The sequence below is a fragment of the Sorex fumeus genome, unplaced genomic scaffold (genome assembly GCF_029834395.1).
Source record: "Sorex fumeus unplaced genomic scaffold, SorFum_2.1 ptg000141l, whole genome shotgun sequence".
In the NCBI taxonomy this organism is placed as follows: Eukaryota; Metazoa; Chordata; class Mammalia; order Eulipotyphla; family Soricidae; genus Sorex; species Sorex fumeus.
In genome coordinates, this window is record NW_026606198.1 from 1,820,782 (window position 1) to 1,892,870 (window position 72,089).

Genomic DNA, 72,089 nt, shown 5'->3' on the forward strand with positions numbered 1-72,089 from the left:
AGGGTGGCCCAAGGTAGATTGGCCCAAGGAAGATTGGCCCAATATATTGGCCCCACATTTATTGTCCCCAGCTGGATTGGCCCAATATAGATTGGTCAAGATAGAATGGCCCAAGATGAATTGGCCCCAGATATATTAGCCTAAGGTATAAGATAGATTGGCCCAGGATATATTAGCCCCATTCACGCCCTACTGAGGTCACGAGTTTCCCCCGATGAGCGGCTCTCTGGCACGGCTATGGCTCGAGAGGCACAAGGACTTAATCCAGAGCCTGGCAGCTTGCAGCGAAAAAGTGCATGGACTATGTGTTAAACTATGGGGCCATGCCTCGCCGGGAGGGAAAGGGTGTCAGTCCCTTCCACCTTTTTCCCCCCTGGCAGCAAGGTGGTTGCTGCCTCAGAGCTTATTGGAAAGCCAGGTATGAGCCGGCGGTGACGGGGCAACTGCAGCCTCATGGGATGGAGTCTGGTACCGGCTCATCCTTCACGCCCTACCAAGGTCATGAATTGCCCACCAAGAGTGGCTCTCCAGCATGGCCATAGCATCAGACACACAGAAACCAATCTTGTAATTATCTGACTCTTGGCAGAAATCCCTCCAGACTTATTTAGTAAAATATCAGAAATATCAGATATTTAGTAAAATATCATAAATCCAAAGGCAATACAAAAGCAATAGCAGCCGCGCGACATCATGTGGTTCTCATAACCAGCTATAGAAAACAAATTATTTCACAATGCCTTTTCAGCAGTTCTGATTGTTCAGGGGAAATTCTAAACAATAATGGTGCATCTTTTGTCGAAATAATGAATGTAATCAAAGTAGAGAGAGAGAGTTAAGTAGAAATCATCTGCCTCACAGGCATCAGGAGGGGTGGAAGTGGGTATATTGGGGTTCTTGGTGGTGAAAAACAAGCACTGGTGAAGGGAACGGTGTTTGATCATTGTATGACCCAGACTTAAACCTGAAAGCTTTGTAACTTTTCCCACAGTGATCCAATAAATAAATATAACAAAAAAAAGATATATTAGCCCCAGATATATTGGCCAATATAGATTAACCAAGATAGATTAGCCCAAGATATATTGGAACAAGAGAGATTGGATACTATAGATTGTTCCCAGATAGATAGGCCCGAGACGGACTGTTCCTAGATAGATTGGCCCAATATAGATTGGCCCCAGATATACTGGCTCAAGATAGTTTGTCCCAATATAGATTGGCCCCAGACAGACTAGCCACAGGTAGATTGGCCCAAGTTAGGTTGGCCCCAAATAGATTGTCCCCAGATATAATTGTCACTGTCACTGTCCTCCCGTTGTTCATCGATTTGTTCGAGCAGGCCCAGTAACGTCTCCATTGGAGACTTTGTTGTTACCGTGTTTGGCATATCGAATACATCACGGGTAGCTTGCCAGGCTCTGCTGTGTGGGCGAGATACTCTCGGTAGCTTGCCAGGCTCTCCGAGAGGGGTGGAGGAATGGAAGTCGGGTCGGCCATGCTGACTGTGTGCAAGGCAAACGCCCTACCGCTGTGCTATCGCTCTAGCCCCAGATATAATTACCCCAGAATAATTGTCCATGATTGATTGACCCAAAGTAGATTGGCCCAAGATAGATTGGCCCAAGATAGATTGGCCCATCATATATTGGCACAAGATAGATTCACCCAATATAGTTATGTCCAAGATAGTTTGACCCAAGATAGATTTTCTTGTGATAGGTAAGCCTGAGAGAGATTGGTTCAAATCGTTTGGACCAAGGTAGGTTACCCCCAGATATATTGGCCCCAGCTATATTGGTCCCTGTTAGATTGGTCCAAGATAGAATGGCCCAGTTAGATTGGCCCCAGAGAGATTGGCCCAAGATATATTGTGCAAGATAGATAGGCCCCATGGGGATTCGCTGCATATAGATTGGGGCCAGATAGTTTGGGTCCAGATACATTGGTCAATGTTATGTTGGTCCCAGATATATTAGCACAAGATAGATTGGCCCCAAATAGATTTGCTTAAGATATATCAGCCAAGGATAGATTGGACCTACATAGACTAGCCCCAGATATATTGGCTCCAGAAAGATTAGCTGACATAGATTGACCCATGGGACTGGAGTGATAGCACAGATGGTAGGGCGTTTGCCTTGCATGCAGCCAACATGGCTGACCTGAGTTTGATTCCTCCGCCCCTCTCAGAGAGCCCAGCAAGCTACCAAGAGTATCTCGCCCACACAGCAAAGCCTGGCAAGCTACCAGTGACATATTCAATATACCAAACACAGTAACAACAAAGTCTCACAATGGAGACGTTACTGGGCCTGCTCGAGAAAATCGATGAACAATGGGAGGACAGATTGAACCAAGATAGATTGGCTCGAGATAGATTGGCCCAGGATTGCTTGACCCAAGATTTATTGGCCCAAGACAGATTGGTCTAAGATAGTTTGTCACAAGAAACACTGACCCAAGAGAGATTGAACCCATGTAGCTCGAACCAAGAGAGATTGGCCAAAGATATATTGACCCCACATTGATTGTACCCAGAGAGAGTGGTCCCAGATAGTTTGGCCCCAGAGAGATTGTTCCAAGATAGATTGGTCCCAGATAGATTGACCCCAGATAGATTGGCCCAAGATGTATTGACCCAAAATAGATTGACCCCACATAAATTAGCCCCAGATATTTTGGTCCCAGTTATACTGGCCAAAGATTGATTGGCTCCTAGATAGGTTAGCACAAGATAGACTGGCCCCAAATAGTTTGGCCCTACATAGATTGACTACTGATAGATCGGGCCCAGATAGACTGGTCCAAGATAGAGTGGCCCCAGATCGACTCTAGATAGATTGGCCCATGATAGATTACCTCCAAATGATTTGGCCCCAGATAGATTTGCCACAGATTTTTGTCCTAGATAGATTGGACCAAGATTGATTTGCCCCAGATTATAACACAAGATATATTGGCCCTATATTAATTGTCCCAAGATAGTTTTGCCCCAGATAGACTGGCCCTATATTGATTATTTTGAGATAGGTTGGTCCAATACATATTAGACTAAGATAGATTGACTGCAAATAGATTTGCCCAATATAGATTGGCCCCAGATATAATGGCCCAGATAAATTGGTCTAATAGATTGGCCCAAAGAGATTAGCCCAATATAGATTCACTCAAGATAGATTGGCCAAGATAGATTGGTCCATCATATATTGACCCAAGATAAAGTCGCCCAAAATAGTTTTGCCTAAGATAGATTGGCACAAGATAGATTTGGCCGTGATAGGTTATCCTGAGAAAGATTGGCCCAAATAGTTTGAGCCAAGATAGATTGGCCCCAGCTAGACTGGCCCCAGAAAGATTGGTCCAAGATAGAATGGTCCCAGTTAGACTGGTCCCATGTGGTTGGCCCAAGATATAATGGCCTAAGATATATTGGCCCCACAGAATATTGGCCCCAAATAGATTGGAGCCCAATAATTTGGGCCCCAATTGACCAATTTTATATTGGTTCCAGATATATTAGCACAAGATAGACTGGCCACAGATAAATTTGCCCAAGATATATTGGCCAAGAGCGCAGATTGGCACTACATAGATTGGCCCCAGATTTATTGACTCCAGAGAGATTAGTCGAGATAGATTGGCCAAAGAGTAGGCACAAAATAGCCAGTAACAAGAGCAAAGCACCTATTCCCACAGATCTTCCAGCAGTCCCTTAGAATTAAAGGAATTTAAATAATCAGAAATCCCTTGCCATATTTCTGAAAACCCAATACCAGAAATATGGTCCTGAAAGGTGCCATGAACTTTATAAGTTCAGTATTCTAGCTGTTATTTTCTTACATGCTTACAGATGTTTTTTAACCTTATTCCATGAAAATTTAGTCATATTATATATACAGCACAGATGTTACACAAAGTAAAATAGTAGTACCATCACATTTCAAAGACAACTGATGGTGGAGACTAGATAACTAAGCCTCCAAACAAAGTAATAATTTAAGCAACATTAGCCAATTCAGCCTGCAGTTCAGAGCCAATTTGTCTTTGAGTAGTCCATAATTTCCCAGAGTTCTCACGCCATTTCTGGACGATTCCCACAGTCTGTGTTCCTTGCTTCAGAGCTACATCTTCCACAGCCATCGTCACTATCACTGCAATGACCCCCATGATAGCAGTGATGAGCAGGTCAAGGGATCTCTTGGTCCATTGGAAGAGATGGACGATCAGTTGACAAAGTGCTCCCATCATTGGACTCAACTCGCATGGTCTATGGAAAAGTCATCAGCATTCAAACACCTACTAAGGCTCTGAAAAAAATAAAAACTTCCTCCTTCGAGGAGTCTCACAGATGGGTCAATACAAGTATACATGGAACACTGTCTACAGGAAATCATTTCTTCATGTATGTCCTAATTAATTTTTCCTTTTTCAGGGTCACATAAGGAAAAGGGACACCAGCTAAGATAGAGAGGGTTAAATTTCTGTTGAAATACATCACATCAATAGTACCATCCTTAGTTTGGCTACTCTGCCAAGAGGCAGGTTCATACAGAGCAGAGCCAATTTTCCATAAGTAAATTCACTTTGAAAATCCAGGTTGAAATGATGCAGGAAGAGGAAACCCCTCATTCTTCCAATAAGTGGAGTCAGATGACACTGCATCCATATGTTGATCATCTTTAAATTGCCATACCAGGCTTCTTTTTATTCCTTTTTTGTCCATTCGAATAACCTAAATTTAGGGCTCCAACCTATAATTTTAACAGAATCATCAATGTAAATGTTTGCAAGCAATCCTCTACAATTTTCCCAAGAAATCCAATAATATAAATTTTTCATACTCTCCAGCTTACATGGAGGTATAGCTGGGATAGATAGATATATTTGCAGCCAAAAGGTTTCATTATTACAATAAGTATCACTTCGTCCTACTGGACACATCACTTGGTAAAGGTGGATTAAGAATGTAAGCCCAATAGGTTAGATTTTTGAGTAGAGGGATTTACTTATTATGACAGAAGAGATATGATAGCTAAAAAGAGAGCTTCAATCTTACCCAGGTACCCGCCCAGTGGCAGGGCTCCTTCTCAGAGCTGTGCATCTAGCAAGTCCCCAGGGCTGCCGGTTTTCATCCTTGATCTGCGGGGGATGGGAATTGAGGCACACCGCACACAACCAAAGCTGAACCATTCCGGGCACCCTCTGCTCATCTCACCCAGGTACCCGCCTGGTGCCAGGACTCCTTCCCGGAGCCAAGCGTCTAGCTAGTCCCCAGAACTGCCGGTTTTCATCATTGATCTGTGGGGGGGACGGGAATTGAGGCACACTGTGCGTATACAAAGCTTAACCATTCCGGCCACTCTCTGCTCATCTCACCAGGTACCTGCCCGGTGGCAGGGCTCCTACCTGGAGCCACGGCTGTGTTAGTGGCCATCAATAATCCTCCACTCCATATCTCATAAGAACTATAAGTTACCCTCTTAGTTGGAACTTTCACTAGGTTAGCTTAGAAACACATTAGTTAATAATTCATTAAGCCCACTTCAATTAATACTGCATCATAAGAAGAATAGAAACAGTGAGTGTGAAGGGCTAAACTATACTATGGTAAAAGAACGGAGAAGCCCACCAAGCTTACCTATTGAAAAGGCTAGCCTAGAAGACCCCAACAGTAATGAAGTACTAGACAACCTCTCCGACACGAAATTTAGAAAGGAGCTACTGAAGATGCTTAAAGAGCTAAAAGAAACAATGGAAAGCAATGCTAATAAAAGACAAGAGGATTTGAAAGTAGAAATGCAGAAAATGCAAACAAAATTACAAACGGAAATGTCAGGCCTGAACAACCTGGTAGGCAATTTGAAAAACTCAGTGGAAGGCCTCAGCAGCAGAGTAACAGCTGCTGAGGACAGAATCAGTGAGCTCGAAGATGAAGTCCAGAGACTCTCCAGAAAAGAGCAGAAAATGGAAAAGAGACTCAAAATCCGGGAACAGATGGCAAGAGAAGATCATGATGAAGCCAAGAGGAGTAAGATAAGAATTATTGGAGTCCCAGAGGGACAGGAAGAAAACCCTGATGTGGGAGATGCAAATAAAAACAACAATGAGATACCATCTCACACCATAGAGACTGTCACACATTCAAAAGAACAAAAGCAACCGGTGCTGGTGTGGATGTGGGGGAAAAAGGACACTCTTTCACTGTTGGTGGGAATGCCCACTAGTCCAGCCTTTCTGGAAAATAATATGGACAGTCCTTCAAAAACTAGAAATTGAGCTTCCATATGATCCCGCAATACTACTTCTGGGAATATATCCCAAGGATGCAAAAAAGCACAGTAGAAATGACATCTGTATCTATATGTTCATTGCAGCACTGTTCACAATAGCCAAAATCTGGAAACAACCCAAGTGCCCTAGAACAAATGACGGTTTAAAGAAACTTTGGTTCATCTATACAATGGAATACTATGTAGCTGTCATGAGAGATGAAGTCATGAACTTCGTTTATAATGGATAGACATGGAGAGTATCATGCTAAGTGAGATGAGTCAGAAAGAGAGGAACAGACATAGAAGGACTGAACTCATTTGTGGAGTATAAAACAACGTAACATGAGGCTGATACCTAAGGATAGTAGATACACTGGACAGGTACATTTCTCCAGAGCTGGAAGCCTGCCTCATGAGCAAAGGGGAGAAGTCAGCTGGAATAGGGAAGGGATCACTAAGAAAATGATGGCTTGAGGAACTGGTAGTGATGGGAGATGTGTGCAGAAAGTAAATAAAGGAACAAACATGATAAACTCTCAGTGTCTGTATTGCAAACCATAATTCCCAAAAGTAGAGAGAGAGTATGGGGAATATTGTCTGCCATGGAGGCAGGGGGAGGGGGATAAAGAGGGGGGTATACCGGGGATATTGGTGGTGAGGAATGTGCACTGGTGGAGGGATGGGTGTTTGATCATTGTGTGACTGTAACCCAAACATGAAAGCTTCTAACTATCTCATGGTGATTCAATCATATTAAGAGAGAGAGAGAGAGAGAGAGAGAGAGAGAGAGCACTTCAGGAGTTTTCTCTGTGTCAGTGTTGCACAATACCTCCTCAGCATGTTTAATCAGGGTTTTGAAGTTCCCCATGTTGGAGTCACTGCTGGCTGTGTTGTTGGAAGGCATCTGCGTTGAGGGAGTGCATTTTGGGCCAGACTCTGATGACTGTTTGGAATCTTTTCATCTTTTTTCATAGCTGTTTCATCTGTTTCTTTTTGATTGGATTGATGTTAAGTCTTTTTGGTGGGACACCAGAGCATTCTTTGTCAGTAGAAATAAAAGCAAAACCTTGCCCTCACCTTTCTACCTGACCTGGTATCCAATTACCAGAGACTAGGTCCCTATAAAGGACTTTTCATCTCTGAATAGTTTTATCTCAGTTATTTCTGATTGCCTTAGAACTTGTTTCTTCTGAGCTATTTTGAACTTCCCAGTGTTTTTCTGCAGGTGTTATATTATCAGAGCAGTCAAAAAATTTAAAGTAAACAGTTCTCTGAATAACTGCTGTCTGGGAGAATTCGTATATACTCCCCCTTTTTGTTTAAGTAACATTTCTTTAAGTGAGTGATTTGCTCTTTCAATAATAGCTTGTTCTGTAAGGAATTCCTGTAATATGATTAATACCATAAGCAGAGGAAAAAAAGCACACAATTTTGCTGAGGTATAGGCAAGTGAATTATCCATTTTCAGGGCCTTAGGAATGCCCATGACAACTAAAGCTTCTAACAAGTGAATAATCACAGCTCCTGCTTTTACTGAAGGTAATGCAGAAGCCCATTGGTAATGAGAATAAGTGTCAATTGATTGATGAACATATTTTTGTTTACCAAGAGTTGGGACAGAAGTTACATCCATTTGCTAAATTTCATTTGTTTTTATGCTTTGAGGGTTAGCCCCCCAAAGCATATGAGGTGTATTGATTGCCTGACAAGTAGTATATTGCCTAATAATGCCTTTAGCTTGCCTCCAAGTAAGAGCATATTTGATTTTCAAAGGATGGGCATTCTGGTGATGCAAAGCATGAGACTTCTCAGCATTCATTACCAAAGTAACCAATTTATCAGCTTATCATTGCCTTGAGCTAAGGGACCCAGAAGACCTAAGAGCTGTATATGAGTAATGTATAAAGGATGTTTATGGTCTCTCAAAACTTGCTGTAAATCTTTAAATAAAGAAATAAGTTCAGAGTCACTCAAAGGCAAAGCAACAGTAAGTATATGATTGAAAGTCCAAGCTGCGTATTGAGAATGGTTATTATATTAACGGGTTCAGAATAATCTCGTAAAAAGAGAAATAATTGCAAACAATTCATTCTTTTGAACCGAATTATATGGAGCTTGCAAAACCTTATCATTTTGCATACCAGCATAAGCAGCCTTTCCTTCTTTGCTAGCATCTGTAAAGAATGTAACTGCTGATTCAATAGGTTAAGCTTTTATGATGATAGGCCAAATCCAATCAGTAAATTTAAGAAATTGAAATATCTTTTGTTTTGGAAAGCTGTTATGGATTTTTCCCAAATAGTTTTTGCAGGCAATTTGCCAATCCTAATCAAGTTCTCATAGCGCTTGGATTTGTTCATTAGTCAATGGCACAATAATTTCAGCAGGATCACTCCCTATTGTCTAGTTCTTTTTCTTCCTTTGAGAAATATTTGAGACATTTTACACACGCAAGTGACCAATTTTTTAGTAGGCTTGTTACATAAAAAACTCCATTCCACAATATTAGTTCCTTGTACCAGAAACTCAGTGGGAGAATGTGAAGTATGCAACACTATTTAAATTTTCTAAAGAATCAATTCTATCTAGCTGATCCTTATTAACAATTTTCTCAATTAGTTCCAATTCATGCTCAGCTCCTGGGGCTGAGTTGCCTCGGACTATTAAGAGAAGAGTTACCTTCCAAAGTACAAAACAAATTTTGTAGGACATAAGTCGGAATGCCCAGGGAAGGCCATAGCCAATTTATATTTTCCAAAAGCTTTTGAAAATCATTTAAAGTTTTTCACTTATCTCTCTGAATTTAGGCCATTTGAGATGTAATCTTACTCTCCCATATTATTTGTCCCCAAAATTTCCAAGGAATCTGACATTGAATTTTATCCTGTGCAATGTTTAAACCCCATGACTCTAATTCATAAGTTACAGCTTCATACACCTTCTGCGAATTGGTCTGAGGTGCAGTAGTGATTAGAATATCATCCATCTAGTGAATAATTTTGACTTCAGGACATGTGCCTTTATGACATCCAGTGGTTGATTAACAAAATATTGGCACATCGTGGAACTGTTCATCATCCATTGGGGCAAAACAGTCCACTGATATCTTTTAGTAGGAAGTTCATTATTTAAAGAAGGCACAGTAAATGCAAATTTTTGTCTATCCTCTTCCCTTAAAGAGATAATATAGAAACAATCTTTTATGTCAATTATAATAATATCCCACTGCTTTGGGATTATGGCCAAATTAGGCACCCCCGATTGTAAAGGGCCCGTTGGTTTCATACAGTCATTAACCTTTCTTAGATCACCTAACATAATAATAAATACAGGTGAATTCCAAAGACTAGAGCTAGGAACGATATATCCCAAATCAAGCTGCTCTGTAATAAATTTATGCAAATTTATGCAAAGCCTCAAGTTTTTCTTTTGTCAGGGGCCACTGCTCAACCCAAACTGACTGAACTTGTTTCTGAACTATTGGGAGAGCTATTTTTTTTGAGCAGCAGAATTGTTTTGAAAACATGACCAATACCTATTTGCTATAGGTCCTCATCAAATTAATAAAAGCTTTAAGTTGTGTAGAGATAGAATGTAAAGTTTAACAACATCATGTATAACTCATTTAGTTCCATGTTGAAAACCATGATTTCCAATTATCTAGGAACACTGTAATAGGAGTCTGGATACTAGAACAATTCTGCAGATACAAGTTTAAAAGTTTTTATGAAGATTACTAATCATTGTCTCATTGACCATGACTAAGTTGTACTTTGTAGTACTCTTTCAAAAGCATCACATTAGCCCTGTATATTTTCAAAAGGTTTACAATGCTCATAATGAAAGACCTTATGATATAGAATTTCAAACTGCAGGAGAACATGGATAGAAGAGGGTTAAAATGCTCACAAAATTCATATATTTCATTTATCTACATATTCCTTCTATCTTTGCCCACTTCATCACTTCCAGTGGACTAACTCTTCTGCCAGAATACTTTAAACTTGAAATTCCTTTTTACCACACATACATATTTTGTTTTCTGGAGATACTCAATTCAAAAGGCATTCAAAACTTTTAACACTTTAGATATTGACTTCCTAACTTCAAAACGAAAATCAGAAGACTGAGAAAGGATGGAGGGAGAAAAAAATTCTGAAGCTGGTCTGGCATTTTAGCAGGAAAACCTGCTATCTCTTTAAACTTTTACAAAGACACCGTGTAAGCTATGACTTCAGGCTATCAGGTTAATATCTGACATTAACCCATTATAACTTGTCTAATTAGCCCTAGAAATTTTAACTACCAAAAGTCTCAGAGATTAAATAAAATACTGGTAGGATAAGTTTTGCAACCAATTTTATAACATATATATGTATATATATGAGCATAGAGAAGAGTTTGAAATTTTTTTTATGAAGCACGAGAAAAACCTCTTTTGGCTTATTTTCAATAGTTCTTACAACTTAGTTATTTCAAATCATGAGCTTTCTGCACCAGATACTTTAGCAATTTTTACTTTAGTTTCAGACTCTAATTCTGCAATTCTTCCTACACAGCAGCATATTCTGAAGTTCAAAAAAATGCAACTGTTAGTAACCATTAAAGTTTTTCCAATAAGAAATTTTAGATTGAGAATTTCAAGTTCTCTGTAGGTGCCACATACATCCCCATTCATCCGCAGGGATTGGTTTTTGTTTAAACCTTTGTCAAACAAGTTCCAAAAATGCCTAATCTTTTTAAATTGCTGGATTGCATATCACTGAACTTTTGTGATAATGCTGCTTACACAGGTTTAAGGATTTCTACTTCTGATTTTAATCTGACTCTAACATTTGAGTACTCAATACAGACAGACAGACAGAAAGACAACAAATATCACATGTACATGTGTGCACATATATACTTGATCAATTGATCTGATCCTTCAAGAATGGCAGGGAAGGGGCTGGAGTGATAGCACAGTGGGTAGGGTGTTTGCCTTGCATGCAGCTGACCCCGGTTTGATTCCCAGCATCCCATATAGTCTCCTGAGCACTGCCAGGAGTGATTCCTGAGCGCAAACCAGGAGTAACCCCTGAGCATCGCCAGGTGTCACCCAAAAAGCAAAAAAAAAAACAAAAAACAAAAAACAAAAAACAGGGGTATGATGCCACCAGCAGATCAATTTGTACCTGTGAGATGAGTGTATCAGCACCCTGATGGCACCATCAGACTTTCAGATACCCCAGAAATGCTGCTGTGCCCTTGGCCAGACCCCAAAAACTTGGGGCAAAGTTTACCAAGAAAGTAAACAGCCAAAAGTTAGGTATGTGGGAAACACACCCACAAACCACCTCCGGCTCAGCTATATCATTGGAGGCATGGCCTCTATGGTTCCTGATTGAACTGCTTGACAGCCATGATCCCAGAGACTCAGAAATGAATCTTGGAACCCAAAGGCTTTTGGCAGAAATGCATCCTGTTCCTGCAGTAGGTTACTGGCTCTGGGCCAATCCAGGTGGGAATAGGTTTTGTGCCTTGGCCTGTTCCCCTTGGCGGCCCGGAGACCACCATCCTCCAGAGGCTACTATACAGTCAGGTTTGGGTCTGCAGGGATGAGACATGTGGGGCCTCACCAGATGGGGGTGGAACCAGCCCTTTCCTCTCCATCCCAGCGACCTCTCTGGCTCCTGATCAAGCTAATTAACGGCCATGATCCCAGAGATTCAGAAACAAATCTCGAAACCTAGCGGCTTTTGGCAGAAATGCATCTGGACCACCTACAAGGTGGCCGCCGCCTCAGAGCTTCTTGGAAAGCCGGGTATGAGCTGGCGTTGACGGGGCAACTGCAGTCTCATGGGAAGGGGGGGCGGTACCAGCTCGTCCTTCTCGCCCTACCAAGGTCACTAGTTGCCCCCCACGAGCTACTCTCCGGCACGGCCATGGCTCCAGAGGCAAAAGGACTTAATCCAGAGCCCGGTAGCTTGTGGCAGAAAAGTGAATGGACCATGCATTAAACTACGGCTCCATGCCTTCCCGAGAGGGAAAAGGTGTTGCTCCCTTCTGCCTTTTTCCCGCCCAGCAGCAAGGTGGCCGCCGCTTCAGAGCTTATTGAAAAGCCAGGTATGAGCCGGCGTTGACGGGGCAACTTCAGTCTCATGGGAAAGGGGGCGGTACCGGCATGTCCTTCACGCCTTACCGAGGTCACACGTTGCCCCCCACAAGTGGCTCTCTGGCACAGCCACACCAGATGCACAGAAATCAATCTCTTAATTATCTGGCTCTTTGCAGAAATCTAAAATCAAAAGGCTGCTATTGTGGCCATGCAAGATTATATGATTCTTATAACCAGCAACAGAAAACAAAGTATTTCACAATGCCTTTTCAGCAATTCTGATTGGTTGGGGGGGATTCTAAACAATAATGGTGCATATTTTGTTAAAATAATGAATGTAATCAATGTAGAGAAGAGTTAAGTGAAAAATCATCTGCCTCACAGGCATTGGGAGGGGTGGGAGGAGGTTATATTGGGGTTCTTGGTGGTGAAAAATGAGTACTGGTGAAGGGAAAGGTGTTTGATCATTGTATGACCAAGACTTAGACCTGAAAGCTTAGTAACTTTTCCCACAGTGATTCAATAAATAAATAGAAGAAGAAGAAGAAGAAGAAGAAGAAGAAGAAGAAGAAGAAGAAGAAGAAGAAGAAGAAGAAGAAGAAGAAGAAAAGAATGACAGGGGAAAAACTGATGGACTAAGAAAGGAAGGGCAGTCCCCAAGGTAAAATTCCCCAGGATTGTTCCCCATTTCTCAGTCTAACTAGCTTGTCTCCTGCTTGTTAAAATTGGATCAATAAAGTGCCTTTCTTACTATAAAGTCGGCAAAATATATTCAAAGGGGACCCATCCTGGTGGGTTTTGGACTTCTTCTGGCACCTTTTCGCTTAATTTTAAAAGTTCTTAATTACCTTAAATCATAAAATCTTCACACCATACCCAGACACTTTAACAATTTACAACAGTTAAAGTTACAAACATGCCTTCACAGACAGACAGATAGACACACACACACACACACACACACACACACACACATCATTGGCACTCACTAAGCAACATAAGAAAACACCAAACTAATTTTATCTCTGAACTGTTTCACAAAAGCTCTTGTTTTTTAACTAGGCAGGTTAAAAACTAGGAGTTCAGTGAACTCCTGCCAGACCATGGTGTTTTACCAAACAGTGCTCCATTCCTGGGGGCAATGGGGACGTCTCCCACACTCCCCAACCAGTGACCCTCCAGTAAGCCACGCATTTTGTGGCGTCAGACTGGAAAGGAATCAGGGAGGTGGTAATTACATCGCACACGCCCCATTCATCTGCAGGGATCAAGTCCCCTTTCTGATGTGCATGACACAATTTTTTCCCTACTTTTCTCCACAGTTTCAAATCGAACTGTTCTCTCTTTGCAATACCTATGTACCCTCTCAAGGAGCAGTCGCATTATTTGTTCCTTCAAAAGCAGACCTACTGCTTTTGTCAGAGAGTTCAGGATGTCAATATAAACCTCCTGCTGCAACATTACGGAACTACCCATCACACCCTTTCCCCCGCCTCCTATCTGTCGAGAGACTATGCAAACTCGGTGCAACGTTATCCCTCTTGGTTTCTCCCGTACCCGGTCCTTACCTTCTGGCCTGTGTGTTGAGCGCCAGATGTTGCGAGTATTCGTTCAGTCAAAGGCACTGAGACAAGGAACGCAAGAGAAATTATTTTTCGTGTAGGATCACGGGAATCACTCAGATCCTGTGACAAAGGTAGAGCATCCTGAGATCTCCTTTTATTACATCATCTAAACAAAAAGTTCAGAAGTTCGCGGAGGAACATTGAGGCATTAAGACATACATTGTTTCCTTATGTCCCCAAGCCAGTTACTTTCAATCCCCTCAGAAAGAAATGCACAGACAAGAGCATTCCAGGGCCACAAGCACCTAGGGTTTGCTTATCAAAGACAAGCTGGGTCTGGGCTCTGTGAGAAGAGGAACGCTGACTCTTCTGGTATACTCAGATTTAGGTTATTTACTGAAGGAAGCCTAAAGAAAGAGATGTTCTGTCTTATCCAAACCAGTCTGGACACACGAGTCATGTCTTGCCCATTTTCATGGGTCCCTGGGTTTCTGTCCTTTTGCAGGTCAGTCTCCATGGGCTCATCCAGACGGTCTAGTCTGGCCCCAACAGATTGACCCCAGGTATTTATTGGCCCCAGAAAGATTGGCCAAAGATAGTTTGGCCAAGATAGATTGGCCTCTGAAAGACTGGTCATTGATAGACTTGCCCCTTTTTGATTGACCTGAGATAGATTGGCCCAAGATATATTAGCCAAGATAGACTGGCCCCAGATAGATTTCCCCATGATAGATTGACCCGAGATAGATTGGCCCCAGATAGATTGGCCCCAGATATATTACCCTCCTATAGATTGGCCAAATAAATTGACAACAGATGCACCCCATATATATTGGCCCCAGATATATTGGCTGAGATAGATTGGCCCAAGAGAGATTGGCCCCAGATAGATTAGGCCTAGATAGATTGGCCCAAGACAGATTGTCCCAAGATAGAATGGCCAAGAATGAATTTGCCCCACATAGATTGACCACAGATAGACAGACCCCAGATAGATTGGCCCCATATTGGCCCCAAAGAGATTAGCACAAGAAATATTGGTCCCAGTTGATTTGCCAAGATAAATCGTCCCCTGAGAGATTTGCCCCAGATATATTAGCCCCAGTTAGATTTACCCAAGATAGTTTGGCCCAAAATAGATTGGCCACAGATAGATAGCACAAGATAGATTGGCACCAGATTGGCCTGAGATGATTGGCGCCAGATAGATTGACCCCAGACAGACTGTCCCAAGAAAGATTGGCCCAAGATAGATTGAACCCACATGGATTAGCCCCAGATACATTGGCCCCATATAGTTTAGCACACAGTAGATTGCTCCCAGATAGATTGTCCCAAGATAGATTGACCCCCATATAGTTTGGCCAGAGAGAGATTGGCCACAGATTGATTGACCGAAGAGATTGGCCCAAAATATATTAGCCCAAGATATATTGGCCCTACATAGTTTTGCCCAAGATAGATTGGCCAAGGGTAGATTGATCCCACATAGATTGACCCTAGATATATAGTCTTGAGAGAGATTGACCGAAATAGATTGCTCAAGATAGATTGGCCCAAGATTGATTGGTACAGGATATATTGGGCCCAGATAGATTGGCCCCAGGTATATTACCCTCCTATAGATTGGCCAAATAAATTGACAACAGATATATTGGCCCCAGATATATTTGTCACTAATAGACTTGCCCCATATTGATTGGCCCAAGATATACTAGCCAAAGATAGATTGGTCTCACTAGATTTCACCAAGGTATATTGACCTGAGATTGCTTGCACATATAGATTGGCCCCATATATATTGGCCCTAGAAAAAGTGGCTGAGATAGATTGGCCCAAGATAGAATGGCCCATGATATACTAGCCCAAGATAGTTTCACCCAAAATAGATTGGCCCGAATAGATTGGCTTGAGATAGATTAGCCGAAGAATGATAGACCTGGGATAGATTTATCCATAACATATTGGTTCCAGATATATTGGCCCCCAAGAGATTTGAGCCAGATATATTGGCCTAAGATAGATTGGCCCAAGAGAGATTTTCCCCACATAGATGGGCCTCAGATATCTTGGCCCCAGAGTGATTGGTCTCAAATAGATTGGCCCAAGATAGATTAACTCAGTTATATTGGCTACTGATAAATTGGCCCCAGAAAGATTGGCCAAGGTAGATTGGCCCAAGATATATTGACCCCATAGTTTGGCACAAGATAGATTGGCCAAAGATAGATTGGCATAAGATAGATTGGCCCAAGAGAGAATGGCTCAAGGTAGACTGGCCCAAAGTAGATTGGCTCCAGATAGATTGACCAAATATATATTGGCCAAGATAGATTTGCCCAAGATAAATTGGCCCCAGATATATTGGTCCCAGGTATATTAGCACAGGCTACACTGGTCCCAGCTAGTTTGGCCCCACATTGACTGGCCTGAGATAGAGTGGCCCAAGAGCGAATGCCCAAGAAAGATTGGCCCCAGTTGAATTTTCCAAGATAGAATGCTCATGAGAGTTTTGCCTCAGATTGTCACCGGTTAGATTGGCTTAAGATATATTGGTGCAGGATAGACTGGCCCAAGGTAGATTGGCCCAAGATAGATTGAACCCATAGAGAATGTACCAAGATAAATAGGCCCCTGAGAGATTGTCACAGATATATTCACCCCAGTTAGTTTGGCCCAAGACACACTGGCTCAAGATAGATTGGCCCAAGATTGATTGGCCCAAGATAGATTGTCCTCAGGTAGATAGGCCCAAAATATATTGGCCCAAGATAGACTGGACAAAGAGAGATTGGCCCAGGATAGATTGGCCACATGTAGAATAGTCACAGATAGATTGGCCCAAGATAGATTATCCAAGATAGATTGACCAAGATAGATTGACCCCACAAATATTGAACCAAGAGAGTTTGGCCCCATATATATTTGTGCCATATAGATTGTCCCCAGAAAAAGTGGCCCCAGATAGTTTGGCCCAAGATAGATTTACCAGGATAAATGAGCCCAGGAAAGATTGTTTCAAGGTAGACAGGCCCAAGATAGACTGGCCCAAGATAGACTGACCCAAATAGATTGGTTCAAAATAGATTTTTCCCAAGATATAATGGCCAAAGATAGATTGACCTCAGATAGGTTGACCCCAGATAGATCTGCCCAAGATAGATTAGCCCAAGCTAGATTGGACCAAGGCAGATTGGCTCCTAACAGATTGGCCCAGGATAAATAATTCCAAGATAGATAGGATGAAGGTAGATTGGTCCAAGATAGACTTGCCCAAGATAGATTGACCCCAAAAAGATTGACCCAAGATATATTGGCCAAAGACAGATTGGCCTAACCTAGATTGGTCCCAGATAGATCGGGCCAAGACAGATTGGCCCAATAGACACTGTTCCAAGATAGATTGGCCCAATATCAATTGTGCCAAGATAGATTGTCCCCACATAGATTGGCCTCAGTAGGTTGACCCCACATAGATTATTTCAAAATAGATTGGCACAATATAAATTGGACCCACATCAACTGACCCAAGAGAGATTGGCTCAGGAATGATTGGCACCAGAAAAACTGGCCCAAGATAGAGTTCTGGAGTTCTGACCTCCAGCATCCCTTAAGGTTCCTTGAGACTTCCAGGAGTTGTTCCTGAGCCCAGAGCCAGAAGTAAGCCCTGAGTTTAGAGTTAGAAGCCCTTAGCACCACCAGCTTTGACCCCCCAAACCAAACAAAATAAAAAGCAACAGTTCTCAGAGGCTACATGGTCCAACATCAAGACACCAGCCCCATCTGCTGCAATTCTGCTTCCAGATCAGAGCTGGTGGGAATCGGGAGGAGAGGTGTCCCCTCACAGAGGGATCAGAGGGCAGTAGAGACCAGTAAGCCATCTGGAGTTAGTTTTTGTTCTTGCTATTTTGGGACCATACCCAGCACTGCTCAGGGGCAACTCTCAGCTCGGTGCTCAAGGGTTGTTCCCAGTGGTGCCCATGGGACCATACAGTGCCATAAGCCAAACCTGGGCTCCTGCATGCTAAGAGCATGCTCAGCCCATGGAGCCATATCTCCTGCCCTTGAGACATTAGTTTTAATGAGGGCATCAGTCCCATCACTCGAGTTCAACCTTCTTAACCTACTCTCCTCCAAGGGCCTAGAGTCCCTAAAAACTTCACATTTCAGCTGGGTTTCAATACATGGATTTTGGGAAGACACAGGTGTTCACTCTATAGCAAATATACCATGTATAATTTCATTCAAACACTCTTCAGAAGCAGAACAAGTCACCTAGAGTCAGATACCTGGCCTCACCCTTGGGCTGGGTCTCAGAGTACTCGGGCCCTCTCTATAGTGGGTAGGACACTTGCCCTGCACACGGATGACCCAGGTTCAATACAAAGCACCACATAAGAGACCTTAAGTGCAAAGTCAAGAGTAAGCCCTGAGTACCACTGGGTGTTGCCCCAACCCCCACCAAAATAAAAAGGGTAAAGCACAGCATGAAATAAGTAGCAAAAACAAAGGGAGGGACAGAAAAACATTACAAGGCTGACGCAGATGCTTGTAACCCACCGGCCCTCTTTGAATGCTAGCACTGAATACAGTCCCCTGAGCACCACTGAATACTGTCCCCTGAGCACCACCAGTGACCAGGGGGAGGGAGTCACTCCTGAGCACAAAGCCAGGAGTAGCACCTGCATACTGCCAGATATAGCCTGAAGACAAGAAAAGAGCAGCTACCTTTTTGTTTTCTTCTTTCCTACATGCTCCCGAGTCTAGAGTAGAGCCCATTTCAGCAGCCTTTGTAAGATGTGGTCGCCACCTACTTCATGGTGTCTCAGCCTTTGTCCAGGTGCAGTCAGTCAGAACATCACCACACCACCCTCCACCAGGAAGCAGAGTAAGAGGCCGAGGGTCTCTGCTTTCACAGCAGCCCGAATCACTCTGCACACCATTCCCACTTCCTGTCAGTGGACCGGAGAAAGACAAGGCATCACCCGGTCCCCAACAAGCACCATGGCACACAATTCCAGGTGATCCCTTACCTTCTGTGCCATGCAAATCTTGTCTGGAGGTGACAGACTAACTCAGAGCCACAGACATGTGTCTCCTCCACACAGAGTTTCTCTACAGCACAAACAGAGCCTGTGAGCACATCTCCTGCGCAGACGGCCACGGGCTCATCCATCATGAACAGCACCTGCTTCCAGTGAGTGGTGTTGTGTGACAAGGGATGTGTGTCGGGAACTGCTGCTCTGTCAGAGTCCCACCCCAACCCATGGGTAAACCCACATTGGATGTGGGGTCACAGACCAGTAGGGACTGGCTCCACCAAACCCAAGGGTCGGTGTTCATGAGGACCCTGATTACTGAGACAGTTCCTGAAATGTGCCTGTTTCCTGGTCCCCTCCCAGGAAGACCCTCTCTGCCTACACTGAAGTGTGCCCCAAAGTCACTCTACTCTCTAAGCTGTGGCTGGCATGTTTAAAGCAGTGTTCAAAGGACCGTATGGGAGGTCAGGGATCAAACATGCAAGGTCAATGCCTTACCCACTGCACTATCTCTCCATCCCCATGTTCATCTTTTTCCAATAGAATTGAAGATCTAACAAGGCACTGCATGTTGAAGTTGTAACTGTGGCATTTTCATGTGTAGATGCCAAGGTGACAAGGTTTTCATGAGCAGTGGAAGCCCCACACTCTGTGGGTTTCTGTCCCACCAGGACTGGAAAGCAGTTCCCCCTGATTGATCGCAACAGGTATGCACATATTCACACAGAAAACTTAAAAGCACCACAGACCCAATTCCAGTGTAGTGTGAAAGAAGCAAGCGACTCTCTCCCAGTCACCTGTCCCAGAGGCCCTGCACTCACCACTACACTCACTTGAGGGCACTGATGTCAAACTCACAGGCATTGTCCCAGAAGTAAACCTTGCTGCGGTAGTCCTGGTCTGCTCTGCAGTACAGCTGTAGTTGGCCAGACGATCCCGTCCTCCTTCAGCCATGCATCCCGGGCATAGAGGGTGGACTCAATCATGAACTTGAACTGCACCGACGGAAAGACAAGAGACAGACGAACAGTGACTGGGTTGTGTCTCTGCAGAAATACCACCTGCAACAGTGACCAGGCTGTGCCTGCACAGACCAGCCACCAGCAGCAAGTGTTGCTCAGTGAACTGCATTGAGTGTTTCACTCCACGCCTGTATGTCTGTGTCCCCACATTTTCATATGAAAATTGAAAACTGGGTGCAGTTTTTATGAAAGCCCTCCAGTTCATTCCACCAACCTCCCAGGAACCAACCACATGATAGAGCCCAAGTTCTGCAGGTTTCATTGTTGAAAGAAACAATTTGGCCTGGCACAAGACATCATAGCTGGGAGTCATGGACATCTGTGTGTAACCTGAGCAGGGGTGTCCACAGGAAGGGTAGAGGTGGCAGATGAAGGGTCTTGAAGAATGAGCTGAGGAAAAAAAAAGAGTGAGCTGAGGGAGGGTTTTGTGTTTATAAATGATGTAGAATATTCATTTATAAGTTTTAGGCCACACCTGGCAATGCTCAGGGCTTCCTCCTGGCTCTGTGCACAGGGATCATTGCTGGGAGACTTGGGGAACCATATGGGATTCCAGGAATCAAACCCAGGTGGGCTGCATACAAGGTAGATATACCCTATCTGCTGTATTATTGCTCTGGCCCAACACAGGCAGGCTATACTCCAGAAAAGTGTGTGTGGTGCTCGCTGGACATGCAGCTCCCCAACTGCCCGCCCATGGGGCCTGGTGGCCTTGATGCCTCAGTCACTGCACAATATCAGCAATGCACATGAACGTGTGTGTGCAAGGCTCACGCACTGTCATGAAGACCCATGACCAGAAATGTGTAGGAGGACATGTTTGCAGACATGGACTCAGGGAAAGAACGTGTGTGTAAGAATGTGTACACAGATGTAAAAGGGCCACTCAGTCAGGTCATGCATCAGCGTGACCTGACTGGCCCCTTTTTTGGGGGCGTCCAACACGCCTTTTGGTGGACATGGTGCTGCCCAGACAACCCACCCACACCCCGTCCCTGCTGCTGGGCAAGAGCGGTAAGGACGCCATCTGGGGGCCATTCAGCTAAGCTCCCTGTGTCTGACTGCCCAGAAGGGCCAGATTTGGCAAGGGGTCAGGGCAGTGCAGAAGGAGAGGGGGTCCCATTCCTCCTTCACAACTGCTTGGCAAGTTCACGAGGGCCAAAATCTTGGGTCTTCAAAATAGCCTGACCAGGGCTGGACAGGCAGAACAGGGGTCGAGGCACTTACCCACAGGGGGTCCTGGCTCCGTCCCCAGCACTGCCCAGGGTACCCTGAGTGCCCGCAGGTTGGCCTGACCTGTCATCAGGCTGCCCCAAACATGGTTAGAGAGGCTGTGGTTGAGGCTGGGGCTCGCACAGCCCAGGACGACAACACAGAGGGAAAAGTGCCGTTTTGGATGCTACACAAGGCACCAGGGCTCAGAATCCGCCTCCAAACCCCGAGTCCCCACCAGAAGTCCTGGACCCCCACACCAGGATAAAATGATTTGGGGGTTTCCACTGAGAGGACCAGAGACCTAACAAAGTGCGGTGACACAAACTTTCTCATTCAAACAGCAGTGCTGTCCACTGCTTTACACACCACACTGGTTCTGCAAGGCACCGATAGCTCCCGTGACAAGTGGCGTGGCGAAATGGAAGACACAGGCGGAGCCCTTGACTTGGCATCTGCCCTCGGTGGCCTCCATCCTGTGCCACGTGTCTCTTGACACAAACTGGCAGAGACGCGCTAGCTTCAGGCCCAGGCCAGGCCCTGCTCACGCCTTAGATCACTCTGCACGTTATCCCCTCTGGGTGTAGAATTACTTGTGAATCATTAGGAATGTGGTATTTGAATTCTGCCTTCTACTTTGATGCCCTTCCCCCCTTTTTAAAACTTCCTGCAGTGAGTATCACTGCTGATGAAATGAGCTGATGTTTCTCACCGTCGCCATGAGTCCCTCTGAGCCCTAAGTGGACACTGCTGTTACTCAGGGCTCATTTTACACAGACTCCTATGGACACGTAACGGTCTTGTCAGGGACGGTTCAGTAACGGTGTAACGGAGTGACTCCGCACTTCAGTAACGAAGCCCTGATGGACACAAACACGGGCTTGACAAGCTCCAAAATAACGCGGGACAAAACAGTAAAAGATCTTTCCTAGTAAAGTCTTTTTAATTTTTCAACTTAACACTTCTATGTTTTTCTACTCATACTCAAAATGAGCTTCAGAGGCCAGAGAGATAGCATGCTTACTATCTCTTACTAGAGTCTTACTATTTATTTATTACAAGATAGGGCGCTTCTGTTGCCACATGGCTGACCCAGATTCAATCCCTGGCACCACAGACAATCCCCCAAGCCCCATCAGGCATGGTTCCTGAGCACAGAGGTAGGAGAAAGGCTGGCACTTTGCTGGGTGTCGATTAACCCCTTTCATAAAAATGAGCTTTGAAAGGTAAAGTTACTTAAAAGATAGCAAAGGAAGGAAAAAAATGGCAATAAAAATCCTGAAGAAAAATGGCAACCAATTTCTTCCAATTTATGAATTTATTCATAAATAAATTCTCTAAGCATCAATGCACAGAACTCTGCCATCTAAGGGCACAGACAGTCATACTGCATCCAGAGATAAAGTGCAATTTCTAAATAAATTCTGTTCAAAATTTATCTTTCTGTTCAAAATTTATCTATCTTGTTTGAGGGCCAGAGCAATCAAACAGTGTGGAGGGCACTTGCCTTGCATGCAGCTAACCCGGCTTTGATCCCCAGCACCCCGCAGGGTCCCCAAGCAGCACCAGGGATGATTCCTGATTGGATAGCCAGGACTAATCCCTGGGCATCACCACGCAAGTCCCCCAAACAAAAAATAAATAAAAACTATTTGTAAAGAAAACCCAAGCTTCTGCTCCTCACAGGAGACGCACCAAAATTCTCATGATGAACAGTGGCTCCGAGGGAAATGTTGAAAAACAGGAAAAATGAAAACAAATCAGACAAACATGCTGGCTTCAGATCAATTATTGGGACCCAATTTCTGTGTCCATCAGGTCAATAAAGTAGAAATCATGACAGGAGCTTTCTCAGCCACAGTGCCATGATGGAGCCGGGGAGGAGAGAGAGAGAGAGAGAGAGAGAGAGAGAGAGAGAGAGAGAGAGAGAGAGAGAGAGAGAGAAAGCTTCCGCATTTGGGTTTTTCCACGAGGGCTTACTCCCGAATCTGCATTCAGAGATCACGCCAGGTGGGTTTGTGGTTCCCTGTGGGTTTCCCAGGATTAAACCCAGGTTGGCCCAGTGCAAGCAAACATCCTACCTGCTGTACTAGTTCAGGCCTCAATGCTCCCACATTTGAAAACGGAGCACAGTACAGTTAAACAGCTACTGAGTCACGGTGGAAGCCAGTGGAGAAGCAAGAAGATGCTTCAAAACAAATGAGCAAGAAGGCAAACCATGAGGACCAACGTGGACACCACAGAAGCAGGACTTTGGGGAGTGTGTAGCTATCCGGGCTTACACAGAACCATGAACACACTGAACTAAGTAACTAAGTTCGCACCTGGAGAACTAGAGTAGAACAGGTGAACCCCAGGGTGGTGGTGGGGGGGTGGGAATAATAAAAATTAGAACAGAAATCAATGATACAGAAATTAGAATGCAGCACAAATGATAAATGAAATCAGGAGCTGGGTGTCTCAGAGAGCACACAGGACTGAAAACACTTAGACTCGTGAAGATGAAAGAGAAAACTCCAATAAACTGGGTCGATGATGGAACGGAAAAAGCTACAAAAGACACTTCTGAAATGCAAAACTGTCTCCTAAGAGGTGTCCAGGAACGGCTTGAGGCCATTAAGCTAGTGAGCCTGGAAGAAATCGCGGAATTCTTAGAATCAGAACTGCTAACAGCTGATTGAGCAAGCAGAAAACCGAAGTGACCAAAAATGAGTGAGGAAAGGGAAACAGTCATTTAAAAATCCCAAGAACAAAAGCCCAGTCCAGACCCAGATGCTAGTGACAATAACAGCCTCTGAGACACCAGCATCACCTGATAAGCAGAGTTTGAAAAGGAAAGTTACAGGCTGACATCCCTGATGAACCTTGAGGCAAAGAGCCTCCTCCACAGAAACTCAGCAAAGCAGATCAGCCCAAGCAGGTGGGATCATCCCGGAAAGGCTCAGCATTATGCATGCAGGTTCCTGTGACCATCAACCAAAGGGAAGGGAAACAAAACACATGCTGGGCCAGGGAGCAAGGACAGAGAGGATGGTGCTGGCCTAGACTGGGCCCAGCTGGGTTCGATCCCTGGTACCACATATGGTCCCCCAGGCACCACAAGGGATGATCCCTGAGGGAGAGCCAGGAGTAAGACCCAGAACTGCCAGTATGGCCCCCCCAATAAAGTACACACACAATACACGATCAAATAAAAAGGTGCAGAGAAAAACTTCTGACAAGTTTCAACATCCATTCATGACAATTCTCAACAAAATAAGACTAATAGGCACACACCTAAGGCCAGCAATGGTCATCCGCAGCACCACAGCCAGCGCCACAATCAACAGCAGTTACTGGCTTAGACGCCCACGTTCCCCACTCCCTCCCAAGAGTTTTGGAAGTCCTTACCGTAGCAGTCAGGAAAATAATCACAGATCCAAATTAGAAAAGAAGAAGTGAAACTGTCTGTGGATGGCACAAAAATTTATGTAGAAAAACCTACAGACTCCACCAGAAAATGACTTAGAAACGAGAAGCTGGGACTAGAGCGATGGTACAGCGGGGAGGCAGCTTAAGAATCAATTTGGAAAGGATGTTGTGAGGATCCCCCCAGGACGGGAGATGCTTGCTGAAAGTAGACTATGGACCAAACATGATTGCTACTCAATGCCTCTTTTGCAAACCACAACACCCAAGAGGAGAGAGAGAACAAAAGGGAATGCCCTGAACAGAGGCAGGGTGGGATGGGGGGATGGGGGATGGGAGGGATACTGGGATCTGCGGTGGTGGGAAAAGGGCACTGGTGGAGGGATGGGTGTTTGATCATTGTATAATTGAAACCCCAGCACAAAAATTTGTAAGTCTACAACTGTACCTCATGGTGTCTCACTAATAAAAATTAACAAAAAAAAGAAAGAAAGAAAGAAAGAAAGAAAGAAAGAAAGAAAGAAAGAAAGAAAGAAAGAAAGAAGGAAAGAATCAATTTGCTTGGGGCCGGAGCCATAGTACAGCATAGGGCATTTGTCTTGCACGCGGTCAACCAGGGTTCCATCCCCTGCATCCCATATGGTCTCCCCGCATTGCCAGGAGTAATTCCTGAGTGCAGAGCCAGGAGTAACCCCTGAGCATTGCTGGGTGTAACCCAAAAAGAAAAAAAAAAGAATCAACTTGGCAAATGACCTGAAAGATGAGCAAACTGAACACAGTCAGTGCCCCCCCACCCCCAGCCCCACCAGGACTCCTAACCGACCCTCTTCACACACACACACACACACACACACACACACACACACACACACACACTCACTCTGGGCTCCTGGAACGGATTATGCCCCTTGAAGCTGCAATAGGTAGTGGAAACCACTAGGGGGCGGCACACCCTGCAGCACTGACACTGTCAGGCGCACAGGACACCTCCCACCAGAGTCAGCGAGGCCACACCCTGCTCTCCTGAGCCACCTGCCAGGCTTCCCTGTGGGGACAGTCAGTGCTGGCTCTTGAGGATTGCACTGTACATCTTCAGGTTCTGGCTGTCCTGCACATCCCACAAGGGCCATTCACCCCCACTTCCAGCTAAACCATTTAGTAGAGGGGCCAAATGACAGCATCACGTCCTCTACCCTGTCCAGGGGGCCTGGGACAGCCACCAGGACCTCCTGGGAATCTGTGCCTGGCTCCCCGGCCTGGGGCACCCCTCCCCGCCCGCACCCCAATTGTGATTCCTCTGAGGTATATGCCCTTAGCACAGCCACCTCCAAGGGCACCATACCCTCCTGAAGGGACCACGTGGGTGGGATGGACCCTATAAGTCACACTGGGTATCACTCGAGAGAAGCTAGGAGGTTGTTGGCTGACCCTGTGTCTGTACCCAGACCAGCATGCACCCCGAGTGGCCTGGTGTTCGACCCACAGTAGAGGGAGGTCGCCACTGGCTGCTGTCGACCCTCGTGTCCTTTCAAGAGGATCGAGGCCAGTCTATGTCCACTCCCTGCGACAGGGCTCCACACCCCGAGGGGGTGGAGAGGGTCAGAGGAAGCTGGCATGGACCAAATGATTTTTCTGGGTGCCCAAGCACAGGAAGGAGCTTGCCTGTCCCAGTCATGAGTGGGCTCTCCCCTCCTCCCCCCTCAGAAATGCCAACACCCCCAGATTTCCATCCCTGGAAACTTCCCAGGTCCCAGGGGGTGAACTGAGCAGAGAACAACCGGACAGTGAAGGCAGGGAGGGGCCGTGTAGGGGTCCCCTGCTTCAACAGTGTCCATCCACGAGACAGGAACCAGGGGGCACATACATACATCTGCAGGGTGTCTGGGGACACCAGTCTCACCTACAGGCTCCTCAGACCCTGTTCCCTGGCTCCAGGCCATCGGTCTTCCTGCATGCAAGGGGGCTGAGTTTTACGCCAACACTCCGCAGGACCCTGTGATTCCGAGACACTCGCTCTTCCCCTTTCTGCGCCAACAGCCTGGGCTGACAATGCCCAACCCTGTCCTCATCACTCGTCTGGGCCCTGGGAACCTGCCTGCACCCTCTGCCTGGGTTCGCCCCAGGCTGACCACGAGCACCCACCAGTTCAACTATGCACTGCTCCAGGAATGCGTCCCACAGACCCTCAGGCTCCCGCAGACCTGGGAGATGGGCTGAGCGAGAGACAAGCTGGCCACAACCCCCAGCCCCTGACTAACCCCCAACCACGCTGGCCGAACCCCCTGGGGCCCTGACTCCCACCCCCAACCCTGGGCCCCGAGTCCCACTTATGTCCCGGCCCTGCAGTGGGCCTGAGGGGAGAATGTAGGACATGCCACACCTGTCACCTAGTGCTCGGGACCCCAGAGCCTCCACTCACCTCCCCGGAGCTGGGCCATCCATACCAGGCTCCCCGGGCTCCCTCCCAGAAACCTAAGGGGCAGGCGCGCTGGGCTCCGCTGCATGGGCCGCACCTGGGCCTCCTGGCTATGTCAGCCTGACTGACCGGGGGGGAAACAGCCGTGACAGGACGGCCTTGTGCAGTGTCAGGAGTGAGTCCTGAGCACAGAGCCAAGAGTAAGCTCCAAGCACTGTCAGGAGTGAGTTCTGAGCACAGAGCCAAGAGTAAGCCCCGAGCACTGTCAGGAGTGAGTCCTGAGCACAGAGCTAAGAGTAAGTCCCACTCACTCTCAGGAATGAATCCAGAGCACAGAGCCAAGAGTAAGCCCCAAGCACTGTCAGGAGTGAGCCCTGAGCACAGAGTCATGACTAAGCTCTGAGCACTGCCAGTAGTGAGTCCTGAGCACAGAGTCAAAAGTAAGCCCTGAGCACAGTCAGGAGAAAGTCCTGAGCACAGAGCCAAGACTAAGCCCTGAGCACTGTCAGAAGTGATTTCTGAGCACAGAACCAAGAGTAATCCCTAAGCACTCTCAGGAGTGAGCCCTGAGCACAGAGCCAAGAGTAAGCCCTGAGCACTGTCAAAAGTGATCCCTGAGCACAAAGTCAAAAGTAAGCCCCATGCAGTGTCAGGAATGACTCCTGAGCACAGAGCCAAGTGTAAGCCCCAAGCACTGTCAGAACTGAGTGCTGAGCACAGAGCCAAGAGTTAGCCCAGAGAATTGTCAGGAGAGACAGTGCTCAGAGCAGAGAGCACTGTCAGACTTGGATGCCACCCTGGAAAGCCCCCAAATACTGCCAGAGTGACCCCTGGCCCACAGGGCCCCCACACCCTCGGTGCACACACTGAATCCACAGCGTACTTAGCTGATGGCTGAGAATCCCCACAAGGGTTCCCCCAGCAGCATTGATCACCAGTTGGGGGACCCCCCACCCCAGTTGAAATGTTTGGAATTAAGCTATTTTTAAATTTTTGTTTGGGCCACTCCCGGCGGTGTTCAGAGTTGAGTCCTGGCTCTGCGCTCGGAGATCACTTTCGGCCACACTCGGGGGACCCTAGGGGATGCCAGGGACGGAACCAGGCGGGCCGCATGCCAGGCAAGCACCCTCCCCACTCTACTGTGGTTCTGCGCGCCTCCTCCCGATTTTAAACAAGAAGTAACCAGAAATAAATTCAGCAGGGAGACAGAGATTTGTACGTGGAAACTGCCCTCACCGGAGGAGGAAAGTAATGAAACAGAGGGCAGGGCGCATGCCTTGAATGGAGCTGAATCGGGTTTGATCCCCGGCACCCCCAGAGTTCCCTGGCGCAGAGCCAGGAGTCAGCCCTGAGCAATACTGAGTATGACCCCAAAACCAAACCAACAAATCTCACCAAACTACAGCATTCTTTAAGGCATTAGAACTCCCACCAATAAAATCTTAAGAACACACAAAGAATGCAAACAGCTAAAACCCTAAAACTGGAGCTTGGAGTCCAGAGGGGTCCTCAGAACCACGAGTAGTGGGTGCAGGAGGAGGCCAAAAGTCAGGCAAGCCAGGGGCCGGAGCGATAGCACGGCGGGTAGGGTGTTTGCCTTGTACGTGACTGACCCGGGTTCAATCCCCGGCATCCCGTAGGGTCCCCCAAGTACCGCCAGGAGTAATTCGTGATTACAGAGCCAGGAGTAACCTCTGAGCATCGCCGGGTGTGACCCAAAAAGAAAAAAAAAAGTCCTAGTGGGAAAAAATGAAACACAATAGAATGTTACATGATGATAAAGACTGTTTATCATCGAGCACAGCGGGGAGGGCATGGGGGAGGGCGCTTGCCATGCACACGGCTGACCCAGGTTCGATTCCCAGGCACTCCCCGGGGACACCGCCAGGAACTGGAAAGCTAACACAGGAGGGGAAGTGCAGCGCCAAATTCATCGATGGCACTCGTGAGCTCAGAGCCAGGAACAGGACCAGACCCACAGCCACCAAATAAAGGGAATATAGGGCAGCGAGGGAGGGGGCGGCGGCCAGCAGGGAGGGGTGGTGGCTGGGGAAGTCGGTTCTGCAGATTCAGTGCTCAGCTGTCAATCTCAGAGTCCCTTTCGGGAAAGAAATATGGTCGGGGTGCCCAGAGCCAGGACCCTGGGTAGCAGTTCGCTCAGATGCACCACGGGGAAGCTGAGAAGCCAATTTGGCGGAAGAAGGTAGGGGAGCCCCAGGTCAGACCTGAGCACCCAAAATAAAAATAGAGTGGAAAAGTTCTGGGTGAGAAGGGGAGGAGAGCGGGGGGAGGGGGGAGTCAAGGAATTAACGTTGTTCCTGAGGTCAGAGTGTACTGGAAGGGAGAGGCAGCAGGTGCAAAGGTCCTGGGGTGGGTGTGAACTGGATGCGATGGGGATGACAGACTGGGTATGGTGTGCAGGATACGGGCGTTTGGGACCCTAAGAGAAGGCAGGGGGTGCAAGTGCCTGTGTATCCAGGCAGGAGGAGGCGAGCAGGGCAGGACTGGAAAATGACAGGGTCTTTCTGAGAGCGATAGCATAGTGGTGGGGCGTTTTGCCTTGGACGTGGCTGACCTGAATTTGATTCCTCTGCCCCTCTTGGAGAGCCCGGCAAGCTACTGAGAGTGTCTCGCCCGCACGGCAGAGCCTGACAAGCTGCCTGTGACGGATTCGATATGCCAAACACAGTAACAACAAGTCTCACAATGGAGACGTTACTGGGCCCGCTGGAGTAAATCGATGAACAACTGGAGGACAGTGCAAAGAAAGTGCTTTCTGAGAGCAGAAGGCCAGTGATGCCCCAGAGGGAAACCAGCAGGGGGCCAGAGTCAGGGCTGGCTAAAGGGAAGGTCCAGGGATGGGGGTGATAGGGTGAGTTTTCCGTGAGTGTGGAGAGGCTCTGGAAAGGCAATAATAAGGGGGTTGGTGAGGGGTGGGGGAGTGCTCCAATGTCGGGGCAGGCAGAGTCTTGGCTTCCCTGGTTCAAATCCTGCCCAAACTCACCATGGGCAAGTTCCCTTTTGTCCGTGGGGATTTCTCGGCAGAGCCATGTGCAAAGAGCTCAACCCTCCCAAACACAAGCTGCAGTGAAGTGTCCCCTGCACAGCTCTGAGGAACGGAATGTTTTCCATCCCAGCTTGGGATGAGACAAGCGCCTAATCTCCCCCGGTCCCCCGGTCTCTACACAAGTACACACACACACACACACCACCACACACACATCACACACACACCACACACACACCACATACACACACCCCACACACATACCACACACACTACACACACCCCACACCCTCCCACACACCCCACACCCCCACACACACCACACACACACCACACACACTACACACACCCACCACACCCACCACAAACCATACACACACCACACACATCATACACACAACCCCCCCCACACACCCCACACACCTCCTCCCGCACACACACCCAGACCCACACACCACACCACACACACACTATACACACACCACATACCACACACACACCACACACAGCACCATACACACACTACTGTTTTTGTTTTGGCAGGGGGAGACACACATCCCCTGCAATGCTCAGGGCTTACTCTTGGCTTGGTACTCAGGGATCACAGGGAACACTGAAGGTGCTCTGGGGGACCCTATGGGAGGCCAGGTATTGAACCTGGCTTGGCCACGTGGAAGGCCAGAGTCCTCCCGGCTATTCTGTCACTCCGGCCCTGTCCCTGAGCTCCCCATATCTCCCTCTACACGCAGCACATCAACCCCCTCCACCCACCTCCTACTTCCCACCCCAGGATCTTTGCACTGCTTCTGTCCATTGCCTGGCAGTTAGTCCCACTCTCTGGGGTACCCACTCCACTGCCATCTCCCTGCACTGTCCTGTTTTCTGACCTTGTATTTGTGTTTTGGGGGACACATCCTGTAATACTAGGGGGCCATGCGGTATCGGGATGGAACCCAGGGCTCTCCCACGCAAAGCCTGAGCTGCCCTCCTCAGCTCCCCTCCTGCCTGTCCCGCCCCCACCCCTGGTCTTGAGGGGCTGCTCAATCATCTTTCTCCTAGGCCCCCAGACAGTCCACAACCGCCCGCCCCACTTGGCAGAGGAAAAGGAGGTGGGAGAGAACAGGGCTGCGGGGCACGCGGGGGCAGGCCTGGCCGTGGGGTCCGCCGGGTCCCATATGGAACTGCCCAGTGTCTGCTCCTGAAGCCAAGCACGGGGGTCACGGCGCCAGGTACAGGCTAGCAGTGCTAGGAGAGGCGTGGCGTCAGCCGGTGGGCGTGGCCTCCATTGAGAGCAAGGTTCCTGTGATGGGTGTGGCCTCACTCAGTGGGCGTGGCCTCGCGGTTGCTAGGGTAGTACTGTGCATTATGGGTAGACTTCTCTTATTTTCCTCTAACACACGTACTTTTGTTTTTTGATTTTTTTTTATTAGTGAAACACCATGAGGTACAGTTGTAGATTTACAATTTTTTGCGCTTGGGTTTGATTATACAATGATCAGATACCCATCCCTCCACCAGTGCCCATTTCCCACCACCATGGATAATATCACCCCCACCCCCATCCCCCCATCCCCCCCGCCTCTGTGGCAGGGCAATCCCCTGTGTTCTCTCTCTCCTTTTGGGTGCTGTAGTCTGCAAAAGAGGCTTTGAGTGGCAAACATGTTCAGTCTATAGTCTACTTTTGACATGCATCTCCCCTCCTGGGAGGATCCTCCAAACACCCTTTATTTGGTGCTCCCTTCTCTGTCTGAGCTGCCCTTTCCTCTAGAATGCCCGGCTGGCCACTAAGCTATGGAGTAATCCTCCTGGTGCTTATCTCAGCTATTCTTGGGTATTAATCTCATATTTTGTTACTTTATATCCCCCAGATGAATGCAATCTTTCTATGTCTATCCCTCTCTTTCTGACTCATTTCGCTTAGCATGATACTTTCTATGTTATACCACTTGTATGTAAATTTCATGACTTCATCTTTTCTAACAGCTACATAGTACTCCATTGTGTAGATGTACCAAAGTTTCTTTAACCAGTCATCTGTTCTTGGGCATTCAGGTTTCTTCCAGTTTCTGGCTATTGTAAAGAGTGCTGCAATGAACAAACAAGTGCAGATTCACTTCGACTATACATTTTTGCCTCTCTGGGATATATTCCCAGGAGTGGTGTCGCTGGGTCAAATGGGAGCTCAATTTCTAATTTTTTGAGAATCGTCCATACTGTTTTCCAGAAGGGCTGAACTAGTGGACATTCCCACCAACAGTGAAGGAGTGGCCCTTTCTCGCCACATCCGACACACGTACTTTTATTTATGTATTTATTTGTTTTGGTTTGGAGGCCACACTGGCAAGCTACCCGTGATGTACTCAAGATGCCAAACACAGTAACAATTGACACAATGGAGACGTTATTGGGCCTGCTCAAGCAAATCGATGAACAATGGGAGGACAGTGACAGTGATAATGACCCAGGGACGCTCAGGGATTACTCCTAGCTCCTGGTACCCTATGGGATGCCCAGGATCAGACTCGGTCAGCTGCAATTCGCTGTGCCATCTCTCCACCCTCCCTTCACTTTACTTAGACACTGGGTCACACATGTCACAAACTTCCTCCCGATGCTTTGTTACAGGCACCAGTCCATTACCACTGTCTCTTTCCTTCCTCCACTGTCTCCTTTCCCCCAGCCTCCTTTCCCTCAATGAGTTATTTTCTATTGCTTGTTACCCCCTAAACAGCTAACAGAATGATAAAAAAAAAATACCGGAGAAGAAAATGTGTGAGAATGGTTGTATCTTACCATGGGGGCCTCAATAGCAGGATGACTTTGTGGGGCAGGAGAGATAGTACTGCTGGGAGGGCATCTGCCTTGCACGTGGCCTACCAGGGTTCAATCCCTGACACTCCCTGATCAACTACCTGGACAATGTCAGGAGTTGATCCCTGAGCGCAGAGCCAGGAATCGTTCCACCGGATGTGGCCACTAGACAAAAGGTGACCTAACATGAGTGGTTCCCTGAGTAAATAAATAAATAAGACACTCACTGTAGTTGATTTGTCCGATTCTCCCAACTACTACATCAGTTCTGTGACGGCAGAGATTTAAAAAGCACTGCTTGGGCACCCCATGTAATCACCTAGCACCGCCAAGGTCTGGGTCTGGGGTTCTGTGATCCCTGAGCACAGATTTAGGAGGAAGCCCTGAGCACTGTTGGGTGTACCCCCCTCCCCAACAAACAAAGCAAAAAGCATTAACTTTGGGGGTGGGAATATAGTTCAAAGGATCAGAATTTAGGATTTACATGTGGGGGTCCTGGACTCCATGCTGGCACCACACGACCCCATGAGCACTAATCCAGGAAACACCTCTTGACCCTATCAGCTGTGGCCCAAAAGCTGAAAAGGAAATAAAAACCAGAGGTAGTGCAGTTGCCTTGCATATGGAGGATGGAGGGCCTGAGGTTCTCTCTCTCTCTCTCTCTCTCTCTCTCTCTCTCTCTCTCTCTCTCTCTCTCTCTCTCTCTCCCAGAACCCCAGATTTTGCTAAATATTGAAGCTTTCCTGTCTCACACTAGGCCCTGCACACAATCGGTGCTCAATAACTACTTGTTGGATGGCTCCCTGTGTGGCTAGGGGTGGTGGTGAGCAGAGGAGGCCTGGGCCTTGCGCAGATGTCCAGTTTCCCTCTGACCCCCTTGGACCAGAAGGTTCTGGAAGGTTGTTTTGGTTACTGGGTTATGTAGGTGAGTGGGGGTGAGGGCAAGACCCAGGACGGCATGAGAAGCAGCTGTATCACGAGAGTAGCCCTGCACCCACACCTGCCCTCTCGAACCACAGCATCTCTGCTTCATTTCACACCCAGTGATGTTCAGGAGTCTCTCCTGGTGGCTTGGGGGACCCTGCGTGGTGCTAGGGGGCTGACCCCGAATCAGCCCTCACCGCTGGACTGTCACTTTTTTCTTTTTTTGCTTTTTGGGTCACACCCAGCAATGCTCAGGGGTAGATCACTCCTATCTCTATACTCAGGAATCACTCCTGGCTGTGCTAGGGGGACCCTGTGGGGGTGTGTACAAGGCCAGCGCCCTCCCTGCTATCCCTTAACCCCCTGTCAGTCTCCCCACCCATCCTCTGTGCCCCTGAGTCTGTCTGATTCCCACTCCTGGTTGTTTCTGGGGGCAGCAGACCCAGAGCCCACATGCAAACCATCTACTCTGTTCCCCCCACCCAGCCTGTGTGATTGCCTCTGGGTCTATGTCTGTCTGTCTCTTTCTGGGGGAATTAGCACCCAGCCCCTCTCATTCCCACACCCTCACAGGGGACAGGAAGGAACAAAGCAAGCCTCTTGAAGGTCCCAGAGGAGGGGGCTGCAGGCCCCTCCCCCCCCCAAAAAAAAAAAAAGAAAGAAAAAAGCCCCCTCCACCCCTAATAGTGCAGTGGGGCAGGGCGCTTGCCTGGCATGTGGCCTACCAGGGTTTCATCCCCAGCATCCCATAGGGTCCCCCAAGCCCACCAGGGGTAATTCCAGAGTGCATAGCCAAGAGTAACCCCTGAGTAAGCCGGGTGTGACCCAAAAAGAAAATAAGGGTGTGTGTGTGCAGGAGCTTGGTCCCCCCAGTTGAGCCTTTTGGGGGCGCAGGTGCCTGGAGGGCCCTTTGCCCTTCACCCTCCATCCCTGTGAGTCCCCATGTGCACATAGGGGGGTTTCCGAGGCACCCTGCAGGGCCCCGAGGGGAGCAGCTGCCTGGAGTTACAGCTACAGAGACTCACTTGGAACAAGGGACGCGATTGCAGGAGTGAGGGCAGGGAGGGGGCTGGGGCCAAAGAGGAATCAGGCTAGATCAATGGCAGCAACTGCAGGGGTGGGGGGAGCTGGGAACAGGATGCATTTCTGCCAAAAGCCTTTGGGTTCCAAGATTCGTTTCTGAGTCTCTGGAATCATAGCTGTTAAGCAGTTTGATCAGGAACCAGAGAGGCCTGCCTCCATTTATATACCTGAGCCGCAGGTGGTTTGTGGGTGTCTCCCCCACAAACCTAACTTTTGACCACTTACTTTCTTGGTAAACTTGGCCCCAAGTTGTTGGGGTCTGGCCAAAGGCACAGCAGCAATTTTGGGGTATCTGGAAGTCTGAAGGCGCCATCAGGCTGCTGATGCACTCGCCTCTGAGGTACAGATTGACCTGCTGGTGGCACCATACTCCCCACACACTTCCCTCTTATTGTGGTGGGAAGATGCTTGCTGGTTGGGTGGGTGTTTGAATATTATCTGTAAAGAACTATTGTGAACTACTTTATGAAAATAAAATATATAAAAATGGCAAATAAAAGACAATCTGAGATCAATTCCAATACTGAATATCCTACAAAATTCCTGATCAGGACATCACAAGACTAATAGCAGTGGGGGTATGGCTGAAATGGCAGTGCCCACCCGAGCCCAGCATCTGTGAGTCCCTGTTACTGATAAACTCATCTAGGGTGTGACCCTATTTTTTTTTAAAAGAAACTGTCAAGATCATCAAAAACAAGGGTAGTCTGAGAAAGCTGCCACAGTATAAGGCGACATTACCATATGTAATGTGGCATCCTAGCAAGGCTCTTGACACAAATAAGGGATATTAGGCAAGAAATAAGGAAATATAACTAATTAATGGAATTAATAATAATGCACATTACTGGAGCGATGGCACAGCGGTAGGGCGTTTGCCTTACAAGCGGCCAACATGGCCGACCCGAGTTCGATTCCTCTGCCCCTCTCGGAGAGCCCGGCAAGCTACCGAGAGTATCTCGCCCGCACGGCAGAGCCTGGCAAGCTACCCGTGATGTATTCGATATGCCAAACACAGTAACAACAAGTCTCATGATGGAGACGTTACTGGGCCCACTCGAGCAAATCAATGAACAACGGGAGGACCGACCGATCTTACTGGATGATTAACTATACCAAATGTACCGTTCTAAGATTAGACGTTAATTCAGGGATGGAGTGATAGTACATCAGGTAGGGTCCTTGTCTTACACATAGCTGACCTGGGTTTGATCCCTAATATCCCTTATGGTGTACCCCGAGCACTGTCAGAAGTAATTCCTGAGAGCAGAGCCAGGAGTAACTCCTAATTTCTGGGTGTGGCCCCAAAACCAAAAAATAAAATAAAGATTGTCAATTGTCTATTTTCAAACTTGGTGGCAGTGGGGGAGGAGGGGCGATATCCCACAGTGCTCAGGAATCAGTCCTGGGGAGGCCTGGGTGGGTATCATATGTAGTTTTTGGAATCAAACCCGGGTGCATGGCAAGCACCTTATTCACTATACGATCTCTGTGGCCCCATCATTTTTTAAAAACTAGTTTTTATTTTATTTGAGGGGTGGGGGTTTGGCACCAAAACACATTGTTGCTCGGGGGCTGTTCCTGGCTCTGCTAAGCAGTGACCCCTGGCAGTCATATTGGGGGACCATATAAGATGCTGGGCATCAAGGTGGGGTTCAGAGGCCTGGAGAAACAGTGGATGGGTAGAGCTCTTGCCTTGCACAGGGCTAACTTGGATTTGATTCGTGGCACAACCAGGAGTGATTCCTTACCACAGAGTCAGAAGTAAGCCTTGAGCACGGCCTGTTGTGGCTCCCCAAAACAACCAAATTGAAACAAAAAAACTCGAGTTGACTGTATGCAAAGCAAGTGCCCTACCTTGTGTCCTACCTCTCTGGCCCCAGCCTCTCTATTTTTAAATATATCCAAAACTAGGACCAGGAGGCAGGTCTAATAGTGGAACAGGAGCCTGTCCTATACTAGGCTCTGAATTCAAGCCCAGGGTGCCCACCCTCAACACAGCAGGCACTGTTGGTCCCTAGGAAGATTAATGCAAAGTGTTTTTTAAAAAACAATGCTAAAAATAATCTCGATTAAAAAGATCAGACAGTGCTTGAAAGATAAAGACTAGCATGAAGGTGCCTGCCTTGCACATGGCTGACCCTGGTTAGATAGCTGAGGGGAGGAAGGCAGTCACCTGGCACCTGAGCACTGAGAGGGATCCGCAGGGAGGCCCCAATCCTCAAAATGAAAATATAAAAATATAAAAAAAGGTCTCTTTTATATATTTTTTATATAAAAATATATAAAAAAAATTAAAAAAAATCTAAAACAGCTTAAGAACAACCAGACATTAAGGCCTGCCTTTCTCTTTATAGCTCTTTCCCTACTAGGCAGCACCAACTTCTCAGTTTGATTTGAACTCTTCTGTACTTATAAATGTATATATACTTCGCCTACAGGTTATTCTGGTTTTGGTTTCTGGGGGGGGGTGCCACAAGACGCAACGTTTGGGGGCTTCTCTAGCCCAGTTTACACTTTTAAACGTTTTTACACTATGTAAGTGACTTGTCATACTATGTACATTATACATACATCCTCCTCCTTTGGGTTCACTCTACCGGGCGTTTCATCAACCGTCAATGTAATACGTCTTAACGTCCCAGAATGTTTACTTTTACTGAAGGATGCTTCTAACTTTTTTTTTTCACTACTCAACGCTGTTAATGCTCATCCTGAACTCCAAATTCAAGTCCTGAGACAGGAACCTTGCAGCGGAATACTGCGATTTTGGTACCTTTAAAGTTTCAGTTCTAGATTTCGCCCAGTGGTTTTCCAAAGCAGTTCTAACACGCGCGCACACGCAATCGAGCACGGATGCGTCGACAGGAGGCTGCAATCGCTTGGCTGCTGGGCCCTGGTGCTCACGTGCCCGGTTCTGCACAAAAGCGGCTCCCCCCAGCCCCGCAGGGCGCCCCCGGCAGCCGAAGCCCCGCCCGGGCGGCAGCGCGGACGCCGGTGACGTCACCACGCTCGCGGGCCCTGGCTTCCGGTTCGGCCTCTTCGAAGCCCCCTGACGTGGTTAGTGTGGCTCGACGGCTTCATCTTGGTGTTAAAGGAAAACATCCTCACGGGATTCGCTTGTCCTCAAGGACGGCCCTTATTTCCCCATAATTTCCCCATAAGCGTCGCCTACAGGGCTCGTTTCTTGCCCGCTCCGCCCCGGCCCGCCGCCCCGCCCCTTCCTCCTCCCCTGTCCCCGCCCCACGCCGCCGCCCCGCCCCTTCTTCCACCCCGCCCCAAAGCCCCGCCCCTTTCCTCGCCCCTCCCCTGTCTCCGCCCCGCGCCGCCGCCCCGCCCCTTCTTCCACCCCGCCCCAAAGCCCCGCCCCTTTCCTCGCCCCTCCCCTGTCTCCGCCCCGCGCCGCCGCCCCGCCCCTTCTTCCACCGCGCCCCTTCCTCCGGGCCGCGCCAAAGCCCCCCTTCCTCCGCCCCGCCCCCTTCCCCGCCCCTCCCCTATCTCCGCCCCGCGCTGCCGCCCCGCCCCTTCTTCCACTCCGCCCCTTCCTCCGGGCCGCGCCAAAGGCCCCCTTCCTCCGCCCCGCCCCTTTCCCCGCCCCTCCCCTTCCTCCGCCCCGCGCTGCCGCCCCCGCCCCTTCTTCTACCCCGCCCCTTCCTCCGGGCCGCGCCAAAGCCCCCCTTCCTCCGCCCCGCCCCCTTCCCCGCCCCTCCCCTGTCTCCGCCCCGCGCTGCCGCCCCGCTCCTTCTTCCACCCCGCTCTGCCGCCCCGCCCCTCCTTCCACCCCGCCCCTTCCTCCGCCCCGCTCTGCCGCCCCGCCCCTTCTACCCCGCCCCTTCCTCCGGGCCGCGCCAAAGGCCCCCTTCCTCCGCCCCGCCCCTTTCCCCGCCCCTCCCCTTCCTCCGCCCCGCGCTGCCGCCCCCGCCCCTTCTTCTACCCCGCCCCTTCCTCCGGGCCGCGCCAAAGCCCCCCTTCCTCCGCCCCGCCCCCTTCCCCGCCCCTCCCCTGTCTCCGCCCCGCGCTGCCGCCCCGCTCCTTCTTCCACCCCGCTCTGCCGCCCCGCCCCTCCTTCCACCCCGCCCCTTCCTCCGCCCCGCTCTGCCGCCCCGCCCCTTCTACCCCGCCCCTTCCTCCGGGCCGCGCCAAAGGCCCCCTTCCTCCGCCCCGCCCCTTTCCCCGCCCCTCCCCTTCCTCCGGCCCTCGCCGCCGCCCCGCCCTTCTTTCGGCCCGCGGGGTGGTCTGCCGGGTAGTGGTCTCTGCCGTCTGGGCGCCCATCGCTCAGCAGGCGCTGATCCTTCACCCGTGACGCGGCAGCGCTCCCTGGGGGACTCGAGAGGCTGAGTCTCCACTGCCTGGCCCGGGTAGTGCAGTTTTGTCCCTGTAAGTGGGACTGGCGTGCCATGGCCCGGGCCCTGTCCGGTCGGGGAGGAGGGTCAGTGCGGGGGATTCGCTGGTCCTCAGGGACCGTCGGTGCAGTCAGTGGGTCACAGGCCTGCGCTTGTGAAAACAGCTGCTGCCCCCGCGGGGAGGCCGGGTGGGCGAGGCGGAGTGCGGGGCACACCCACCGATCCCGGCTGGGGACGATCTCGGGCCGCGGTGGTCCGGCCCGCCCCCCGCAGCGGGTTGCTGGTGATTTCTATGAAGGTTCAGCATCTTCGTTGCGATCGATCGGCTACTAGATTGCATACTGACACCCTCACCCACATCTTTTGTGTCGGAATCTACGTATTTGCTTTGCCTTTGAAGCCCTGCCCCTGCGAGCGCCCCCCCCCCCCCACACGCGCCTTTTATAAAAAAAATAACTTGGTTTCAATTACCTAGTCGGTGGTAGCAGGAGATATTTTGGTCGAAATTGTTCGATTTTATTGCTACTTTTGTCAGTCTCTTAACTGGGCACACTTCACTGATTTGTAAGAACAGCCCAGGTTGCTGTTGAAGGCACCCACTTAAGGAATCTTGGGATGGAACCCTGGGGTGTCAGATTAGTCAATTTTTTAACTATTAGACTTGCTTCTGTATCTGATAATACATTCTCACTTGGAGAATTGCTTGTGGGGGACGAGTGGGATTTTGGAGTCAGAGAAAAAAAGTATAAAAACAGGATGTTTAGCACTTAATGCGTGCTTGCTGGCCTTTTTAAGAGTGCATTCGCTGGACTAATGGTGTTAGGTTTCTGCGTTATATGGAAAGGATGCTTTGGTGTGGTCCATTTTCTCTAGAATTCTCATGTTAGTTGAGAAGTAATTTGTTAGAATATTCAAATTCAACCTTGCCCTCTATTTCACTCTGTGATATCAATTGTAGCATGACTGACCAGCAGTGATTAAAATCATTGTTTTGGCCTGTTACTGTTAACAACCACTGCTCAGTTGCCAGTGCTTTGTAGATTTGGCCTCAATTAATTGCCCTGTCTTCCAGATGAGGATCGGGGTGTAAATGGACCCAGAACTGGGTCCATGATTTCTTGCTTGTTTTTCCTCTTCTACCCAATATGTGTCCTAGTAAACATGTCAGTGATCAAATGTAAATGAATTGGACATTTTGACTGTTAGTAGATGCTGTGGGCAATGTGCTGTGACCAAAAATTAGGTTGATCAGAAGAGTTACTGGAGGTTTTGTCATACTGTCAGATTGTCTTCTAATTTCCTTCGGTGCCCTTCTAGGTTAACATGTTCTTAGATCTGACGTTGCTAGGGAAACGCAAGTATTCAAAGTTGAAATTTTTGGTAGAGGTACATATACCAAATTTGTCTTTATATCTTTCACATTTTCCAGTAAAGAGCAGAAATGACCAACACAAAAGGAAAGAGGAGGGGCACCCGCTATATGTTCTCTAGACCTTTTAGAAAACATGGTAAGTACATTACTCCTGAGAAAAGTACATATGGCATTTGTGATTTTGCATATGGTTTGTTTTTATTTTTAGGCCTATGTTTTATAAGATGTATTCCAGTTTTATTTTTTAATGCATTATTATGTTTGCGTTTTTTATTACATTGTTGGTGTTTGTGGTCTTGGTGCTATATTAACTAGCATCTCCCTAACTTGTACTAAAAAGCATGACTTACATAGCTGCATTCATTGTGAATCAGCAAAATTGTAAAATACAACTCTGAATTTGTATTAGCTGGCACTATTTATGGTACAGCGGGTGGAGGGGTTGCCTTGCACATGACAAGACTGAGTTTGCCAAGCCTGCCAGAAATGATTCCTGAGCGCAGCCAGGAATAAGCCCTGAGCACCACCACACCACCAGGGAAACCCAAAAGCTGCCTTTTTTTTTTTTAAATGCTGAGAGCTGCTCAGTTCATAATTTGGATACTGACTGTGTACTGATGTTTCCCAGGAGTTGTTCCTTTGGCCACGTACATGCGGATATACAAGAAAGGTGATATCGTCGACATAAAGGTAAGTTGGACAAATTGGACATAACTTAGTCAATACTTATCCTTTTAGATGAGAAACTTTTATTAAGTGTAGACTGTTAATATTTTCAGAAATCTGAATTATTTGTGTTTAAGTTTTTCTCATTACTTAGTTGTTGCTAATATCTAGTAGAGTTCATTGAGGTATAATTGAATACCTTGTGTAAAGGGTTACTGGTAAGGATGGCTGTGAAAAAATCTTACTCTCAAGCGAGAAGCTGTGTAAGCCCCTCATGCACGCAGGGATTACACGGGAAAGGATGTTTGCGGGCTCTCCAGGCAGTTCGGTGCTCTCAGCTGCTTATCCACCCCAGGCGACTGTTGCCTTGGATGGACGAAGGAAGAACGAGGGCCAAGCTGGTTGCTGATTAGTTGTCGTTTATTCAATCTCTCGTCTCTCCTAGCTCTCTCCAACCCTCTCTCTTTCTCTCTCTCTCTAACCGCACAATTCTTTCTTCCCGCTGTACCCGTCTCCTCTCTCTCTGCTGTCTCTCAGCTGTCTCCGTAACTGTCTCTCCTTCAATCCATCCCTTTCTCCCCACAGCCACTCTTTTTTATCCTCTCACCATGCCTTCCCAACCATGCCTCCCCACAGGAAGCGTGATCAGAAATGTTTTTCCAGACATTCCACCTGCAACCCACAGCAAAAGAGCCCTTAAGGTGTGTTTCTCCCCTCCTTAGACCTGCAACTTAATCAGCATCTTTAATTCTCCTTCCTAATTCTTCCTAATTCTCCTTCCTTTACCATTCCTTGTGGACACAGTAATAGACACTTTTAGGCTTGTAGGGTGACTCTCCTGGGGCCATCTAACCACAGACTCAGACTACAGTGCTCAGGCCGGATCAATCATTCCTAACTCCAGCAGGGTCCAAATCTAGTTACTACTTTTGGATCATGACAGAATTTGTCCATGACCAAACTCTTTTTTTTTTTTAAGTTTCCTTGAAAATTTTATTATCATTGAATAAAAATAAATTCTTTAACTTTTTCACAGTTTGTAAAAGCTTTTGCTTTTAATTTTTGTTTTGGGCCATAACTGAGGCTTTACTCCTGTCAATGTTCAAGGGTCACTCTTGGTGATTCTGTGGAATGAATTGACAATTAAATACAGTTAATCCTTAATTCCTGTACTAATTCTCTGGCCTGAAGAATTGCTTATTTTAAAGAGCACTTCTTGTTAAAATATTTATTTCAAAAGTCCTCATGTAAGCTATTTGGATGTGAATAAAATTTTATAAACATCTCAGAAAATTATTCCTAGTATCTATCCTTTTATTTGGGATGACAGTAAAATTACTATGACAGTATTTTCTTATTCAAATGAACTGATTTCAAGGTAAATGGTTATTATAATATCTTGATTTTAAAATTTTATTCTGGTAAGACAGAAAATGACTTTATAATTATTTTTCAATTTCAATGAACTATTATAGAATAAAAATATTTGATACTAAGTTTTCTTATGCTTGAATACTGAAAATAATCATTATTAGCCCAAATAAACTGGTACCGTCAATATTTTAAAAAATTAATGATATTTACATAATAAATGTTAATCACTAAGTTCTTCCTCATTACTGAATACGTGCTTTTCTTTATTCTTGGGCGTCTTGAATCATCTGGTGTTGAGGGACCTCCTGAGTTGGGTTTCCATTTATTTTGTTGTTCTTCAATTTTGGCTTCCTGGAAAGCAGTGGCCTGACTAAGACTATCAAGAGAAGAATCTTCACCTTCATCTTCACTCTCTTCTACTTCTTCAATTTCTTCTTCTGGTTCAGGAATTTTTTTTTTCTTTGGAGGTTCACGTTCTCCAAGCATATTTCTGGGACAGGCATAACTCAAGTGCTCACTTTCCCCACATTCATAACACTTAGATTTATCAAAGTAGTTTCGTCTTCGGATAAACTCATCTGCTCTTCCATTGTCAATAGCAATACTTGCTTTTATTACTCTACCAAATAACTGTTTGTTATTTATTGGCCTGGTACAATTCTGTGCAGAGTCTTTATCCAAAAACAAAATAAATGCTACCCCTTTACTCTTCCTGGTATCTTTATCTTTCATTCTAGTAACCTTTACAACTTTGCCATACTTGGAGAATATCCAGTATAAGTCATTGTTGGTCAGGGAAAAAGGCAAGTTGGATACATACACAGTGCTCTTACTTGAGGCCGATCACCACTCATTTCTTCGGGCGGGCCGACCCGGGGCCCCGATGGGCGCGAGCTCTCAGTTCCTGTGGGGCCCTCCCCTTTTAATCTCGCTGGCGACCCAGGGCCGTGGCAGTGGCGGCGGCGTCTCTCCCATGACCAAACTCTTAATTTATAGTTAGGACACTTTGGCCAGGCCCATTTCAATGCCAGGGTAGCTTATAGCTCACCGCTTGCCCTGGGTCCTCGTCAGGACCCTGCTTTGGGGGATCTAGGAAGTAAGGGCAACTGAGGCTTAAGTCGAGCGAGCAGATGTCTGGGAGTCAATTATCTGGAGTCAGTCAACTCCCAAGCCACAAGCTTGTCTTTTTAACTATCTTCCTGTATCCATGCAAAAAGCAACTGCTCTGAAATAACTAAGCATGCAAAGGACATTAAGGAGAAGAGAAAGACAATATTTACAAGTCAGAGTCTGATCAGGAGACAAAGATAATTGACAGGCTAGGGGGCAATCAACAAACACAAGCTCCTAGTGGCCAGGGAGGAAGGGCTAACCAATGTTATGCTACAGAGGGCTATTAAAAATAGTTAAAACTTTGTGACTAATTTTTAAACACATTATGGTGCTGTAGAGTTTAATGATGGTTGTCTCTTTGATTGCTTTTTGAAACAATATATGAAAAAGCACACTTCACCGACTCTGAAAGCTCTTGAGTTGCCATTAAAAAGAAAAAGTTCCTTGAATAGCCTTGATAAGAAAGGGAAATAGATGGCATGACGTTTGCCTCCTTTGTTTATAGGGAATGGGCACTGTCCAAAAAGGAATGCCCCACAAATGTTACCATGGCAAAACTGGAAGGGTCTACAATGTTACCCAGCATGCTGTTGGCATTGTCGTTAACAAACAGGTCAAGTAAGTAATGTGGATTGGGAGGGCTAACTAGTATTCCCTTATGCCCCCTTCTCACTTTGCCAATTGGACTTATGTCTTAATTGGTCATTCAAGTGGGGCAAAGGAAGCGTCCCTTTAAAGCTCAAGCAAACTGGGTGTTTGTCTTGTATCCAGTCAGAGGAAACAACTTGAAGGATCAAAGTCGTGGAACGTCATGGGATTGATTTAAGGTGGTTCTGTTGCCAGAGTAAAAGGTTTAGTGAGTTAATACAGCAACCTGGTTTTAGTTTCAAGGTCCGTTATCATAAGAAAGAGCTTAAAAGTGGGGCTGTTTGTCCAAACACTAATTCTCGCAGTAAGATTGATCATGATTGCAAATTTGCCATCACTTTATTCTGTTTTATGGATAAAAAATTTGTGATTAATTGTGAAACTGCCAAAAAAGTTTTCTGAATTTTGCTGGCCTAAGATAGAAACCAGTCCACAAGTGTAGAAATGTTGCAGAATGCTATGCTAAATTCAGTTAAATCTTAAGTCCAGTTAAACCTTAAATCCAGTTAATCTGCCCCATCCCCATGCAAAACAAAATCACATTTTTTTTTTTACACTGGAGGTTTTACCTGCAGATTTGTTCCTTCTGAGTTATGTTTTTGGTGAGGCATTTATAAGAGTTCATCTTCTTTCCAGGGGCAAGATTCTTGCCAAGAGAATTAATGTTCGTATTGAGCATATTAAGCACTCTAAGAGTCGAGACAGCTTCTTGAAACGGGTAAAGGAAAATGATCAGAAAAAGAAGGAAGCCAAAGAGAAAGGGACTTGGGTTCAACTGAAGCGCCAGGTGAGTACTTTGAATCTGATCTATACTAATGTAATTTTCTTTCGTCATTTCACTGGTTCTTAGAGTACTGTGTGGTTTAAATTAGTGTTTTACAGTCACCTTTTTTCCCCTCTTCTAGCCTGCTCCACCCAGAGAAGCACACTTCGTAAGAACTAATGGAAAGGAGCCCGAGCTGCTGGAGCCCATTCCCTATGAATTTATGGCATGAGAGGTGTTTGTTTAAAAATAAAGAGACTCCTGGACTATAGAAAATGGTTCTTTTCAGTGTCATGTCGTTCGACCTCCCCCACCCCCCCACCAATCCCCCAAATTATTTAAAGCAAACTTTGAGTCGTGTCTAATTAATTGGGTCTTTTGTCTTTACTATTTAAATTTAATCTTGCGAAAAAATGTGGAAAGGTTTATTGGGCAACCAAATATGCTCTAAAGCTGCTCTGGAAATAAGATAACACTAAGTAAAATCTAATTTAACTTCTTGCTTATCCTCAGGAAGTATGGTTACTCCCAATTGTGTCTCAAATTGCTGTTTCAGGATCAGGAACGTGACTTTGAAATGAATTACTTAACTCCTTTGTGAGTTACTTTAACTTTTTGAGGAATCTTGACTCAGAAAATAATAGGTTTGGGGGGTTGGGGGCAGGCTGGCAGTGATGCTCAAAGGCTACCAAGAGTCACTTCTGGTGGTACTGGACGCTGTATAAGTGGTCATGCAAGACAAAGCACTTTATACTCTTTGAGGCCTTAATACACCTTTTTGTTTTGATCGAGAGTAAAAGTATCAGTTAATACTAATGGTTCTGTGATATCATTGAGCACTTTACATGACCTAGATATTAAAAACTTGGAATCAAATGCTCCTGTCCATTTCACATAAAAGAAAGTGCAAGACAGTTAACTTGCCCAGAGTTAGAAATGATCTATATTAGTGTCTTTTTAGCTGGCCTAGCCCCACTTAATACCGAAGGAGCATTTTAAATCTGTATAAGAGAGTTAGCAGTTAGGTTGTTGCTTCCAGTTTGATTTTACAGATATGGCAAGCACTTTGTGCATATAACCAAAGGGGAAGTGATTGTTTACATCTTTAGCTGCCTTTAATATTTTGTTGTAGTAATGGCTGACTGGTCTGGGTTCTATTCCTCCGCCACTCTTGGAGAGCCCAGCAAGCTACCGAGAGTATCTCGCCCGCATGGCAAAGCCTGGCAAGCTACCTGTGACGTATTCGATATGCCAAACACAGTAACAACAAGTCTCACAATGGAGATGTTACTGGGCACACTCGAGCAAATCAATGAACAACAGGAGAACAGTGCTACAGTAATGGCATCTGTTTATTTGGAAGGGAAACTCTTACGTACTAGTACTGGGAACACAACTGGAATTCACTTGGAATCAGAGAGAAATTACTTCTGGTCTTGGTTGGTGAAATAAAATCCATGTTTTCATGACTAGCCTTTGCCTCTCTGAACTGTATTTTTAATGTAAGAATTTCCTCCACCAGACCCGAAGTTAGAGACATTGAACTTCTAATTCCTCTTGCCTGACAGTGAATGTTCTATGCACTGTCTTGATAGGCGGGGAATAAATCACTTGTTTGTGGGCCACATGGCAGTGCCTGAATATTGGGCTTGTTAGGGTCCTCCACACAAGTGACTTGGAAGTTACATTCTTTCACTGTAATATAAATTTCCCTTTCTGTTGATTCCTTGAAGTGAGGGTATTATCTGCATGCATGCTCAGGTTAGAACTCTGTTCTAGTTCTTTAGCAATCTAATAGGCTCGAACCTTTGTCGACCAGGTTGGCCGCATGCAAGCCAAACGTCCTGTCCGCCATAGCACAGTGGTGGCACAGCAGCAGCGCTGTGCTATAGCAGGTAGGGCGTTTGCCTTGCTCGCAGCCAACACGGCCGACCCGAGTTCGATTCCTCCGCCCCTCTCGGAGAGCCTGGCAAGCTACAGAGAGTCTCTCGCCCGCACGGCAGAGCCTGGCAAGCTCCCCGTGATGTGTTCGATATGCCAAACACAGTAACAAGTCTCACAATGAAGACGTTACTGGGCCTGCTCGAGCAAATCAATGAACAATGGGGAGGACAGTGACAGTGACAATATGCTCAAGATTCTAGGGCCAGAGTGATAGTACAGAAGGTAGGGTGTTTACCTTGTATCAGCCAACCCAGGTTCAATCCCCAGCATCCCATATGGTTCCCTGAGTACCACCAGGAGTAATTCCTGAGTGCAGAACCAGGAGTAAACCCTTGAGCAATGCTGGGTGTGACTTCCCCCCTTCCATCCCTCCCACCCCGTGTGTTTGTGTGTGTGTGTGTGCGTGCGTGTGTGTGTTTGCGTGTGTGTTTGCTCAAAGCTCAAGATTCATAGCTAACTCCCTGAGACTACTGATTTCGTTGTGTGTTCCTGTAAATATTTGACAAATTAGCTGGTCCCCAGTCTGATGTCTGTTGGTTTCTGTCACCTGGGAACTGAAGTAGCCAGAGTATTGTGTGGGATTTTTTTTTTTTTTTTTTGGTGCTTTGGGTCACACTCAGCCATACCGAGGGCTTACTCCAGACTCTTGCTCAGGGTTAACTTCTGATGGTGCTCATATGAGGTGCCAAGAACTAAATATGGTTGAACTTTGTGCAAGGTCAGTGTGCTATCTCTTGGCCCACCGCCTTCATCATTGGACTCTTAGCCTTCCCTGCTGTATTGGTCATTTAAGGAACAAATTAGCTGACAGGGCCCTCACGAAGCTCACTAGAACTGTTATCTCAAAAGTAGCTCTGAGGAAACCATGTAGTAGATCTCCATTTTCACATCGGTTTGTGTTCTAAATCACTTACTGTAACTCTGTAAGTCTCTGCCCTGTCCAGTGGCCGTGAGGCTAGACCCTGGGACTTATGCTCCCCATCTGCTCACAGGGATGGTTCAGGTAAGACAGATGGGCAAGTAACGTGCATCAGAGACACAGGCTGAGTCACAGGAGAAAGAGAAAACGGTCCCCAGTCAGCAGAGTCGGCTTCTGAGAAGACAGCAGCATAGTCCCACCAGCTGGGGCCTCGGGTCCATCAAGGCCAGGAGGGATTTGAAATTCATGACGATTCAGACTCTGCCATCCTGGAAGCAATTCCACCTGCCATTCACTCCATCATCAAATGGAATATCTCCCAAGGCATCATGTTGGCACGAGAGAAGAAACTTCCAAACGGATCCCAGGGAGCCCATAAGGGCAGACACATCATAGATTTCACTGAGTGGCTGTGACTGGGATATGACCAAGAGTCACGGGGCTGGGGCAGGTTTTTCTGGAAAACCTTTCATCTCCCTTTGCATCCCCATCCCAAAGCTTGCTGGTTTGTTTGTTTGTTTGTTTGTTTGTTTCCCTATTTTTTAGGATTCCATTTCTTTTTGTCTGTGTGGGTGTCTAGCTCTCTCAGGGATGCCTTAGATGAGGGATAATGTATTTAGTGCCATGGCTTGTAAGTCACATGGAAACAAAGGCAGAGTCCAGAACCACAAACAGAAGAAACTAGCCCTGATCCTCTGGGGAGCTTGGGGCAGAGAATTGCCCGTGACTGCGGCTGGGGCCGCAGGCCCCGTCTGATGCTCACCCTGACCCGAGGTTTGGTCCGTGTGTGCAGGATTCACAAGCACACGCGTGGGAGCTCGTCCATGCAGAGGCTGGGGCATGTCCCTCTGCAGCAGGCACCATCTCCGCATACGCCCCGCCTCCCACCCTTCCTCTCTCCTCCAGGCCACCCGCTGCCACCCTGGACTCCCTTCTCACCTCAGGCCTGCGCTCAAAGGCCCTCTCCCAGACAAGTGCCCCCCGAATGCTGCTTGCTCCCAGGTCATCCTTAGGGACCCAGCTCCCGAGAGCCCAGGACCCTTTTTCTCCCTCCAACCCCAAGGATCACAGACCCCCTGTGTGCCCTCATTTTCGTTCTGGTAGCACAGCTAGCCTTCACCTGTGCTGGCTTCAGGAATGTATCTGACCTCTCATTTGCGCCCTGATGGCAGGACCCCTGGGTGAATTTTAGTAACATCAGTGACACCAATGCCCAGAACACAGTCACGGAATGCACTCAGCGGTGGACTCAAACCCCCTTCACTTTACCCCAGCTGGGCTGCAGAGATGCCCTCGTTCCTGAAGCTGAAACAGCCATAGTGACCTCTGCCACACGTTTCCCGCCTCAGTTTCCACAGAATCTCAGGCATGTCCTGCCCCCTGATGACAAGTGTGCAAGTCCTCCAGGCTAGAACCCAAGTCATCCTGACAAAGGAGTGCTTGACATTCCAGGCTGTCCCAGGAAGTGGAACCAGGGCCCTCCTCAGAGCAGGCCTCTCCCTCCGACCTCTTCTCCTCTGTGACCAGCTCCAGGGCCTTGAACCAGGTGAGAAACTGCTCGTGGGGCTGCAGGCGGTAGTTCTCCGTGGCCTCCTGGAGCAAAGCACTCTCCTGCAGGATCTTCTTTTCCTGGGACATGGAGAAGGAAGGAAGGGAAAGGCCTGAGTGGGATGCGGCGCTGTCCAGGGCTGCCCAAAGCCAGACTAGAAGGAAATTTCCACAGGGATCCCCCTTCACTCTGCCCATCAGCATCTCCACTTTCCTGAGGTCAGATAACCCCCCTCCACCAGGAAGTTCTCCTTGAGGGATGCTGCCACCCACCCACACATGTGTCTTCCATTGTTTCATTCTCCTACTACTAGGAGTGTCAGGCTGGAGGGACAGAGACAAGGAGGATCTGACAGGGCACCATGGGACAGGAAGTCGGGTCCACTCCTCTGTTTCCCTGGATTCCCAGGTGCTCACCTTTGCGAATTCCTCCTCATTGACCTCCTCCCCTGGAAGCAATCAGCCAATGCATGAGAAAGGGCCCCAGGGGAGCCTGCCAGGCCTTTCACCTTTTCCATTTTCTGCCTTTTCATTCACCATCACGCTGCCCTCCAGATAAAGGCTATTCATCATGTCCTTTCAACTAGTCATGAAAATTCCCTTTTCCTCCCAGACTTTCCCAGCATGGAATATGATAAACATAGATTTTCATCTCTGAAGAAGGGGTAGGGCCTGAGGTCTCACTACATTTCAAATATCTTGGGTTCTGGGCCATTTTGCACACATGCTCATATGAATTTTTTGTTATTTATTAAGAAATGAATTATTTGTTCCTATCCTTAGCTCTTAAAATGGATGAGTGGGATGCAGAGATAGTCCAATGTTTAAGGCACTTGCCTTGCACTTGACCAACCTCAGTTCGATACCTGGCACCACATAGGGTCCCCCATGCACTGCAAGGAGTGATTTCTGAGCACAGAGCCCAGAGAAAGCCCTGCGGATTGCAGGGTGTGGCCTACAAACCAAAAAAGTTAAAATAAAAATGAACATGCCCACCTGATTTTCATTTATTTAAGAGAATAAAACGACTAATGTATCAACACTCATAGTCTGTTATGCCCCATATAGGATGGAATTATTTCTCCTATCTATCTCCTATATCTCCACTACACTTTTTAAGTGTATGTCATTTTTGGAAATAGCCAGTAGGACCGTTTTAGATGGTCTGAAATAAGGATATTTGGAAGAGGAAACAAAGATGACCACCACGGATCCTGGTGGCCAGGACACCGGCTGGTCAGAGGGCTGAGACAGGAACTGGGCGTTCTGGGAGGAAGGAGAGAGAGGTGAACTCAATTAGGTCTCTCCGAAGGAGCTGGGTGACAGGCGTGTGACCCAGATGCACAAAGACCTTGGGGTTCCCACGGAAAAGACGGGCAGCCCGGATGCTGAATTCCAGGGGCTGCACCCTCAGGGATGGTCTCTCCCTCCGTGGTCTTCAAGGAGCCCTCAGAGATGGATCCCAGCTTCAACCAGCAGCGTCCTTGGGCCTGAGGTCTGAGACCAGGTTGGGAGCAGCCGTGGCCATTATTCCCACAGTCCTGGTGAAGCCCTGAAGAGTGAGTGGGAAGAGAGGAGAGCCTGGAAGTGATAGTCCATTCCCTGACACAAGCTCTGTCCCTGAGCCCCCTCTCTGCCCTGCCCCCACACTCCGAAGAGCACCTCCTTCACACACACACATACACACACATTCCCTAGAGCACCTCCTTCACACACACACTCACACACACACTCCCTTGAGCATCTCCTTCACACACACACACACACACACACCTTCACACATTCCCTAGAGAATCTCCTTCACACACATACACTCCTTAGAGCACGTCCTTCACACATGTACACACACTCCCTAGAGCACCTCCTTCACACACGCACACACACACAATCCCTAGAGAATCTCCTTCACAAGCAGACACACACATGCTCCTTCACACACACTCTTTAGAGCACCTCCTATACACACACACACCCCCTAGAGCACTTGCTATACACACACTCACTCCATAGAGCACCTCCTACCCACACAGACACACTCACACACACTCCCTAGAGCACCACTGACACACACTCTCTCACACACAAATTCCCTAGAGCACCTCCTACATACACATACACATACACTCACACACACTTGTTAGAGCACCTCCTACACACAAAGAGACACACACTCCTTACAGAAACTCCTACACACACTCACACACACAAAAAACTCCCTACAACACCTCCTACACACACTCCTTAGAGCACCTCCTTCATACACACACTTTCCCCAGAGCACTTCCTCACATACACACACATACGATACCTAGAGCACCTCTTTCACACACACACACACACACACATGCACACACACACTCCTTAGAGTGCCTCCTTCACACACACACATTCCTTAGAGCACCTCCTTCACACACGCACTCACACACACACACACTTCCTTGAGCATCTCCTTCACACACACACACACACACCTTCACACACATTCCCTAGAGAATCTCCTTCACACACATACACTCCTTAGAGCACATCCTTCATACATGTACACACACTCCCTAGAGCACCTCCTTCACACACGCACACACACACAATCCCTAGAGAATCTCCTTCACAAACAGACACACACATGCTCCTTCACACACACTCTTTAGAGCACCTCCTATACACACACACACTCCCTAGAGCACTTGCTATACACACACTCACTCCATAGAGCACCTCCTACACACACAGACACACTCACACACACTCCCTAGAGCACCACTGACACACTCTCACACACACAAATTCCCTAGAGCACCTCCTACATACACATACACTCACACACACTTGTTAGAGCACCTCCTACACACAAAGACACACACACTCCTTACAGAAACTCCTACACACACTCACACACACAAAAAACTCCCTACAGCACCTCCTACACACACACTCCCTAGAGCACCTCCTTCATACACACTCTCCCCAGACACTTCCTCACATACACACACACATACAATACCTAGAGTACCTCCTTCACACACACACACTCCTTAGAGTGCCTCCTTCACACATAGACACACTCACTAGAGCACCTCTTTCACACAAACACACACTCCCTAGAGCATCTCCTTCACACACAGACACACACTCCTTAGAGTACCTCCTTCACACAAACACACAAACACACTCCCTAGAGCATCTCCTTCACACACATACACTCCTTAGAGAATCTCTTCACACACATATGCACACTCCTTAGAGCACCTCCTACACACTTCTTGGAGTACCTCCAACTCTCACTCTCACACACACACTCCTTATAACACCACCAACACATGCACTCACATTTCCTAGAGCAATTTCTTCACACACAGACACACACTCCTTAAAGCACCTCCTTCACACAGACATACACACTCCATAGAACACCTCACACACACACTCCTAGAGCACCTCCTTCGCACACACACACACACACACACGCTTCGTAGAGCACCTCATTCACACATGCACACACACAGTCCCTAGAGCATCCCCTTCGCACACAGACACACGCACACTCCTCAGAGCACCTCGACACACACATATACACTACCTAGAGGCCCTCCTTCACATACACACTCCTTAGAGTGCCTCCTTCACACACAGACACACACACTCCTTACAGCACCTCCTTTACACACACACACCCTAGAGCATCTCCTTCACACACAGACACACACACTCCTCAGAGCACCTCCTTCACACACAGACACACACACACTCCTCAGAGCACCTCCTTCACACACAGACACACGCTCCTTGAGCACCTCCTACACACACACACACACTCCTTAGAGTACCTCCTACACACACTCTCTCACACACACTCCTTATAACACCACCTTCACATACACGCATCTCCCTAGAGCATCTTCACACACACAGACACACACACACACACCTTAGAGCACCTCCTTCACACAGACACACACACTCTTCATAGAACACCTCACACACACTCCTTAGAGCATCTCCTTCACACACGCACAAATGCACCTTAGAGCACCTTCACACACACTCTTTAGAGAATCTCCTACACACACACACACACACTTCCTAGAGTACCTCCTACACACACTCACTCCCTAGAGCACCTTCTACACACTCACACACACACGCTACTTAGAGCACCTTAACACACTCGTTAGAGAACCTTCTACATACACACACTTCCTACACACACTCCTCCCTAGAGAACCCCCTATACACATATTCACATGCACACATGCACACATGCCCCTTGAGCACCTCCTTCATAATACACACTCCTCAGAGCACCTTCTCTCACACACACATATACCACCTAGAGCACTTCTTTCACACATACGCACACTCCTTATAGCACATACTTCACACACACACACACACACACACTCCGTAGAGCACCTCCTTCACACACACACACATTCCCTAGAGCACCTCCTAGACCCACACTCACTCACACACACACACACATACACACACACACTCCCTAGAGCACACAGGCCTCTCTCCTCAATTTGCTAGAAGGGCTTCGGGTCCGAACAATCCCTAACAATTAGTTCTCTTCAGAGCATGAAACCAGCTGCCTTGGAACAATTCACTCCAGACAATGTTGCTTAAAATTGGGCTTCTGGGATTTGAGAGCCAGGACCAGAGTCAAGGCTCTTGTCTTGCATATGACTGACCACAGTTTCACTCCGACACATCACATGCACGCGACTGACTGACCACTGTTTGGCCCCGACACCTTTCATGCCCCATGCTCTGCCAGGAGTGACTCGTCAGAACAGTGGGATAAGCCTTGAATAGTGCTGGGTGTGGCACAAAACAATTTTATTTCTTTACTTTTTATGTTTTTTTTTTGTATGTGTTTTTCATCACTCCTGGCCAGGGAAGCCAGATATTTCCTGCTAAAAAACTCCACGAGAGGACGAGGCTGCAGAGATTGCATCTTCCCTGCTCGAGGATCTACCAGAAGGTATCCCGCAGATATTCCCAAAAAGTGCAAGAGCTTCCCCAACAATGAGACAAGCCCTGGTGTGCAGGGGACACACACAGAAGAAGCAGAGCCTTTCCCGACAGTGGGGTCCACCTAAGATTCCTGTGTCGAAAGAAAGTTTCAGAAAAGCAAGGAGTTTATTATGGAGAGCACTGTAGCATTGTCCTCCCATTGTTCTTCGATTTGCTCCAGCACGTGCCAGTAATGTCTCCTTTGAAAACTTGTTCTTACTGGTTTGGGCATATTGAATACGCCAGGGGGAGCTTGCCAGGCTCTGCAGTGCGGGCGAGATACTCTCGGTAGCTTGCTGGGCTTTGCAAGAGGGACACACATATCGAACCTGGGTCGGCCACATGCAAGGCAAACGCCCTATCCACTGTGCTATGGTTCAACCCCAAACGAATCCAGAAGGACTGGATAAGAATCTCCACACCCCAGGCCGCAGGACCATAAACAGCTGCTGCTGGTGTGGGTGCCGAGTGTGTGAGGAAGGCCAGGGAGAAAAATTGTGACACTAAGAAATTGCAATAGGACACATTCTTTCTATCAATTGTTTTAATTCTAAACTAAGTTAGTGTTAATAGGAAATATCAGGGTTGAGGCTCTTTAAGAACAAAAAGAAGTGAAGGGGATGTCAAGTCCACTGTAGACGTTGGCTTCGTCTGAAGCTCGTTCCCGGCGGTGCCGTAGGTTGGATGGCTGAGTCGGGGGCTCCCGCTCGAAGGACAGGACGCGGCTGGGGACAGAGAGGCAGTGCTTGGCGATCAAAGCCACACTAACACGGTCTCTGCCAGGCTCAGGAGACCAGAAGGGTCCAGGCAGCAAATCACGTCCATGGACACGACGCAGACTATCCCAGAACTGGAGCCTGGACCCTCCCCCGATCAGGCCTGTCCCTCCCACCTTTCCTCCTCTGTGATCAGCTCCAGGTCCTCGAACCAGGTGAGAAACTGCTCATGGGGCTGCAGGTTGTAGTTCTCCACGGCCTCCTGGAGCAGAACAGTCTCCAGGAGGATCTTATTTTCCTGGGACATAGCAAAGAAAGAAAGGCGATGGCCTGAATGGGGTATGGCGTCATCCAGGGCTAGCCAAGGCTGACTAGAAGGAAATTTCCACAGGGATCCCCCTTCACTCTGCCCATCAACACCCAAGGGCTGGACGTACACCAGAAAGGGTGGACTTCTGTGCAGTTAAGCTATTGCATGAGTAACACCTCGCTAGGAAATAGGATCCTCTTTAGGTGGAAATAAGAGGGTTTTAGTGGAAAGGAAATCTCTGATACGACCCCGTGGGTCAGGAATCTTGACTTTCCTATGGCATGTGTTTGGGGGCTGGCCTGGGGTCTACACTTCACAGACAGGAGAGCTGGGCTGGTCCCCACCACTGCCTGGTCTCTGGAGGCAGGAATGACTGCAGAGCACTGCGTCCCCAAAGCAAAGCAAAACAAACTTATTTGGTAACTGATGCCACCATAAGATTATTTTAAGAGTTCCTTAAGAGTTCCTGCTCTAAATCTAACACACACTTAGAAAACCTGATTTTGAATGTTTATTCAAAGTGAAGGGGTTTAAGGAGGATGAGCAGATTCTGATTTTGGGGAGGGGTTATACCGGGAGATCTCAGGGGTTCCTCCTGATTCTGCACTCAGGAATTACTCCTGAAGTGCTCAGGGGGACCATATGTGATGCCGAGGATTGAACCCAAGTTGCCGGTGTGCAAGGCAAATGCTCTCCATGCTGGAATGTCGCTCCAGTCCCAGAGCCCCATTCTTTGGTCAGGACTATCCAACTTGCCTGAGCCATGAGCTCTGAGGCAGGAGGAGAGGGCAGCTTTCTTGACGTGTTCCTGACACAAGCCTGGAACATTGCACAATCCCCCGTCAGGCTGTCCATGACAGGGGATGTGTTGCGACGCCTACACGGACACGGCCAAACAGACCCCGGCAGCTGCTCCTGCTGACCAGTCCTTACGGCAAATTCCTGTGGTCTCTTCTCAGTTCTGACTTCTACCGTGCAAGCCACAAGTGCTAGAGGACATCGGGCCTTCTTCAGGGCTGGGAGAAATCCTGGTTTCCACGTTATTTCCTTGACGCGGAGAGCAGGCCCAGACTGAGTTCACCTAGACTCCTCCATGGCAATGATGATTTCCAGTCTTTCCTTGAGCCGACGTGCCTCTAGGGTTGCCCTGAGGTTTGTAGGGTACTTGCAACAGTACCTGTTAAGTCCCTGCTCCTGTCATTTAGACAGATCCCCTGACTGTTTCCCTGGAAGAGGGCTTTGGGGTCCCATAGCTGGTTTTTCCTATCTGCATGAGGGGTAGACCCTATTACAGAGAGGAAAGACTTACCTAGATTTATACAAACCAACATAGTGCCATGGAGCATTAAAAAACATACTGAAGGCATAAAAGAAGACAAGAGTAAGCATTTCACCTTACTCACGGTGAGGTGCAATACACCCATTTGCTGTGGGTCCTAGTCAAAAGAAGCTTAAATCTGTAGCGATAAAGGATACAATTTAACATCATGTTTAAACCTTGACTTCCATTTTCTAAGAGCACTGTACCAGGAGTCTGGAAAATCTGTCCAATATCTTTTCCATAGAGCTTACCAAAAAAGCACTAGAACAATTCTGCAGGTGTAATTTAAAGTTTCTTATAACAATACAGTTTGATCAGTTCCTTTTCTTCAAACACAACCTCTAGCCTTCTGCACATTCCTTAACATTCATTCTATCCTGTAAAAAACCATCTTCACTTTAACAGGATCCCTTTCCTTTTTCCCACTGACGATAACGCCATCCATTATCTTTCAGACTTAAGACATACATCTATATTCCTGTCATCCCACAAGTATGAACTCTTATTTTACTGATCTTAGTACAACATCATCTCCCAAGTTGGGACACAGCTACCAAGAATCTCACTTAACATAACAAAACTGTACTCTGCAGTGCTATTTCAAAAGCATTAGATCAGTTCTATAGCTATTCAAAAAGTCTTAAAAATGCCCACAATTAAAGCTCTTACAAGGTATATTCACTGGGCAAAAGATCACTTCACATTGGAAGTTAACCAGAAGACGTCTTAAAATTCTGATTTCCAGGAAAACGATTAAAACACTCATCGATTATCATGCAACATTAAGGATTTCACACTCGTGTACAAAGCTCTCTGGAGATCAGGGCTGGTGACAAGGCTTTGCATGAAATAAAGTTATCAAAATAGTAGCATGTACTTTCATGCACTGGACAGCCTGACTCACAATATATTTAGTAAAATTTCCCACATTTTCCATGAAATTCTCCATTCTCAGAAACTATTACAGCAAGCTGACATCTGAGATGAACCCATTTTATAACTCTAGAAACTCATGTTTAACTAAACCATTAGCAGCCTCCCTGACTTTGCTGGCAACAAAGTCGTAGAACCCAGAACCCGCCTCCTAGGAGACATCCAGGCTTCCCAAGTTCCTTTACTACACCACCAGGGTGTCCCCCGGGGGCGTGACATCTGGCACCCGGACACGTCTGTCAGCCCCAGTCCCAGAAGGCTCACGCCTCGCACGGACAGTCACAATGCCAGTCAGGAGCTGACCTTATGCGTTTGCGATCCCCAGTTTTTGGGCGCCTTACTTACCCCGAGAAGAGCCCGTTGGAGACGACTGGGGCAGCAGAGCAGATCTCGGTGGGACCTCCAAATGTTAGGGTTGAGATGCTCGCTGCGCGTGAAGGAGACTCCAAGAGACGTTCTCATGCAACACGCACAGGGTTTATTGTCCAAGCATGCTGGGGCTCACTACATGTCCCGAAAACAGGACAGAGGCAGCGAGCCCCGAGCCAAAGTACAGTGGGTTTTTATAACCAAGAGTAAAAAAGGAATCTGACAGTACAGCAATCTGCAGCTTTACCAAGAACAGCACGACACTTGCACAAGATGAACTTCTTCGGAACATCTGAGCACGTGTCCCCATATCAGGCCCAACCACACGGTCATAGCAGGGTGTAGGTGGGAGCTACATGATGACTCTTTTGAGCCAGCTTTTGCAGCTCCAACTTTCGCGGCTTTTCCAATTTTCTGGTGAACTCTTTCCTACCACTTAAGTCTTTCATGAGTATTAGCCCGGGCGGCCCTTACATTCCTATCTCTGGCCTTACAATAGCACAGGGATTAAGGCATTTGCCTTGCAGGAGGGATATGCTTCATATGCTTCAGCCCCTGCAGCCCCCCAAAGAACACTGATGAGTAAGGCTCAGTTTGGGCCAGGGAGAGGGCGCCAAGCTTCGGAAGCTTCTGGAGTGAGGGAGCTGACTCCCACCACAGCTGCCAGGTGAGGCTCTGCTAGCACTGCTCACCAGCCCACTGCACTGCTGCTCGCTCAAAATTTCAAGATCGACTTAAATTTGTTTTGTCTTTTTAGAAATGTTATTTTCTTTGTGAATTTTTTCAATCCTAGTGAAATACACAGAGTTGATCATGATTGGATTTCAGTCATATCATGTTCCAACACCTGTCCCTTCACCAGTGTACATTGCTCACCACCAATGTTCCCAGTCTCCCTATTCCCCCAGGCAGGCAAGGCACCTCTCTCTCCCTCCTCCTTTCTGCAGTGCTCTCTCTCTACCCCTCTCTCTGACACGCGCCTTTCGGTTTACAGTACAGATATTGAAAGGTTATTATGTATATCTCTTTACCTACTTTCAACACCCAGTTCCTGTCCAAAGTGATTTCCAAACATTTCCAAGCATTAGTGCCAGACTGGTCCCTACTCTATCCTAACTATCCTCTGTCCCCTACACTTGTGGTAGCTTCCAACCATTGACCAGTCCTCCTGGCCCCATTGTCCTAGCCTTGGATATCAATCTCATATACATGTATATATGTATATTATTATCATTTCTGCTCAGGGGATGCAGCTGTCAGCAAAATGCCTGTGAGTGATCTCTCACTGTGTGTGTGTGTCTCTCTTCCCAGAGTTCTGGAGCCCAGCAAGCACCGGACTGTCATCAGTAATCATCAGAGAAACTGGCTCCCTGCAGCTGCCCCATTTAGGGGCCCCCGAGAGCAAGAAAATGGACCTTTGCCCGCACCCCTCAGTTCAGAGTGCCCATGCCTGGCAGGGGGCAGGGACGTCCCAGACACACAGGCACCCATCCCGGCACAGCGGCACTCGTCATGGAGGGAGGCACCCCCCCAGCACATCAGTCACACTCATGGGGGGCACCAGGATAGACTGAGTTGGTGGAACAACAACGGTGACAGTTATTAAGGCAGTGATGGCAATGCCAACGATTGTGGCGGTGGTGATGGGGGCAGGAATAGCTGTCGCATGGTGCTGTGGTGATGATGCTTTGGTGGTGAAAATGGCAGCATTGTTGGGGATGTAGTTGCGGTGATGATGGCGACATTGTGATGCGGACAGAGCTGGCGGGACACTCTGCCGATCAGATCATGCTGGTGATCTGGTGATCATGGTCTTAGGCTGGTCATGGTCATTTTGGTAGTGGTGGTAATCATGATGTCGGGCATGAAATGAAGTCATGCACAAGTTTGATGACTCCCTGTGACGATATGGCGAATTTGGCGATGATGTGGCAAGTTATTGACTTTTGGCCTGGCTATTATGGGGTATTTCCGTTTTGGTTGACTGTGGAACAAATCCGGTGACATTGGCAATGCTATGGCAAATTTGGTGAAGTATGTCTCTGCTGTTTTTTGTATTTGTTTTGGTTGACTGTGGCACAATTCTGGTTAATTTGGTGATCTGGTACATTCAGTGAATTTTGGCATCGCTATTTTTTGCTATTTCTGTTTTGATTGACTGTGGCACAAATCTGGCAAGTTTGGTGATGTTATGGAAAATTTGGTGATGTTTGGTACCGCTATTTTGCTATTTCTGTTTTGGTTGAATGTGGCACAAATCTGGTGAATTTCGCACACTGTGGGAAAATTTGGTGAGGTTTGGCACTGCTGTTTTATATTTCCGATTTTGGCCGGCTGTGACACAGATCTGGTGAATTTGGTACACTGTGGCACAAACATGGTGACTCTGGTGTTGTTATGGTGAATTTGGTAACGTTTGCACTGCTGTTTTTTTGGGGGTGCTCCCGTGTTGGTTTGCTGTGGCACGAATTTGGTGGGCTTGGCGACATTGTAGCAAATTTGATGCAATTTGGTGGCCGTATGGTAAACATGGCATGATACTGGCAACGTCGGCAATCTAATGCAAGGATTCTGATGTCTTTTTATCGAAGAAAGATTTTCAATAAAATTCTTCGGTAAAATGTTTTTATTGAAAGAAATTTAGAGAAATATGAGGGAGTGAGAAAGAGATCACGGGGGGCTGAATGAAACAAGGCAGACAGGGTCATGTGGGGGCAAAGGCAGGGGTGGCTGGCCAGATTTTGACTCTCCAGCCTTTGACTAAGCTGCAGTTCTCCCAAGCTGCCACAGGAGGGCGCGCTTCTCGCCGGCGGGGGTGATCTGGCCAGAGCTTGGTTATCCAGCTCTTGTCTGAGCTGCAGTTCTGCCGAACTGCCACGGGGGGGGCGCCCTTCTCGCTGGCGGGGTTGGCCCTGGCCTGCTCTTAATTTTCCAGCTGGTGTCTGACTTGCAGTTCTCCAAAGCTGCCACGGGAGGGCGCGCTTCTCGCCGGCGGGGGTGATCTGGCCAGACCTTGGTTATCCAGCTCTTGTCTGAGCTGCAGTTCTGCCGAACTGCCACGGGAGGGCGCCCTTCTCGCTGGCGGGGTTGACCCTGGCCTGCTCTTAATTTTCCAGCTGGTGTCTGAGTTGCAGTTTTCCAAAGCTGCCACGGGAGGGCGCGGTTCTCGCTGGCAGGGTGGCCCTGGCCTGATGTTGATTCTCTAGCCTGTGTCTGAGCTGCAGTTCTCCCACGATGCCACAGGAGGGCGCGCTTCTTGCCGGCGGGGGTGATCTGGCCAGACCTTGGTTATCCAGCTCTTGTGTGAGCTGCAGTTCTGCCGAACTGCCACGGGAGGGCGGCCTTCTCGCTGGCGGGGGTGGCCCTGGCCTGCTCTTAATTGTCCAGCTGGTGTCTGACTTGCAGTTCTCTATAGCTGCCACGGGAGGGCGCCCTTCTCGCTGGCAGGGTGGCCCTGGCCTGCTCTTGATTATCCAGCTCTTGTCTGAACAGAGTCTCCTGCCCCTGCGCCTGGCTCTCCTCACCTGGGCCCCTTGGAGGGGGGAGGGTTGAGTTTCTCTCCCCCCGCCCCGCCCCGAGCACAGATGGCTGGATGGGATTCCTGAGATTAAACCCAGATCAGCCACATGCGAGTACCCTACTCACTGTACTATCTCTTTAGCCCAAGATAAACGCTTTTAAGAAAATGGTATACAACCATCTCACACCTCAGAGACTGGCCCGCATCCAAAAGAACAAAAGCAACCGATGCTGCCACGGATGTGGCGAGAAAGGGACACTGTTTCACTGTTGGTGGGAATGTCGACTGGTTCAGCCTTTCTGGAAAACAGTATGGACGATTCTCGAAAAATTAGAAATTGAGCTCCCATTTGACCCAGCAATACCACTCCTGGGAATATATCCCAGAGAGGCAAAAATGTACAGTCGAAGTGACATCTGCACTTGTTTGTTCATTGCAGCACTCTTTACAATAGCCAGAAACTGGAAGAAACCTGAATGCCCAAGAACAGATGACTGGTTAAAGAAACTTTGGTACATCTACACAATGGAGTACTATGTAGCTGTTAGAAAAGATGAAGTCATGAAATTTACATACAAGTGGTACAATATGGAAAGTATCATGCTAAGCGAAATGAGTCAGAAAGAGAGGGATAGACATAGAAAGATTGCATTCATCTGGGGGATATAAAGTAACAAAGTATGAGATTAATACCCAAGAATAGCTGAGATCAGCACCAGGAGGATTACTCCATAGCTTAGAGGCCACCCAGGCATTCTAGGGGAAAGGGCAGCTCAGTTAGAGAAGGGAGCACCAAATAAAGGGTGTTTGGAGGATCCTCCCAGGAGGGGAAATGCATTTTGAAAGTAGACTATGGACTGAACATGTTTGCCACTCAATGCCTCTTTTGCAGACCACAACACCCAAAAGGAGAGAGAGAACACAGGGGATTGCCCTGCCACAGAGGCAGGGTGAGATGGGTGGGATGGGGCTGGGAGGAATATTATCCATGGTGGTGGAAAATGGGCACTGGTGGAGGGATGGGTATTTGATCATTGTATAGTCGAAACCCAAGCACAAAAAATTGTAAATCTACAACTGTACCTCATGGTGTTTCACTAAAAATAAAAAATAAATTAAGAAAAAAAAGAAAGAAAATGGTATACAGGCCCAGAGCAATAGTGCAGCTGGTAGGGCATTTGCTTTGCAGGTGGCCAATCTGGCTTCAATCCCTGACATTCCATATAGTCTGCCCAAGCACTGTCAGGAGTGATTCCTGAGTGCAGAGCCATGAAGAGGCCCTAAGACATCACCAGGTGTGGCACAAACATAAAGAAACAAAAAGAAATTGGTGTATCAGAATTCCATTGCAGAAAGTGCTTTACTTATTTGACTCTATAGTTCTTGACTGCTAGCCAAAAATCTTTTCTAAATAAACCTGAGAATGATCAGTTATCACTGGCAAAAAAGAAATAATTTTATTAAAGTAGATATAGAACACTTGTTTGCTCAGATTTTAATATTGCTTTACATAGTTTGTGAAACAATTTCAATAATGGTTATTACTAAAAATTTCAATTGATACAGATCTTTCACTTGTCAGACAGTTCATAATCTCCAGAGGAAAATACATCAAAAGCATATATACAATTATAGAAGTTCTTATTATACATGTAGCCTGAGTGGTACATTATTTATCACTTTTTAAAGAACTAGAAAACATTTAAGTGAAGAAAAATCGATTCAAACTGGATGATAAACTTCTGATGGTTGAGGTCCTTCATTTAATTTTTTTGTGATAAGAAAATCCAAAATTATTAATGTTGAATTTCTCATCATACATTCATCTAAAAGCACAGTGAAAAAAAGTAAAACTGGTAAAAACAGTAAATTGGTTATTTTAGGTGTTTCACAAGTAGATTCTTATCTCATCCATCAACTGCTGGAGATTTCTGCACAGTGCAGAGAATGGGGTGGCCGGGTCAAAATTCTTGTTGTCATAATTGTTGAGGTCGTCCGCGTTCCCGTCGAGAGCCGCCTCGGACATCATCTCCACTTTCATCTTGAGGTCCTGATTCTTTGGAGGTCCACAATCACGGAATTCAGGAAATCAATCTGTGTTAAAGGAGAGCGTGAGACGGTGAGCCATCTGCGGGAGCCATCTGAGCTCGCCACAGAGGAGGCTGGGCCCCGCTTCCAGTCCCCGCCCCAGGGTTTGAGGCAGCCAGAGCTCCCCTTTCCCTTCCTGAGCGCAATCTCCCGGGTGCCCCAGAGAAGACCCCAGGAGGAGATGCTGGGCCCCCTCGGTTCCTCTCAGAGCAGGGAGTCAAGAGGGGCCTTCCCTCTCCTACAAAGACAGACTCGCTTCTTTAAAATCGATGGCGGAAAAAAAAATCCCCCTTTACAAAAGCAAGCATGACTGTAGGCACAAACATTCATGTTTCACTTAAAAACTGGCAGTTTGTGTCTGAGTGATAGCAGGGGGAAAGGTGCTTGCCTCGCATGCAGCCAACAAAGGATTGATCCCTGGCATCCCATAGGGGCCACCGGAGAGCAGCCAGGTGTGATTCCTGAGTGCAGAGCCAGGAGGAAGCCCGGAGTATCACCAGGTGTGGCCCCCAAAGAAAGTAGAAAGAAAACCAGAAAAACAGACTGATTCTTTTTCTCCCTCAGGGCAAGTTCTGATGCCTAGTCTCTGAGAGCGCCCAGGCCCTCCCACACTGGAGGCAAGAAACACAGATATCTCTTCCTCCAGCTGAAAAAAACAAAACTAAACAAAACATGGAAATGTTCAGTTCCCAACAAGCCCATGCAGGTCCACCTCCACAGCCCACATGCAAAGTTCACTTCAGCCCACATGTGCCCTCCAGGGCCACTGGCTGTTTAGTACAGAAGTGCAGGAAGGGAGGGTGTGCAGGAACTCCTCAGGGCACTGGGACCCAGCTGGTCCCCTTCCTCGGAGAGGACTCAAACTATAAAGTGCTGCAGGCCTGGGTGGTATGGAAGGGGGTTTGGGAAGGACAGACATCAAGGAGGCCCCAAGGCTGACTCCTGCCACAGGCCAGATCCTAACCTGGTGGTGGTAGGTGCGGGCCCTGGGGTCTGCAGCCAAGTGTGCAAACCCCAGAGGACCCCACCCAGCTGTCTCCCTGGACAGGAGCACGAAGCAGGAAGGCGGCCTGTTGGACCAGACTCCCCAGCTCTGTGCCTAGAGCTTGTGCAATGAGACCGGGACAGCCACATGCCGGTGGGCCTTTCCGTTCGCGACTGGACCTTCCTGATGGGAAGGAGGCCCTCCAAAGTGGTGTTAGACTCTGGCAAAGTGAAGATTTGCCAATTTTAGGGGAGCCTGAAGCTCAGGTTCTGGGAGAGCAGCAAGAGTAAGGGCAGTGGAGGGGCCTGGCTTCTCGGGCGCTGGCAAGGACGTGACCCCTTGACTGAAGGGATGTGTCCTTGTCCATGGGCCTTTCACTCCTTAAGCATCACCTCTTGTGCTGGGAGCATGTGGGGGTGGGGTTCCGGCAGCGTGTGCCCGGCCCCTGGTTCTCACACGCGCCTTGAGCACAGCCCCTTCTTCCTCAGCTTCCTTCTTTTGGGCTTCTGTTATTTTATTTAATCAATTAATTTCGGGGGTGCTTTTTGGGTCACAACCTGGCCTTGCTCAGGAGTGACTCCTGGCTCTACACTCAGGAATTACTCCTGCCGGTGCTTCGGGGAGCATATGGGATGCCGGGGATGGAACCTGGGTTGGCCGTGTACAAGGCAAACACCCTACCTGCTGTGCTATAGCTGCGGCCCCATTCTCAGATATCTTAAGTGGTAGATATTCCCCGACTCTTTTGAAGCATACACGCATATATACATATGTACTTGTCTGTGTATGTATACATGCTCATCTATAACCTTTGTGGGTAGTCAGTTTGGTTTGTTTGGTGGGTGGGGACTAAGCCCTGGCTCTGTGCTCAGGGATCACTCCTGGCGAGGGAGGAGCAGCCCAGGCCGTCAGCAGTCACTCGAGCCTGGGAAAGTGGGGCTGTGAGGTCAGAGGGCACTGGCTCTCCTCACGGTCATCAAAGAGCCTTGAGACGCTGCATATGTCAACACATGTGGCTTCTCTTCCTGTCCTGGCCCAGGCTCTGGGCGAGCTAAGTGGGTCGTCCAGTCCCTGCCAGGCTCCCTGCTCCTCCGAGCAGTCTGGGAGTGGTCAGCTGTTCAGTGATCTCACCAGGCTGCCCCAGGTCCCCCGTATCCTGTGTGCTCACTCCGCGCAGTACCTCCCCAGGGGTCATGCAGGAGTCATGCAGGGGTACACTTCCCTGTGTAAACTCACACAAAGTGGGGCGCACAGCAATCACAGCGGCGGTGGCTCTATCTCTCCCGCCGCCCGCGTTCGGTTGTCTCGCCCTTCTCCCATCCCGGAGAGGTCGATGGCGATAGTCAGACGAAGGAAGGAACGAGGGCCAGGCTGGTTGGTATTTATTATTCTGATTTATTCTGATTCTCTCCTCATCTGTCTCTGCTCCCTCTCTCCTCTCTCTCTCTCCTCCCGTCTCTCTCTGTTTCTCCTCGTCTCTCTTTCTGTCTCTGCCCCCTTCTCCTTCTGTCTCTCTGCTCCCCATTCTTCCTCCCCCAGCTACTTCATTCTCCTTCTCCATTCCCCTTCATCCTCCTTCTCTGGAGTCTGGGTTCTCATCTCTCTCCACCACCAGCCCACTCTTACAGTCTAGTTAAATCCTCTCTCCATGAGGAATTGGGGAAACAGTTACACATAGGTGCGGTCACAATCAATAGGGGTGGAGATCAACAGGGGTAAAAATCTTGGCCTCAGGGAAAACCGCTCCTAGGACAGATCCTTCCTCAGCAGGAGGACCCACCCTAGAGCATAACCCCATGGGCGTGCCTCTCCTCTCCTTGTCCGACAAGCATATAAGAATATAATATAAATCATTTTGTATGGATATAGTAAGAAATATCTTAAACTTATAGAATTGCTCTCCTAGGGCCATCTCGATCTCAGACTACAGTGCTCAGGCCAGATAGTCTTTCCCACCCCTAGCAGGATCCTAGTCTTGTCGTTACCTTTGGATCATGACAGCATTTGTCTATGATCAAACTCTTAACTTATAGTTAAGAATCGTGACACTTTGGCCTGGCCCATTTTGCTGCCAGGGTTGCTCACCGCTTGCCCTGGGTCCATTCAGTCCCTTGTCAGGACCCTGCTTTGGGGGTGTTAGGAACTAAGGGCAACTGAGGCTTAAGTCGAGAAAGCAGATGCCCAGGAGTGAATAATATTCAAGGCAAATCAAATCCTAAGTTACAAAGCATAATGTTAACGGTCTTTCTGTATCTATACAAAAAGGATATTACTTTAAGGTAAACTGTTCATAAGGCATAAGGAGAGGAGAAAGGCAATATTTCACTCATACATAGAAAATCATAGATTTCTGGGAAACTGATCTTACAAATTAACAAAGTCTGATTAAGGGGAAAGTTGATTAACTGGGTGGGAAGGAGAGCATAGGGAAGACTGTTTACATGTTTACATGTAAACACAATGGAAGTGGAAGTGCCTCTGGAGCACTGTGATGGGTGTAACCAGATAAAACCTAAGCTTCTTGTAGAAGGACAAAGCAATGTTACCCAACACTTCCCCTCCTGTGCCAAGCGAGAACCAGGGACCAATTACTCCTGGCGGTGCTCAGGGGACCATATGTGATGCCGGGGTTTGAACCTGGGTGTGCCGCGTCTAACTCAAACGCCCTCCCCGCTGTGCTACCGCTCTGGCCCAGGATATGGTTTCTCTCAGGCCTGAGGCCGGGCCTACACAGCCCTGGTCACCACCATAACCCACCTCACTCTGCGACTTCGCATTGGTGTTCCTGGTGTCCTCCAGGGAGGCCAGGGTCTCGGTCTTCTCCTTGGTCATTTGCTCCATGAACTGCCTGGCATCTTCCGCAGTCTGCACAGCCTGGAGAGAGAAACCTCGTTGAGCCACGCCGGGGGGCAGGGAGGGGTTGGTCGCAGTGGCACAGCACAGCGCGGAATGCTCCACACACCACCCACACCTGCCACAGCGGCTCCGGCCCCCGCTGGCCGCCGCTCAGCCCTCGGGGACGGGCGTCTGAGCCGCTCAGCAGCAAGACTGACGCCCCGACACAGCCCAGTGCTCCCAAGAACCTGCATTCCTCACACAGAATAAAAATGACATGAGCGGACAGATAAGCAGGCCTGGGTGGAAAGCGTTGGGGGTGGGAGGAGGGAGAGATGTGAGCCGTGAGCACAGGTGTGGGAGTGGGAGAAAGGTAAACCGTGAGTGAGGTGGGAAGAGAGAACACCTGCCCTGCACCAGGCACCCCCGAGTCCAGGCTGCCCTGCACCGGGCACCCTGCAGGTGTCACAGGGCACCCCGAGTCCCAAGTGAGCAGACTCAGGGCAACCGCTCAATGTCCTCCCGGAAGACACCATTTTACAACTTAGTGCCTCTCTCATGCCTTCCCTTACGTCTTCAAGAGCCACAGCGCAATCTTCCATGAGAACTCCACCCAGAAATGAACATACTGTGCTTTTTTGGTTTTATTCACAGCTTATGCCTTGTCCTAGAGGTCACCAGGCACGTGGTGACAAGCTGTCCCTGTGCCCGCAGCAAACAGCTCGTGACACACGTGCGACGGGTTCCGTGGGGGTGCAACTCTCCTTGTGCCGACAAAGAGCGATCCTCTTAACCGCTAAAAGGGGGTGGCCCGGGCCAACGGGGGTCGGGCCTGCTCCACTTTACCATGAATGGCTGCAGCGTCTCGAGCTCTCTGATCTCAAAGGCGAGCTTGCTCCTGTCCTTCCTCAGCACGTGGTTCTCCTTCTGGGCCTCCAGGAGGTTGGCGGAGACGTGGCTGCTGGTCTGGGCCAGCCGACTGACCTCCTTCTGGAGGAGGAAGTACCTGCCGGCCAGCTGCTCCTTCTCTTGCAGGAGCTCGGCCCTCTCTTGCTGCAGCTCCCTCTTCTCGGCCAGCAGGCTCTCGTTCTCTTGCCCGGGCTGGGCCCGCTCGGACAGGGCCGCCTCGTGCTTGCGCTGCAGGTCGGCCAGGATCTCAGCGAGGCAGCTGTGCAGGCCCTGCAGCTCCAGCTTGGACTTGGACAGGGCCGCAAAGTCGCCCTTGAGGGCCTCGAAGTGGCGGCCAGCCGGGAGGCGTCTGCGCTCAGCAGCTCCTCCTCCCGCAGGATCTCGGCCACCTTCTGGTCTGACCGCGCCTTCTCCTGCAGCAAGCCCAGGCGCTCAGGCTGCAGCCCCTGCTCGCTCGACCGCAGCTCCTGGCCTCCTGCTCCAGCAGCCCCAGGCGGCCTCGCAGCTGGCTGGCCTCGTGGGCGGCCACCTGGGTCTCCTGGGCGCGAGCCTCCTGCTCCTGCGCCAGGGCCTGCTGTGCCGCGAGCCCGTCCTCCGCCAGCCGCCGGCACTCCTCCTGCCGCTCAGCGTCGAGCGCCTCCTTGGCCTGCAGCACGCTGGCGTGTGTCTCCTCCAGGCTCCGGCCCCGTCCGGGCCTCCTGCAGCGCCTGGTCGTTCAGCAGCCAGTCCAGCTGCCCCTGGAGCTTCGTGGCCTTCTGGCACAGCAGCTCCTTCTCGGAGCCCAGGCTGTTCAGCTGCTCGCGCAGGGCCGACTCCACGCGGCCGCCTCCTCAGAGCAGCGGCCGAACTTCTGGGCCAGGAGGTCCTTCTCGCCGAGGAGCTCCTTCTTCTCGGCTGCCAGCCGCCGCTCGCCGGGCTCAGCATCTCCTTCTCTTGCAGGAGTTGCACGTACTCCGAGTCGGAGATCTCCCTGCTGGTCTTGATCTTCTCCAGCAGCCGCGCCAGGTGGGCGTTGGCCGACTGCGTCTGCAGCGCCTCCAGCTCGGCCTTGTGCACGGCCTTGGTGGCCTCGTCCAGCTGCATGCGCAGGCACTGGCCTCGGCGCCCACCAGCTCCTTCACCTGCAGCACCGCCTCCAGGCTGGTGCCCAGCTTCTCCTGCTCCTGGAGCAGCAGGTACTTCTCCAGCTGCAGCTCCTTGTTGCTCTGGGCCAGGCCGTCACGCTCCAGCTTCAGGGCCACGCACAGGCTGTTGAGGCCCGACTGCTTCTCCAGGGCCGAATTCTTCTGGGCCGTGAGCTCCTCGATCTCTTGCACCAGCGACTTCTGATCCCGAGCCAGCTCCTCGTAGGAGCACTGCAGCTTCTGGACGATGTTGTCCTTGTCCTTGGCCAGGGATATGTTCTCCAGAACGAGCTTCTTGACATGCTCCTCCAGCTGGCCCCTCTCCTCCAGGCCCTTCTTCCACTCGGCCACCAGGCTGCTCTTGCTCATCTGCAGCTCCTGCACCAGGGCCTGCAGCCCCACCTTGGCGACCTGCAGCGCATCCTTCTCGGCGCCCACCCACTGGAGCTCCTCCTGCACCACCCTGCCCTCTTCGAGCACTTTCTCTTTCTCTGCCTTGAGGGCTTCTAGGCCAGGCCGCTCCTGCTGGCAGAGCTTCTCTGTGGCCCACTTGGCCTTGATGACCTTCTCTTTGTGTAAGCGAATCGCTTGGTTCATCAGCCAGAGCTTCCTCTGGTCTTCCCGCAGCGAAGAGTTTTTGGCCTCCGCTTCTGTGAGCTTCAATAGAAACGACCCTCTTTCTGACTTCAGAGAGAGCTTCTCCTTTGCCAACAATTGATTCTCTGACCTCAGGGCCCTGCGATCCTCCGACATCAGCTCAATTTCCTTTTTGGCTGATTTTAAGAAATAAGTTAATGACTATAGAAACAAAAAGCGGGGAAGAATGGAAACAAGAATGAGATCAAGCAGGCACAAGCAAGCCAAGCACTTAATGTGGCCTAAATACCAGAACTGAAAATGTCAGAGTAGTCCAGTCTCACGCGTGTACATGCACACACACACACACACACAGAGGATGGAGAGGCTCAAACACAGTTAGCTTCACAAGGTCAACATATCTACCTGCCTATTTTGTGGATGGGAGCCCCAGACCTGGTGATCTCGCTCAGGGTTCTGTGCTCAGGGATCACTGCTGGCAGGGTTGGAGGACCATACAGGATGCTGGGGATCAACCCCGGGTTGGCCGAGTACAAGGCAGCACCCTGCCCATTCTACTATCAGCCTATTTTATTTTTGAAATGCCGTCTGAAATTATTCCTGACAGCTCCCTGGTAGTTTTACGTAGTTCGATCTTGACATTGGGGCATAAGATTTTTCCCCCCACTTCAATTATTCTGTTATAAAATCCATCACTGTCATAGAAGGGATGCATTAAAAACTATTTTTCAATACAATTCAAAGAACTACAAAAAGTATCTTGTTTTTTAACTTTGTGCAGGAGGGGAAGGGAAAAGCAACCACTGCTTGTCAAACTATTTTCACAGGGACAAACAGAGGCAGGAAATGGACTTAGTCCCAAAAGTTATACACTTTATAGAAAATCCAGACTAATCCACCAAGCTTTGGAGACTGAAGCCAATGGTTTTTGCTTGCCAAACACAGTAACAACAAGTCTCAAAATGGAGACATTACTGGGCCCGCTCGAGCAAATCGATGAACAGTGGGAGGGCAGTGTTTGCAGTAATTTAGGAGGGGCCCAGGGGCTCCAGGAGGAGTGGCCGCACACGGGCCAGGGTCTCCCTCACCTGCTCTCCCTGCCCGTCAGCAACGGGTTGTGCGTTTTCGTTTCTGAGTCTCAATGCACACCATAGTTTAACCGCCATGTACTTTCCAGAACTTTCTGCAGCAAGGGCTATCTTCTCTTTCCAGCTCAGCAGCCATGAGCCGCAGCAGGCTACTGGCGTGTGCTGGGCAGCTGACCTCTGACGGTCATGTTACTGGAATGTGACTGACCTGAGCATGCACAAGAGGCTGCTGGCCACAGATCTGGGCTGTGCAGGTGGTCAGGGAGGAGACATAGCCCTGGATCTGGTGCGTGGTGGAAAGAGGCCGGGCACCAACACACACACGGGCCATGGCCGCCACTCAGCAGCCCTGGTTTCCTCTGATGTAAGCTCGATTCCGTTTTCTTTCCATTGGCGTAGAGATATGTATACACACACATATACATCAAGCACATATGTGTATACGCATACACATATATGTACAAACTATACATGGGATTTTGTCGGCCGATCCTTTCTCATCCTTCTCAATGCTGCCATGTCGGTGAAGCCTTCAGGGTCAGGTGAATGAGACCCGTTGTAGTTACTGGTTTTGGCATATCGAATACACAACGGATAGCTTGCCAGGCTCTTCCGTGCGGGCGGAATACTCTCGGTAGCTTGCCAGTCTTTCCGAGAGGGATAGAGGCTTTTGAGGCAACCCCTAATCACCCTAGTAGGTGTTACCATATTTGAACCCTATCAAATGCG

General features: G+C 48.4%; 1 protein-coding gene, 2 non-coding genes and 1 pseudogene across 3 annotated transcripts; 3 read left to right on the forward strand and 1 right to left on the reverse strand.

Moving 5' to 3' along the window:
• Window positions 1-39,063: 39,063 nt before the first annotated feature.
• On the forward strand, window positions 39,064-45,408 carry LOC130015908 (60S ribosomal protein L21). Its single transcript, XM_056106651.1, has 6 exons — window positions 39,064-39,236; window positions 40,632-40,710; window positions 41,203-41,264; window positions 44,233-44,345; window positions 45,012-45,162; window positions 45,281-45,408. Exons 2-6 carry the CDS (start codon window positions 40,644-40,646, stop codon window positions 45,368-45,370), a joined length of 483 nt encoding a protein of 160 aa, XP_055962626.1. The 5' UTR covers window positions 39,064-39,236; window positions 40,632-40,643; the 3' UTR covers window positions 45,371-45,408.
• LOC130015905 (zinc finger CCHC-type and RNA-binding motif-containing protein 1-like) lies at window positions 42,835-43,457 on the reverse strand (annotated as a pseudogene).
• Window positions 44,065-44,141, forward strand: LOC130015922 (small nucleolar RNA SNORD102). The gene has a single exon (XR_008791200.1). It is a non-coding gene; the product is annotated as a small nucleolar RNA SNORD102 (small nucleolar RNA).
• Window positions 44,387-44,513, forward strand: LOC130015919 (small nucleolar RNA SNORA27). The gene has a single exon (XR_008791197.1). It is a non-coding gene; the product is annotated as a small nucleolar RNA SNORA27 (small nucleolar RNA).
• Window positions 45,409-72,089: the final 26,681 nt, after the last annotated feature.

What these genes read in the sequence shown, in the direction of transcription:
- LOC130015908 (XM_056106651.1), top strand. Translation starts at nt 40,644, where the DNA reads ATGACCAACACAAAAGGAAAGAGGAGGGGCACCCGCTATATGTTCTCT. An exon ending in TAGACCTTTTAGAAAACATG is followed by an intron (nt 40,711 to 41,202) that starts GTAAGTACATTA and finishes GATGTTTCCCAG; the next exon opens with GAGTTGTTCCTTTGGCCACG. An exon ending in GGGTTCAACTGAAGCGCCAG is followed by an intron (nt 45,163 to 45,280) that starts GTGAGTACTTTG and finishes CCCCTCTTCTAG; the next exon opens with CCTGCTCCACCCAGAGAAGC.